The sequence below is a fragment of the Theobroma cacao genome, chromosome 6 (assembly GCF_000208745.1).
Source record: "Theobroma cacao cultivar B97-61/B2 chromosome 6, Criollo_cocoa_genome_V2, whole genome shotgun sequence".
NCBI lineage: Eukaryota > Viridiplantae > Streptophyta > Magnoliopsida > Malvales > Malvaceae > Theobroma > Theobroma cacao.
Window position 1 is genome coordinate 541,314 of NC_030855.1, and position 63,127 is coordinate 604,440.

At 31.9% G+C, this 63,127-nt stretch overlaps 5 protein-coding genes and 2 pseudogenes across 6 annotated transcripts; 5 read left to right on the forward strand and 2 right to left on the reverse strand.

The window, feature by feature from the left end:
- On the forward strand, positions 3,797-7,317 carry LOC108662604 (annotated as a pseudogene).
- LOC18595085 (probable disease resistance protein At1g12280) lies at positions 10,412-14,269 on the forward strand. The gene is made up of 2 exons (XM_018123412.1): positions 10,412-13,171; positions 13,947-14,269. Exon 1 carries the CDS (start codon positions 10,412-10,414, stop codon positions 13,121-13,123), a length of 2,712 nt encoding a protein of 903 aa, XP_017978901.1. The 3' UTR covers positions 13,124-13,171; positions 13,947-14,269.
- LOC108662606 lies at positions 21,396-25,951 on the forward strand (annotated as a pseudogene).
- Positions 34,004-34,720, forward strand: LOC18595093 (WW domain-binding protein 11). The gene has a single exon (XM_007022895.2). The coding sequence runs from the start codon at positions 34,112-34,114 to the stop codon at positions 34,556-34,558; it is 447 nt and encodes a 148-aa protein (XP_007022957.2). The 5' UTR covers positions 34,004-34,111; the 3' UTR covers positions 34,559-34,720.
- LOC18595095 (2-dehydro-3-deoxyphosphooctonate aldolase 1) lies at positions 36,418-45,142 on the forward strand. 2 transcript variants are annotated; one of them, XM_007022900.2, is made up of 15 exons: positions 36,418-36,553; positions 37,943-38,016; positions 38,119-38,216; positions 38,329-38,425; positions 38,951-39,016; positions 40,260-40,319; positions 40,430-40,504; positions 40,655-40,739; positions 41,931-41,989; positions 42,428-42,472; positions 43,339-43,437; positions 43,672-43,719; positions 43,874-43,921; positions 44,307-44,397; positions 44,790-45,142. In XM_007022900.2, the coding sequence occupies exons 2-14, from the start codon at positions 37,981-37,983 to the stop codon at positions 44,361-44,363; spliced, it is 873 nt and encodes a 290-aa protein (XP_007022962.1). In that variant the 5' UTR covers positions 36,418-36,553; positions 37,943-37,980; the 3' UTR covers positions 44,364-44,397; positions 44,790-45,142. The 2 variants fall into 2 exon arrangements, with proteins under 2 accessions (XP_007022962.1, XP_007022964.1); XM_007022902.2 differs by having other exon boundaries at positions 44,307-44,389; positions 44,790-45,121.
- On the reverse strand, positions 47,589-48,959 carry LOC18507195 (beta-galactosidase 15). The gene is made up of 7 exons (XM_018122729.1): positions 48,799-48,959; positions 48,634-48,700; positions 48,469-48,561; positions 48,246-48,389; positions 48,009-48,155; positions 47,783-47,870; positions 47,589-47,692 (listed from the first exon to the last, which is right to left on the reverse strand). The coding sequence occupies exons 1-7, from the start codon at positions 48,957-48,959 to the stop codon at positions 47,589-47,591; spliced, it is 804 nt and encodes a 267-aa protein (XP_017978218.1).
- On the reverse strand, positions 56,445-59,878 carry LOC18595096 (beta-galactosidase 15). Its single transcript, XM_007022903.2, has 12 exons — positions 59,717-59,878; positions 59,403-59,611; positions 59,251-59,317; positions 59,063-59,155; positions 58,838-58,981; positions 58,553-58,747; positions 58,377-58,464; positions 58,170-58,288; positions 57,515-58,087; positions 57,200-57,427; positions 56,905-57,119; positions 56,445-56,823 (listed from the first exon to the last, which is right to left on the reverse strand). Exons 1-12 carry the CDS (start codon positions 59,876-59,878, stop codon positions 56,445-56,447), a joined length of 2,472 nt encoding a protein of 823 aa, XP_007022965.2.

Genomic DNA, 63,127 nt, shown 5'->3' on the forward strand with positions numbered 1-63,127 from the left:
ACAAAGATAATAAGGATAAAAATAATTATAGTTCAAAATTAGCATAGAAAAGCATTGACGTAAAACTGCAAGAATTGACGTAAAAACTTATAAGAGTAAAATAACTAAATTTTAAATCTTAACATAAGTGTGTGGGAGTTAACGTATAAGTCAATTAAGTAAAAAAAATCTATATTTAATAAAAAATAAATATTTAAATTTCTATTTTCTCAAGCAATAAGTGTTTAACGATATGCAAATTTTAATTTTTAAATAAAAAATAATAATGATAAAAATAATTATAGTTCAAAATTGACGTAGGAAAGTCCTGACGTAAAACTGTAAGAATTGACGTAAAAACTTGTAAAAGTGGAATAACTAAATTTTAAATCTTAACGTAAGCGTGTGAGAGTTAACATAACAAGCCAATTAAGTAAAAACAATCTAATTTTAATGAAAAATAAATATTTAAATTTATACTCTCGGGTTCAAAATATTTAACGATATACAAATTTTAATTTTTAAATAAAAAATAATAAGGATAAGAATAATTATAGTTTAAAGTTACTATTAGAAGGGTTTGACGTTAAGTTGTAAGAATTGACGTAAAATCTTATAAAGGTATAATAAACATATTTAAAATCTTAACGTTAATCTGTAAGAGTTAATGTAACTAGTAATAAGAATAAATTTTATTGAATTAAATTAATTAAATATAATTTTAACATTAAAATAAAATTATTTTTATAATTTATAGTAAATAATAAAATAAAATTAAAAGTAAAATAACTTTTAAAATAACTTAAATAAGTTTAAAAATTATCTACGTTATTATCTTAAAATAGATAAGTTTAAAAATTATATATGTTATTTACCTATTAACCTGTTATACATGCTTTTTATTTATTTTTTAAAAAATTTTTAATTATTGACCTTACAGTAAAGGTAAACTTACTGTAGTGTTCATGTAAAAGTGTAAAGCCAATACTGATAATATATGTTACTAATTCTATATGTTATGTTATTTATCACTTACCAGGACTAGTTGAATGTAAATTGTTGTCTAGCTGTTCTGTAGTTTTATGGTAATGATGGTCTAAAATTTCAATGGCAATTCGAGTTGTTAGTCAATCTGCCTAACATTATCTTACTAGGTATCTTGTCGGTAATGCAAGATGCATATAGTCAAAAAAGAAAATAGTGGTATTACTATTCTAGTTAAAAGCTTGTCCTAGATTGAAAGCAATGTGTTCATTGATAATTCAATCTAAATTATTTTAGCACCAACCAATCACCAGTGCTAATGGCCGACGAGAACTCTCAATAAATTGGCAGAAAAGCGTTGCATCTTCCTGTCAATCACTCAGAAATTCATCAAAATAATTAGTCTCCTCAAACCCATAATTCATTTCATTCTTCTTTCTTCATCTATCAACTATTTTGATCACTAAATCATGGGAAATTTCTGCTTAATCTCAATCTCAACGGACAACACAGTCTCTGCTTGCTGGGATTGCATTGCTGGGCAAGCAAGTTACGCATGTGGCATTATTCATCTTAAAATTAAGATGGAGACTGAAATCTTCAAATTTTCTATTGAACAAATAATAATGCTATATTTCCAATGAAATGATGTGGCATACAAATAAAATTTTGAAGGACAAGTACTTGGGAATAGATTATTTTATGATGCACAATCTTCTAACTTGGAAAGGAGTCCTTTAGTGGTGTCTAGCGACTAAGGTGGTGAACGAGAATGCTGCTGTAAATTAAGATGAGGGAATGGCTGTGCTTTAAAATGAAGATCCACAATAGAATGTGGTTTTCTAGAAAACTTTTACAAATAAATTCAGCACTTCTTAGTATGGCTATGTAGGCTGGAGTGGGTGATGACCAATAGAAAGAGATGTAAGAAGAATATGATCAATGATATATAATGTGTGTGAGGGGGTTAAGATTAATCCATGCGCTTAGAAGGTTCTGGTTAGCTGCTGCATAAGCTTAGGCGGCTGTGTTCCATGGGGATATAATCTGTAGCTTTTTTTTTTTAAATTGAGGGAAGGGGACTCGAATCATATTTTTTAAATAGACAGATCATACACCAACCAATAAGTTAAATGTTCAAGTGTTTATGATCTATAGTTTTGCTTTTCTAACCGTTCATGACAGTAAAGTTTATTAGATGGATGATTGTGCAGGAGGATGTTGTTTGGACTACAATCCATGTGATCATCCTTGTGTGTTTTTGGAGTGTGAGGAATTGACACTAACAATAGAGATGTTGTCTAAATGGCTGAGAACACAGGTCATAAAATATTTCAAACTTCCTGAGAAAAAAATGTTAAGAAACTAGGATTAATCACGTCTGCTTGGTCTGGTTTACATAAATGACATGGGAGAATGCAAGAATGCTTTTTATACAAAATAATTGGTACATTTATGCTATGCACCAAATACAATATTTAAGGCTAATGCAATCTAATTATGTAAGGTTGTCAGACATGAATTGAATTTCCAAGAATTCATATGTTATAGAAGAAAAGAAAAAACAACCTTGTGCATTATTTAAAGGCTTCGACATTGTGGTTTACAATGTTAATTCATCCAGTATGGCAACTAGTAAATTTTCCTTGCTTGGAAGGACCCAGTAATCTTTAATTCCTCATCGTCTTCATTACATGTATAGCAAACACAACATATTTGGGAACAACTATAGAAGCACTAATAAATTTTTCTGCACATTTGCCTGTGTTCTTATTCTTTGGGCAGAGACTGGTGAGTAAACAAGTTAGTCAGTTTGATGATAGCTACATGTATTTTGAAATCAACATTGAAAGAAAGGAGGGATATGCTGGAAAGAGCTAGCATGGGAGGATTTAGGTCTAATAAATTTCTGGTGCGTGGACAAGTCATGTTGGATGTTCTGAAAACTCCCATCTTTGTTTGTTCATATGGGTTTTAGTTCTGAAGACTCCCAGGTAAGCATGTAGCCTAATTTCTTGTACACACGAAAATTTAATGTAATTTTTTGATACGATATGTCTCAAAAAAAATATGTGTTTTTTAGTTATTTATATGATAGTTTATTGATTTTAAAAATTTGATTTTTATGTTGTTCTTTACTGAATTTAAAATTTTGTTTGTTCTTAATTATGAGTGAACCTGAATTTTAATTTTAATATTTATTTGATTTTATATTTTGAATTATTAATAAATTACATATATTAGATGTGACATAAATTTCATGGGTTGGGTTTGGGTTGATTAATTGAATATCCATAAACTAAAGAGATTTGAAATATCAAGACTTAACAAGTTCGGATATTTAAAGAGGATTACTCATTTAATTTGTGTAAGATTCAGATAGTAACTTTCAAATATTAATAGAGTATTTATAGGGTTCGATTATTTAGGTAAATTATAAGATTTGGATATGAATAATTAAAAAATAACTAGTATCTTATTTGTTATTATTCCTAAACCTCACCTCCTTAATTCATAAATGTTTTTAAAGTAAAATTAAATAAATAGAGTAAACATGAACTTATTTGGACTTACATTTTCAATTCATCCACTTCTAATATATTTGGACTAGTTTGTATTGCGGTAATTGTGTTGGTTATAAACTATAGAATAAAAATCAAATAGAAAGCAATTTAAGATGAATTTGACTAATTTTGTATATTTCATCGAATGTGTATTAATAAAAAATTTAAAAAATCCATATTACTCATATTTAATGACAATAAAATTATGTAAAAACCAAATTAGTTAATAAAAGTATATTAAAATAAATAACTAAACATTTATCCTGATTTATTACAAATTAAAATTTGAATATCTATAACATTTTGGGGCTTCTTCGCTTAACCACACGTAGACTTTAGTGAGTGCTTAGAAAGAGTAAACAACATTTCTAAAAAAAAGCTGGACGAACTGCATGCTAAGTGTCTTATATTTGATCAATCTGTGTGCAATGTGGGTCATACTCTAATAATTCTAATAATAAACCAGACAAAGCTGAGTCTACCAGATTTCTCTTCTTTAAATCTAAGCCCCAACCTAGCTTGGTCCGCCCATTCAAATAAAATCCAAGAGCATAACTCTATCTCCGAACATTACGAAGCAAAGGAGGAAACTCCAAGAGGTCAAGTAAGCTCAGTTCTTGTGAGGATGGCTCTTTCATGCACCAGATTGTGGGGTGCTTCGACAAAGTTCAATCTAAATTATTTTAGTATTAATCAACAATTCCAATGCTAATGGTCGATAAAAACTATATGTCAATGCATTAGTCAGTATTATTAGTTGTATCTTCCTTGATCACTCAGGAAATCATCAAAACAATTAGTCTCCTCAAACCCACAATTCATTTCATTCTTCTTTCTTCATCTATCAGATATTTTGATCATGGGCAATTTGTGCTCAGTCTCAATCTCAATGGAGGGCACTGTCTCTCGTTGCTGGGATTGCGTTGTTGGACAAGCAAGTTACACATGCAAGCTTGAAGATAATCTTAAAGCTCTGAGGAAGGAATTAGAGGAACTGCAAGCGCGAAGGGATGACGTGAACCGGAGGGTAGATCTTGCTGAACAACAACGTATGAAGCGGCTCAACGAAATTCGACTCTGGCTTTCAAGGGTGCAGACTGCGGAAGCAGAAGCTGAGGTGTTGATCAAAGATGGTCCTCAACAAATTCAGAAATTATGTTTTGCTGGCTGCTTCTCCAAGAATTGTAAGTCTAGCTACAACTTTGGTAAACAAGTGACTAGAAAACTTACAGAAATAGTTGATCTAAAGAATGCATGAGTTTTTGAAAGGGTAGCTGAGAATGAACTTGCAGCCCAAGTGGATGTAAGACCCGTCGGATCCACGGTGGGTTTGGAACGGACATTTGATGAAGTCTGGCGCTTACTTGAACAAAATAATGTGGGTAGTATTGGGTTACATGGCTTGGGAGGAGTTGGTAAAACAACACTCTTGACACAAATTAACAACAAGTTAAGCAATGACCTAATCGGTTATGATGTCGTAATTTGGGTGGTGGTGTCTAAAGATCACAACATCGAGAAAGTTCAAGAAAAAATTGGTGAAAAGGTTGGCCTTTCTCATAACGAGACATGGAAGAATAAAAGTTTTGATGAGAAAGCTATAGAAATTTGGAGAGTTTTGAGCAAAAAAAAGTTTTTTCTGCTGTTGGATGATGTGTGGGAAAGGGTGGATTTGATCAAAGTTGGAATACCTGAACCAGATCAGGAAAATGGTTCTAAATTAATTTTTACAACTCGCTTCTTAGCTGTATGTGGACAAATGGGAGCTCATAAGGTTATCAAAGTAGAGTGTTTAAGCAAAGATGACGCTTGGAAATTGTTTAAAGATAAGGTTGGGGAAGAAACCCTTGACAGCCATCTAGAGATTCGAGGGCTGGCTAAACAAGTTGTTGATGAGTGTGAAGGACTACCTCTTGCACTGATTACAATTGGTCGTGCCATGGCTTACAAGATGACGCCTAAACATTGGGAATATGCAATTAAGGTACTGCAAGAGTTTCCGCATAAATTAGCAAGCATGGATAAAAAGGTGTATTCTCTTTTAAAATTTAGTTATGATAACTTACCTAAGAATACGATGAGATCTTGTCTTTTATACTGTAGTTTGTATCCCGAAGATTTTGAAATTCCCATTGATGAGCTAAAAGATTATTGGTTTTGCGAGGGATTTTTGGACGAATTTGACAACATAATTGATGCTCGAATGCAAGGGGAGGACATTATCAATTCTCTTCTTAATGCTTGTTTATTAGAAAGATGTAAAGATTCTGCAGAATGTGTAAAGATGCATGATGTGATCCGTGACATGACTTTATGGATAGCATGTGAGTGTGAAGCACTCGAGAAGAGATTTTTTGTAAAAACAGGGCTAAGAGCAATTAAGGCATTTGATGTTGAAAATTGGGAAGGTGTAAGAATGTCATTGATGTATTGTCAAATTAAAGATTTACGAGGAACACCTACATGCCCTAATCTTCAAACTTTATTTCTCAATAGTTGTAGATTGAAGGTGATTAGTGATGGTTTCTTCCAATTTATGCGCAATCTGAGAGTTCTAAACTTGTCATCAAACTACTTGCTTAAGGAGTTGCCACAGGGAATTTCAGAACTGATTTCACTAGAATGCCTCGATCTACATGAGACATACATATCAGAGTTACCAATTCAGCTGAATAAGTTATCAAAACTGAAATATTTGGACTTGAGGCGGACATCCCATCTCCATAAAATCCCACAACAATTGATATGTAAATTTTCAATGTTGCAAATATTCAAAATGTCTCCGATCAATTTTATCGACGTTGGAATAGACAATGCCCTAAGTAGCAGTGGAGATAGTTTAATAGAGGAATTGAAATGCTTGCAACATTTGAAGGTGCTGTGGATAGAAATACGCACTGATTTTGCTCTTGAAAGCCTTTTGAGCTGCCACAACTTACGAGGATGCACTGAGGGACTATACCTTCGAGGTTTGAGGGAGACAAAGGTATTCAGTGTTTTGTTTTCAGAAAATATGGAGCGTTTAAGGAACCTACAAATTATGGAGTGTGATAGCATAGAAGAGATGGTAACAAGGAATATAGACAAGGAATTAGGGGAAAGAAGAATGATACAAACCTCCTCGCCTTTTCCCACTAATAGTAATACTATCACTCCTTGCTTTCATGCACTGAGCAAGATTTCAATATACAGTTGTCGTAGCTTGAGGAACCTGACATGGCTTATGTTTGCTCCAAATCTGACGCAGCTTGAGGTAGCCTGGTGCGAAAGAATGAAAGAAATAATAAGTGAAGTGAGTGAAGTTGCAAATGTGGTTGGAATTTCGAATCCAAGCCCATTTGCTAAGCTAGAAAGGCTTCATTTAGAAACTCTACTTGAATTGAAGAGCATATACAGGGATGCCCTACCCTTTCCATGCTTGAGAGAAATCATAGTATTGGACTGCCCAAAATTGAAGAAGCTTCCGCTCAACTGTGACAGTGCAAAGGGAAATCAAATCAGCATTGTAGGAAATGAAGAGTGGTGGAAACAGGTTCAATGGAAGGATGATGTCACTCGATCTATTTTTTTACCCTCTTTCAGACTTCCATCACGATCATCTAAAGAGCCAGATTGGAAGGATGAAGCCAATCTAAATGCTTTCGACATCTTATTCTAAAGACCGCAGAGGAAAGGTGCGTGATATTTCAAAAGCAATTTTTCCTTTATTTTTCTCTCTTATATTATCATTGTCTTCAAAGGTGAGATAGCATGCTAACTGTTTGCTATAGTAAGGTCTCTAAAATTCCTATCCTAGTAGTATTTAATTTATTCATCAATCATTCTAATCTTCTTACAACTACAATAATCACTTCTATTTCTTTTGTTTCTTTACTAATTTTAAAAGTTCAAACTATCTCCAACACTACTCACAATAACACCAAAATCAACAAATTTTCTATTGAACAAAGAATAATGCAATATCTTCAATGAAATGATGTGGTATAGAAATAGAATTTTGAAGGGCTAGTGCTTGGGAATGGATTCTTACATGATGCACAATCATCTGCTTGATATGGTTTACATAAATGACATTGGAAAATTCAAGATTAATGCTCTTAATACAAAATAATTGGTACATTTATGCTACACACCAAATGCTATATTGAAGGCCAATGCATCATAATTATGTAAGGTTGTCAGACATGAATTGAATTTCCAAGAATTCATATGTTATACAGGAAAAGAAGAACAACCTTCTGCATTAATAAAGGCTTCAACATTCTGGTTTACAATGTTAATTCATCCAGTATGGTAACTATAAATTTTCCTTGCTTGGAAGGATCCAGTAACCTTGAATTCTTCATCGTCTTCATTACATGTACAGCAAACACTATATATTTGGGAACAACTACAGAAGCACTAATAAATTTTTCTACATGTTTGCATGTCTTCTTATTCTTTGGGCAGAGACTGGTGCATGGACAAATCAATCAGCTTGATGATAGCTACATGTATATTGAAATCAACATTGAAAGAAAGGAGGGATTCTGGAAAGAGAGAGAATGGGACGATTTAGGTCTAAATTTCTGGAGTTATAAAACAATGAAGAACTTATCACAAAGTATTGTTACTTTTTTCTTTTCTCTTTTCAACTCTAGTTTGCCATGGACTTTCAAGAATGTAATTTGTATGCTCTATTTTGTGTGGTTGTATTGTTTATATCATATCCGAAACTTGATTTGTTTGGTGAAATTTGCATTTACATCTATCATTTGATATTTCTCAACTAAAATGAAACAAGATTAGACCTGTTTTCTTGTAAATTGCTGCTTGCTGCATTTTAGTTCTTGTCGTGAGGTTTGTCATCTAAATCATTGCTGCTTGCTGCATTTGGTATGGTGAATGTCAGAAGCTGACTAATGACACGGCTTGTTTTAGAAATTTTGGGATCACAAATGGTGATCATGTTTTGTTATGATGAATACATTTGTTTAGTTTTATGGAGGTTGTGAATTTGAATAATAGTAGTATTTTTACAATTTGGAAGATTGGACTGAACCATAGCTAAAAGGTTGTATGTTCTCACTGTCATGGGTTAATTACATTTAGCATTCGAACTATCGAGTTGATATCTAAAGTTTAAAGATTTGCAATCAAGTATTATTTTTGTTAAGCAATTTGCAGTTTTAACTAACAACATTAGTTGTATGATAAATACACTTTTTGTCTACATGAAACAGTTTGTTTTAGCAGCTGAATTACAAAACAAAGAGAAAGGAATTGCAAATGAATGGATATCTAGTTATACAGGCAAATGATTTGGGTTCATAACATAAAGTCGTACCTTGCATTGGCTGTTTCGAGCACTGCACTTGTCAGCTGCTAAGTCCAACCTCAAAACGAAAGCTGCAGCATCGGTGTACCTGAGGACAACAAATCCATTAATAATGCCTACTCATATATGGTTTGCTTAAATATGCAAACAAGGTAATTGCCTATAAACAGATTTTTCAAATTTTCTGGCAGTTCAACACATACAACAGCAATCTTATGAGCGGTATGAGAAAGTGCCAAAACATGGGCACTTGCTTGTGAAACCAAGATCAAAAGGAAGTACTTACTGGACCCTACAACTAAACAAAGGCCAAAATTGGCTTGACAAATGACATCACAGCTCACAAGCTTCAGTCTACTCAACTTGAGCTCCCTTGTTCAATGAAGAAAGGTCCCCAAAAGCATAGCAATTACATAGTAACAATCCCAAAAAAAAAAACGCATTTTTTTTATAAAATCTTAGAGGTTGAATAATGGGTAGGTAGCACTACCAGCTTGCTCAACTCAGCTTTGTTCTACACATACAGACAGAGTAAAAAAAAGGTTGGGTGATGCTGATTAATTGATTTTGCCTCATATCAATTCGTTAAATTAACACTAAAAGGGGTGGGATCGAATATCAAAACAAAAAAAAAAGTTGAAATCTAAGAATCTTAAGTTCTAAATTTACAACACAGTCTTCTACTAATGTATAAGTAAAGATTTTTGTAGAGAGAGGGGAGAGAGGAGAGGCTGACAGCTTATCGGCATTGGAGATGAGCTTGTTGGGTTGGCCCCGATGTTCTCCACTTCACGTCCTCCTTCCCATTCCCTCGGGCATGGGTTCTAGCAACCACACTGCTGGATGGCAATGGGCCATTTAATCTTCGGTACCCAATATATTTGGATTTTGGGATGAATTTGCATTGGGGAGTTTGCTATTTCTTTTGAATTCCGGTAAGATATGATTATCATACTTGTCTTCAACAAAAATTATGACCTTTTTTTAGTTATTTAAATTGTTATTTGTTGCATTTCAGAATTTGTCTGTAATAAAAATATAAAAGTTATATTTTGGAAACCATCAAATATAATCCCTACAAATAAATCAATACATAAATGTCTTTTTACTTTTTCAAAATTAGGGGGATGAACAGTTAATTAAGCTTGGAGGCCTTGCAGGAAAGGCCCTGATAGCACTCGTACCGATCTCTCCTCACAATCTACATTATGATTTATTAATCTGCATAATTTTACATCAAAACAGTCAAAAGAGCATCAATTTCTTTTTCTTTTGTGAATTAAAAAAAGGAGCATCGATATAAAGGAGTCAAAGTAGTAGCATTGTAATTCAAAAAGAAAACACTAGTATTATTATTCTAGTTAAAGCTTGTCCCTTTTTCTTCCACCATATTATTTTAGTACCAACCTAATGCTAATGGCCAACAAAAACTCCAAGCACATTAGCACAAAAGCATTGCATCTTCCTGTCGATCACTCAGAAATCCATCAAAACAATTAGCCTCCTCTAACCCACAACTCATTTCATTCTTCTGTCCTCATCTATCAAATATTTTGATCACTAAATCATGGGAAATTTGTGCTCAGTCTCAATCTCAATGGAGGACACTATCTCTCGTTGCTGGGACTTCGTTGCTGGACAAGCAAGTTACACATCCAAGCTTGAAGCTAATCTTAAAGCTCTGAGTGTGGAAGCGGCCAAACTGAAAGCTCGAAGGGATGACGTGAACCAGAGGCTAGATCTTGCTGAACAACAACGTATGAAACCGCTTAACGAAGTTCAACTCTGGCTTTCAAGTGTGCAGACTGCGGAAGCAGAAGCTGAGGTGTTGATCAAAGATGGTCCTCAACAAATTCAGAAATTATGTGTTGCTGGCTGCTTCTCCAAGAATTGTAAGTCTAGCTACAACTTTGGTAAACAAGTGAGTAGAAAACTTGCAGAAATAGTTGATCTAAAGAATGCAGGAGTTTTTGAAAGTATAGCTGAGAATGAACTTGCAGTCCAAGTGGATGTAAGACCCGCCGGATCCACGGTGGGTTTGGAACGGATATTTGATAAAGTCTGGTGCTTACTTGAACAAAACGATGTGGGTATTATTGGTTTACATGGCTTGGGAGGAGTTGGTAAAACAACACTCTTGACCCAAATTAACAATAAGTTAAGCAATGAGCTAATCGGTTATGATGTTGTAATTTGGGTGGTGGTGTCTAAAGATCACAACATCGAAACAGTTCAAGAAAAAATTGGTGAAAACCTTGGCCTTTCACGTGGTGAGACATGGAAGAATAAAAGTTTTGATAAGAAAGCTGTAGAAATTTGGAGAGTTTTGAGCAGAAAAAAGTTTGTTCTGCTGTTGGATGATGTGTGGGAGCGGGTGGATTTGATCAAAGTTGGAATACCTGAACCGGATCAGAAAAATGGTTCTAAATTAATTTTTACAACTCGCTCCTTAGACGTATGTGGACAAATGGGAGCTCATAAGGTTATCAAAGTAGAGTGTTTAAGCCAAGATGACGCTTGGAAATTGTTTGAAGAGAAGGTTGGGGAAGAAACCCTTGACAGCCATCCAGATATTCGAGAGTTGGCTAAACAAGTTGCTGATGAGTGCGCAGGACTACCTCTTGCACTGATTACAATTGGTCGTGCCATGGCTTACAAGACAATGCCTAAACATTGGGAATATGCAATTATGGTATTGAAAGAGTTTCCGCATAAATTAGCAAGCATGGATAAAGAGGTGTATATTCTTTTAAAATTTAGTTATGATAGCTTACCTAACGACACTATGAGATCTTGCCTTTTGTACTGTAGTTTGTATTCCGAAGATTTTGCAATTCTCATTGATGAGCTGAAAGATTATTGGTTTTATGAGGGATTTTTGAATGAATTTGACAACATAATTGATGCTCGAATGCAAGGTGAGGACATTATCAATTCTCTTCTTAGTGCTTGTTTATTAGAAAGATGTGAATACACTACAAAATATGTAAAGATGCATGATGTGATCCGCGACATGGCTTTATGGATAGCACATGAGTGTGAAGCACCTGAGAAGAGATTTTTTGTTAGAACATCAACTAAGGCACCTGATGTTGAAAAGTTGGAAAATTGGGAAGGTGTAAGAATGTCATTGATGAAAAGTCAAATTACAGAGTTACGAGGAACACCTAAATGCCCTAATCTTCAAACTTTATTTCTCAAGGATAACAAGTTGCAGGTGATTAGTGATGGTTTCTTCCAATTTATGCGCAACCTGAGAGTTCTAAACTTGTCATCAAACCAAAATCTGCATGAGTTGCCACTGGGAATTTCAGAATTGGTTTCACTAGAGTGCCTCGATCTACGATGGACATGCATATTGGAGTTGCCAAGTCAGCTGAGTAAGTTGTCAAAACTGAAATATTTGGACTTGAGGGGGACCACCGGTCTCGTTAAAATCCCACGAGAATTGATATGTAAATTTTCAATGATGCAAATATTCAAAATTTTTTTACACAATCATGTGGGGATTGATATAGACAGTTTAATAGAGGAATTGAAATGCTTGCAACATTTGAATGTGCTGTGGATAGAAATACGCACTGATTATGCTCTTGAAAGCCTTTTGAGCTGCCACCACTTACGAGGATGCACTGAAGGACTACACCTTCGAGGTTGGTGGAAGACAAAGGTATTGAGTGTTTTGTTTTTAGAAAATATGGAGCGTTTGGAGAACCTAGAAATTAAGAATTTTGATAGCATAGAAGAGATGGTAGCAAGGAATATAGAGAAGGAATTAGGGGAAAGAAGAATGATACAAACCTCCTTGCTCTTTCCCACTAATAGTAATACTATCACTCCTCGCTTTCAGGCACTGAGCAAGATTTCAATAAACAGTTGTCCAAAGTTGAAGAACCTGACTTGGCTTATTTTTGCTCCAAATCTGACGCAGCTTAAGGTACGTTCGTGCCTAAGAATGGAAGAAATAATAAGTGAAGTGAGTGAAGTTGCAAATGTGGTTGGAATTTCGAATCCAAGCCCATTTGCTAAGCTAGAAAGGCTTCATTTAGAACATCTACCTGATTTGAAGAGCATATACTGGGATGCCCTACCCTTCCCATGCTTGAGAGAAATCCGAGTATCAAGCTGCCCAAAACTGAAGAAGCTTCCGCTCAACTGTGACAGTGCAAAGGGCAATCAAATCAACATTGCTGGAACTGAAAAGTGGTGGACAGAGGTTCAATGGAAGGATGAAGTCACTCGATCTACTTTTTTACCCTCTTTCAAACTTCGATCATGATGGAAAGAGCTAGACATCCTATTCTAATCTAAAGACCGCAAAGGAAAGGTGTGTGATATTTCAGAAGTAATTTTTCCTTTATTTTTCTCTCTTATATGATCATTGTCTTCAAAGGTGAGATGGCATGCTAACTGTTTGATATAATAAGGTCTCTAAAATTCCTATCCTAATAGTATTTAATTTATCCATCAATCATTCTAATATTCTTACAACTACAATAATCGCTTCTATTTCTTGTGTTCCTTTGCTAATTTTAAAAGTTTAACTATCTCCAACACTACTCACAATAACACCAAAATCTTCAAATTTTCTATTGAACTAAGAATAATGCAATATCTTCAATGAAATGATGTGGTATAGAAATTGAATTTTGAAGGGCGAGTACTTGGGAATAGATTCTTTCATGATGCACAATCGTCTGCTTGATCCGGTTTGCATAAATGACATTGGAAAATTCAAGATTAATGCTCTTAATACAAAATAATTGGTACATTTATGCTACACACCAAATACAGTATATAAGGCTAATGCATCATAATTATGTAAGGTTGTCAGACATGAACTGAATTTCCAAACAATTCAAATGATATAGAAGAAAAGAAAAACAACCTTCTGCATTAATAAAGGCTTCAACATTCTGGTTTACAATGTTAATTCATCCCATATGGCAACTATAAATTTTCCTTGCTTCGAAGGACCCAGTAATCTTCAATTCTTCATCGTCTTCATTACATGTACAGCAAACACAACACATTTGGGAACAACAACAGAAGCACTAATAAATTTTTCTGCACGTTTGCTTTTCTTCTTATTCTTTGGGCAAAGACTGGTGCCTGGACAAGTCAATCAGCCTGATGATAGCTTCATGTATTTTGAAATCAACATTGAAAGAAAGGAGGGATGCTGGAAAGAGAAAGGATGGGATGATTTAGGTCTAATAAATTTCTGGAGTTAGAAAAAAATGAAGAACTTATCACAAAGCATTGTTGCATTTTTCTTTTCTCTTTTCAATTTTAGTTTGCCTTGGACCTTCAAGATTGTAATTTGTATGCTCTATTTGTGTGGTTGTCTTGTTTATATCATATCCTGAACTTGATTTGTTTGGTGAAATTTTTATTTATATCTATCATTTGATGTTTCTCAACTAAAAAGAGAAAAGGTTAGACCTGTTTTCTTGTAAATTGCTGCTTGCTGCATTTTAGTTCTTGTTGTGAGGTATGTCATCTAAATCATCACTGCTTGCCGCAGTTGGTATGGTGAATGTCAGATGCTGACTAATGTCAAGGCTTGTTTTAGAAATTTTGGGATCACAAATGGTGATCATGTTCTGTTATGTTGAATACTTTTGTTTAGTTTTATGGAGGTTGTGAATTTTTACAATTTGGAAGATTGGACTGAACCATAGCTAAAACCTTGTATGTTCTTATTGTCATGGGTTAATTACATTTAGCATTCAAACTATCGATTTGATATCTAAAGTTTAAAGATTTGCAATCTAGTATTATTTTTGTTAAGCTGATTGCAGTTTGAACTAATAACATTAGTTGTATGATAAATACACTTTTTGTCTACATGAAACAGTTTGTTTTATTAGCTGAATTACAAAACAAAGAGAAAGGAATGGCAAATGAATGGATATCTAGTAATACAGGCATATCATTTGGGTTCATAACATAAAGTCGCACCCTGCAGTGGCTGTTTCGAGCATTGCACTTGTCAGCTGCTAAGTTCAACCTCAAAAGGAATGCTGCAGCATCTGTGAACCTGAGGACTAGAAATCCATTAATAATGCCTACTCATATAAGGTTTGCTTACATATGCAAACAATGTATTCGCCTATAAACAGATTTTCCAACTTTACAGGCAGTTCAACACATACAACAGCAATCTTATGTGTGGTCATGAGTCCAGTGCCAAAACATGGGCATTACTTGCAATCTGAGAGTTCTAAACTTGTCTTCAAACAAGAGTCTCCATGTGGTGTCAGAGGGAACTTTAGAGTTGGTTTGACTAGAGTAACTCCATCTACAAGGGACAAACATAACATAGTTGCCAATTCAGTTTTATAGATCGTCAAAACTGCAATATTTGGACTTGAGGAGGACATCGATCTCTATAAAATCCCATGACAATTGATATGTAAATTTTCGAAGTTGCAAATATTCAAAATGTATCCAATCAATGGAGGTATTGACGGTTTAATACAGAAATTGAAATGCCTGCAACATTTGAATGTGCTATGTATAGAAATAAAAACTGTTTTGGCTCTTGAAAGCCTTTTAATACTGTGTGTAATCAGGCATTGTAAATGTCATACTAACACTAATCACAATTGAACACAAATGAAGAAGTTAAAAGCAATGGAAACTAGGTGTGCTTGGTCTTACTCTTTGGGAGTTCCTTTCCTTTTGCTCAAAAAGATAAAATGGAATCTGAAGCTTACAATATCCTATTCCTATAATTTTTCAACCAAGATCAGAAGGCTCTTTAATTTTATCTTTTCTATTCTTTTAGGGTTTCAGGTATTCGGACCTACTTGACTGGATATGTAGAATTCCAATGGATTTGAGACAAGTTTAGATAAAGAGTTCACAACCCGTTTTGAATTTAGGTAAGATACCATATCATCTCTAAAAATATTATGAGTGCTTTTAGTTATTAAATTATTAGTTTATTCACTTTAAACATTTATTTATTGTTAATTATGAATGAATTTTAATTTTATAATTATAAATAAATTGCAAATATCAAATGGGGTGTGAATTTTCTTTCTTACTTGGATTAGGTTTGGGTCAATTAATCAGGTATAGATGAACCAGATAAATTTAAAAAATTGAACATTTAATTTAATAGGTTCGAATATATAAAGGATATTATTTCTCTAATTTGAGTAAGATTCAGTTATTAATAACTTTTAAATGATAATAAAGTATTTACAAGATTCAAATATTTAGATAAATGATAGGATTCGGAAGTGGACATGGCGTGGAGTGATTGGATTTGGCCAGAATCTATGTAACTATGTATAGTACTAATAAAGTAAAAGTAAAAGTGTAAAACCAATCCACCCGCATTTGCTGTCCTTGTGAAGCTTTCTCTAATGCTAACTTTGCTTTCTCATAATCTCTTGCAACTCGAAATCCATTGGCTACAAGTAGCATGAGCATCAATGAAGAAAGCCCCCCAAAAGCATGGTAATCACATAGTAAGAATCCAAAAATAAATAAAAAAACCCCCCATTTTTTAGATAAAATCTTAAAGTTTGAATAATGGGTTAGATAGCATTAACAGCTTGCTCATACAAAACAGTAGTACTTTTCCGATCAGCACTCCACCTTGTAAGACTCAGCTTTGTTCTACACATACAGACAGAGGAAAAAGAAAAGTTGGGTCAGGCTGATTAATTGGTTTTGTCCCCAAACTAATTTGATAATTCAACACTACAAGGGATGGGATCGGATATCAAATAAACAAATTGAAATCGAAGAATCTTAAGTGGCAATTTACAACACATTCTTCTACAAATATACAAGTAAGATATTTGTAAAGAGAGGGGAGAGAAGCTTACAGCTTCTCTGCTTTGGAGATGAGCCTGTTGGGATCGGAAGTGGACATGGCGTCGGAGTGATTGGAATTGGCCGGAATCTATGTATGTAGAGTACTACTGAAGTAACACTGCAAAAGTGTAAAGCCAATCCGCCCGCCTCTACTCTCTGAAGTAACTTTGGCTTCAAACTTTTGGATTAGCTTTGGATTTAGAATTTGGGGGTTGGCCCCGATGCTTCATCCCCTCCTTCCCTTCCCATCCCTTCCCATTCAGGCATGGGTTCGGGTATCCATTTCGAATTCGGGTACGATACGAGTATGGTCTTCAAAAGAGTGCTTCTAGTTGCCTATTGATTTTGAAAATTTGTTTGTTGTTAATTATGAGCGAATTTTACTTTTTATTTTAATTTTAATATTCATTTCATTAACTATTTTTAATTATTAATATATTGCAAATATGTAAATTTCTTTCTTGCTTAGGTTGGGTTTGAAAATGGAATATTTAACAAGTTTGGATATTTGAAGAGTATTATTGATCTAATTTGGGTAAGATTCAATTTGTAATTTTTAAATATGAATAAAATATTTATAAAATTTGAATATATAGTTGAATGATAATATTTAGATATGGATAATTAAAAAATAAGTGATACTTTATCCGATGTATTGGTTGAAAGTTATAAATTACATATAAAATTATACAATTGTAATATTAATTAAAAAAATTAACATAAAATTCCATGGAAAGTTATTTCATATATGTAATCATGCGTGTGTATTAATAAAAGAACAAAAAAATGTATTTTTATATATTATATTATATTACATTAGTTGGAAAAAATGAAGTTACTAAAATTACATAAAAATGAAATGAGTTAATAAAAGGATATAAAATAAAAAGACTAATTAATTATTTGTATTCATTATAATACAAAATTTGAATTTATTTCTCATTGTAATACGTTAAACAAGTTAAAATGTTTATAAGTTGGACCAAATTGTATATACTATAGCTTTCTTTTTTGTTTTCTTTAATTAAGATTCAATGTCATCTGAATAATGTATGATCTCTACTTAAAAAGCATATTCGAATTCTCTTTTCTCAAGTTAAAAAAAAAAACCCAAAACCTAACCGAGAGAATAGCTTAACCTCCAAAGACCAACGATTAGGAAGAAGAGGATGAAATTTCTCTCCCACTTCTTAAAAGGTTGGCTCCTTCCAAGATTCACCCTGCAATGTTTATAAAGCTGATACCACAAGGAGAAAAATGTTGAAGGCCTCCACACTTGCTCTGAAATTCTGTTTCTTGATGTTCTGTCATTGGAGTCCATCACTTACCAGGACTAGTTGAATGTAAATTGTTGTCTATCTGTTCTGTAGTTTTATGGTAATAATGGTCTAAAAATTTCAATGGCAGTTCGAGTTGTTAGTCAATCTGTCTAACATTATCTTACTAGATATCTTGTCTGTAATGCAACATACATATAGTCAAAAAAGAAAATAGTGGTATTATTATTCTAGTTAAAAGCTTGTCCTAGATTGAAAGCAATGTGTTCATTGATAATTCAATCTAAATTATTTTAGCACCAACCAATCACCAGTGCTAATGGCCGACTAAACCTCTCAATAAATTGGCACAAAAGCGTTGCATCTTCCTCTCAATCACTCAGATATTCATCAAAATAATTAGTCTCCTCAGACCCATAATTCATTTCATTCTTCTTTCTTCATCTATCAAATATTTTGATCACTAAATCATGGGATATTTCTGCTCAATCTCAATCTCAACCTCAACGGATCTCTGCTTGCTGGGATTGCATTGCTGGGCAAGCAAGTTACGCATGTGGCATTATTCATCTTAAAATTAAGATGGAGACAGAAATCTTCAAATTTTCTATTGAACAAATAATAATGCTATATTTCCAATGAAATGATGTGGCATAGAAATAGAATTTTGAAGGACAAGTACTTGGGAATGGATTCTTTTATGATGCACAATCTTCTAACTTGAAAAGGAGTCCTTTAGTGGTGTCTAGCGACTACGGTGGTGAACGAGAATGCTGCTGTAAATTAAGATGAGGGAATGGCTGTGCTTTAAAATGAAGATTCACAATAGAATGTGGTTTTCTAGAAAACTTTTACAAATAAATTCAGTACTTGTTAGTATGGCTATGTAGGCTGGAGTGGGTGAAGACCAATAGAAAGAGATGTAAGAAGAATATGATCAATGATATATAATGTGTGTGAGGGGGTTAACATTAACCCATGCGCTTAGAAGTTTCTGGTTAGCTGCTGCATATGCTTAGGGGGCGGTGTTTCACGGGGATATAATCTGTAGCTTTTTTTTTTTAATTGAGGGAAGGGGACTCGAATCATGTTTTTTAAATAGAGAGATCATACACTAACTAATGAACCAAATGTTCAAGTATATATGATCTACAGTTTTGCTTTTCTAACCGTTCATGACAGTAAAGTTTATTAGATGGATGATTGTGCAGGAGGATGTTGTTCGGACTACAATCCTTGTGATCATTCTTGTGTGTTTTTGGAGTGTGAGGAATTGACACTAACATTAGAGATGTTGTCTACATGGCTGAGAAAACAGGTCATAAAATATTTCAAACTTCCTGAGAAAAAAAATGTTAAGAAACTAGGATTAATCACGTCTGCTTGGTCTGGTTTACATAAATGACATGGGAGAATGCAAGAATGCTTTTTATACAAAATAATTGGTACATTTATGCTATACACCAAATACAATATTTAAGGTTAATGCAATCTAATTATGTAAGATTGTCAGACATGAATTGAATTTCCAAAAATTCATATGTTATAGAAGAAATGAAAAAACAGCCCTCTGCATTATTTAAAGGCTTCGACATTGTGGTTTACAATGTTAATTCATCCAGTATGGCAACTAGTAAATTTTCCTTGCTTGGAAGGACCCAGTAATCTTTAATTCCTCATCATCTTCATTACACGTATAGCAAACACAACATATTTGAGAACAACTGTAGAAGCACTAATAAATTTTTCTGTACATTTGCCTGTGTCCTTATTCTTTGGGCAGAGACTGGTGCATGAACAATTTAGTCAGTTTGATGATAGCTACATGTATTTTGAAATCAACATTGAAACAAAGGAGGGATATGCTGGAAAGAGCTAGCATGGGAGGATTTAGGTCTAATAAATTTCTGGTGCGTGGACAAGTCATGTTGGATGTTCTGAAAACTCCCATCTTTGTTTGTTCATATGGGTTATGGTTCTGAAGACTCCCATGTAAGCATGTAGCCTAATTTCCTGTACACATGAAAATTTAATGTAATTTTTGGATACGATATGTCTAAAAAAAAATATAAGTGTTTTTTAGTTATTTAAATGATAGTTTATTCATTTTAAAAATTTGATTGTTAGTTTTTATGTTGTTTTTTAGTGAATTTAAAATTTTGTTTGTTGTTAATTATGAGTGAACTTGAATTTTAATTTTAATATTTATTTGATTTTATATTTTGAATTATTGATAAGTTACATATATTGATGTGACATAAATTTCATGGGTTGGGTTTGGGTTGATTAATTGAATATCCATGAACTAAAGAGATTTGAAGTATCAAGACTTAACAAGTTCGGATATTTAAAGAGGATTACTTATCTAATTTGTGTAAGATTCAAATGGTAACTTTCAAATATTAATAAAGTATTTATAGGGTTCGAGTATTTAGGTAAATTATAAGATTCGGATATGAATAATTAAAAAATAACTAGTATCTTATTTGTTATTATTCCTAAACCTCACCTCCTTAATTCATAAATGTTTTTAAAATAAAATTAAATAAATGGAATAAACATGAACTTATTTGGACTTACATTTTCAATTCATCCACTTCTAATATATTTGGATTTGTTTGTATTGCGGTAATTGTATTGGTTATAAATTACAAAATAAAAATCAAACAGAAAGCAATTTAAGATGAATTTGAGTAATTTTGTATATTTCATCATATGTATATTAATAAAAATTAAAAAAATAAAAAAAAATCCATATTACTCATATTTAATGACAATAAAATTATGTAAAAACCAAATTAGTTAATAAAAGTATATTAAAATAAATGACTAAACATTTATCCTGATTTATTACAAATTAAAATTTGAATATCTATAACATTTTGGGGCTTCTTCGCTTAACCACATGTAGACTTTAGTGAGTGCTTAGAAAGAGTAAACAACATTTCTTAAAAAAAGCTGGACGAACTGCATGCTAAGTGTCTTATATTTGATCAATCTGTGTGCAATGTGGGTCATACTCTAATAATTCTAATAATAAACCAGACAAAGCTGAGTCTACCAGATTTCTCTTCTTTAAATCTAAGCCCCAACCTAGCTTGGTCCGCCCATTCAAATAAAATCCAAGAGCATAACTCTATCTCCGATCGTTACGAAGCAAAAGACGAAACTCCAAGAGGTCAAGTAAGCTCAATTCTTGTGAGGATGGCTCTTTCATGCACCAGATTGTGGGGTGCTTTGACAAAGTTCAATCTAAATTTTTTTAGTATTAATCAACAATTCTAATGCTAATGGTCGATAAAAACTATATGTCAATGCATTAGTCAGTATTATTAGTTGTATCTTCCTTGATCACTCAGGAAATCATCAAAACAATTAGTCTCCTCAAACCCACAATTCATTTCATTCTTCTTTCTTCATCTATCAGATAATTTGATCATGGGAAATTTGTGCTCAGTCTCAATCTCAACGGAGGGCACTGTCTCTCGTTGCTGGGATTCCATTGTTGGACAAGCAAGTTACACATGCAAGCTTGAAGATAATCTTAAAGCTCTGAGTGTGGAAGGGGCTAAACTGAAAGCTCGAAGGGATGAAGTGAACCGGAGGCTAGATCTTGCTGAACAACAACATATGAAGCCGCTCAACAAAGTTCAACTCTGGCTTTCAAATGTGCAGACTGCAGAAGCAGAAGCTGAGGTGTTGATCAAAGATGGTACTCAACAAATTCAGAAATTATGTTTTGCTGGCTGCTTCTCCAAGAATTGTAAGTCTAGCTACAACTTTGCTAAGCAAGTGAGTAGAAAACTTGCAGAAATAGTTGATCTAAAGAATGCAGGAGTTTTTGAAAGGGTAGCTGAGAATGAACTTGCAGTCCAAGTGGATGTAAGACCTGCCGGATCCACGGTGGGTTTGGAACGGACATTTGATAAAGTCTGGCGCTTACTTGAACAAAATAAGGTGGGTAGTATTGGTTTACATGGCTTGGGAGGAGTTGGTAAAACAACACTCTTGACCCAAATTAACAATAAGTTAAGCAATGAGCTAATTGGTTATGATGTTGTAATTTGGGTGGTGGTGTCTAAAGATCACAACATCGCAACAGTTCAAGAAAAAATTGGTGAAAAGGTTGGCCTTTCACATGGTGTGACATGGAAGAATAAAAGTTTTGATGAGAAAGCTGCAGAAATTTGGAGAGTTTTGAGCAGAAAAAAGTTTGTTCTGCTGTTGGATGATATGTGGGAGCGGGTGGATTTGATCAAAGTTGGAATACCTGAACCGGATCAGAAAAATGGTTCTAAATTAATTTTTACAACTCGCTCCTTAGATGTATGTGGACAAATGGGTGCTCATAATGTTATCAAAGTAGAGTGTTTAAGCAAAGATGAAGCTTGGAAATTGTTTGAAGAGAAGGTTGGAGAAGAAACCCTTGACAGCCATCCAGATATTCGAGAGCTGGCTAAACAAGTTGCTGATGAGTGTGAAGGACTACCTCTTGCACTGATTACAATTGGTCGTGCCATGGCTTACAAGACAATGCCTAAACATTGGGAATATGCAATTAAGGTATTGAAAGAGTTTCCACATAAATTAGCAAGCATGGATAAAGAGCTGTATGCTCTTTTAAAATTTAGTTATGATAGCTTGCCTAAGGATACGATGAAATCTTGCCTTTTATACTGTAATTTGTATCCCGAAGATTTTGCAATTCCCATTGATGAGCTGAAAGATTATTGGTTTTGTGAGGGATTTTTGGATGAATTTGACAACATAATTGATGCTCAAATGCAAGGGGAGGACATTATCGATTCTCTTCTTAATGTTTGTTTATTAGAAAGATGTGAAGATTTTGCAGAATGTGTAAAGATGCATGATGTGATTCGTGACATGGCTTTGTAGATAGCATGTGAGTGTGAAGCTCTCGAGAAAAGATTTTTTGTACGAACCGGGGTAGGATCAATTAAGACACCTGATGTTGAAAATTGAGAAGGTGTAAGAATGTCATTGATGTATAATTCAATTCAAGGTTTACAAGATACACCTACATGCCCTAATCTTCAAACTTTATTTCTCAACCAGAACAGTTTGAAGGTGATTAGTAATGGTTTCTTCCAATTTATGCGCAATCTGAGAGTTCTAAACTTCTCATCAAACTACGAACTCCATAATTTGCCACAAGGAATTTCAGAACTGGTTTCACTAGAATGCCTCGATCTACATGAGACAAACATATTTGGGTTACCAATTCAGCTGAATAAGTTGTCAAAACTGAAATATTTGGACTTGAGAGCAACATACAATCTCTGTCAAATCCCACAACAATTGATACGTAAATTTTCAATGTTGCAAATATTCAAAATTTCTAAGCCAATTTTGACGTGGTTGGAATGATGAAGAGTAAGAATGTCCTACGTGGCGGTGGTGAAAGTTTAATGGAGGAATTGAAATGCTCGCAACATTTGAATGTGCTGTGGATAGGCATACGCAGTGATTCTGCTCTTGAAAGCCTTTTGAGCTACCACAAATTGCGAGGATGCACTGAGGGACTATGTCTTCAAGGTTTGTCGCAAACAAAGGTATTCAGTGTTTTGTTTTTAGAAAATATGGAGCGTTTAGAGTACCTAGAAATTACGCAGTGTGGTAGAATAGAAGAGATGGTAGCAAGGAATACAGAGAAGGAATTAGGGGAAAGAAGCATGATACAAACCTCCTCGCTGTTTCCCACTAATAGTAATACTATCACTCCTCGCTTTCATGCACTGAGCAAGATTGAAATACGCAGTTGTCCCAAGTTGAGGAATTTGAAATGGCTTATTTTTGCTCCAAATCTGACAAAGCTTCAGGTATCTAGGTGCCCAAAAATAGAAGAAATAATAAATGAAGCGGGTGAAGTTGCAAATGTGGTTGGAATTTCGAATCTAGGCCCATTTGCTAAGCTAGAAAGGCTTCATTTAGAAACTCTACTTGAATTGAAGAGCATATACTGGGATGCCCTACCCTTCCCCATGCTTGAGAGGAATCATAGTATACAACTGCCCAAAACCGAAGAAGCTTCCGCTCAACTGTGACAGTGCAAAGGGAAGTCAAATCAGAATTGCAGGAAGTGAAGATTGGTGGAAAGAGGTTCAATGGAAGGATGAAGTCACTCGATCTACTTTTCTACCCTCTTTCAATCTTCTACCATATTGAAAGAGCTAGACTGGAAAGATGAAGCTAATCCAAATGCTTTTGATATCCTATTCTAAAGACCGCAGAGGAAAGGTGCGTGATATTTCAGAAGTAATTTTTCCTTTATTTTTCTCTCTTATATTATCATTATCTTCAAAGGTGAGATGGCATGCTAACTGTTTGATATAATAAGGTCTCTGAAATTCCTATCCTAGTACTATTTAATTTATTCATTAATCATTCTAATCTTCTTACAACTACCATAATCACTTCTATTTCTTATGTTTCTTTACTAATTTTAAAAGTTTAACTATCTCCAACACGACTTACAATATGAACAAAATCTTCAAATTTTCTATTGAACAAAGAATAATGCAATATCTTCAACGAAATGATGTGGTATAGAAATAGAATTTTGAAGGGCTAATACTTGGGAATAGATTCTTTTATGATGCACAATCGTCTGCTTGATCTGGTTTACAAAAATGACATTAGAAAATTCAAGATTAATGCTCTTAATACAAAATAATTGGTACATTTATGCTACACACCAAATACAGTATTTAAGGCTAATGCATCATAATTATGTAAGGTTGTCAAACATGAACAGAATTGAATTTCCAAACAATTCAAATGTTATAGAAGAAAAGAAAAGCAACCTTCTGCATTAATAAAGGCTTCAACATTCTGGTTTACAATGTTAATTCATCCAGGATGGCAACTATAAATTTTCCTTGGTTGGAAGAACCAAGTAATCTTCAATTCTTCATCGTCTTCATTACATGTACAGCAAAGACAACATATTTGGGAAGAACTACAAAAGCACTAATAAATTTTTCTGCACGTTTGCATGTCTTCTTATTCTTTGGGCAGAGACTGGTGCGTGGACAAGTCAATCTGCCTGATGATAGCTACATGTATTTTGAAATCAACATTGAAAGAAAGAAAGGATGCCGGAAAGAGAGAGGATGGGACGATTTAGGTCTAATAAATTTCTGGAGTTCGAAAACAATGAAGAACTTATCACAAAGTATTGTTGCTTTTTCTTTTCTTTTTTCAATTTTAGTTTGCCTTGGACCTTCGAGATTGTAATTTGTATGCTCTATTTTGTGTGGTTGTCTTGTTTATATCATATCCTAAACCTGATTTGTTTGGTGAAATTTGTATTTATATCTATCATTTGATATTTCTCAACTAAAATGAAACAAGATTAGACCTGTTTTCTTGTAAATTGCTGCTTGCTGCATTTTAGTTCTTGTCGTGAGGTATGTCATCTAAATCATCACTGCTTGCTGCATTTGGTATGGTGAATGTCAGAAGCTGACTAATGACACGGCTCGTTTTAGAAATTTTGGGATCACAAATGGTGATCATGCTTTGTTATGTTGAATACTTTTGTTTAGTTTTATGGAACTTGTGAACTTTAATAATAGCAGTGTTTTTACAATTTGGAAGATTGGACTGAACCATAGCTAAAATGTTATATGTTCTTATTGTCATGGCTTAATTACATTTAGCATTCGAACTATCAATTTGATATCTAAAGTTTAAAGATTTGCAATCTAGTATTATTTTTGTTAAGCAATTTGCAGTTTTAACTAATAACATTAGTTGTATGATAAATACACTTTTTGTCTACATTAAACAGTTTGTTTTATCAGCTGAATTACAAAACAAAGAGAAAGGAATGGCAAATGAATGGATATCTAGTAATACAGGCAAATGATTTGGGTTCATAACATAAAGTCGCACCTTGCATTGGCTGTTTCGAGCATTGCACTTGTCAGCTGCTAAGGCGAATCTCAAAAGGAAAGCTGCAGCATCTGTTTACCTGAGGACAACAAAACCATTAATAATGCCTACTCATATATGGTTTGCTTACATATGCAAACAAGGTAATTGCCTATAAACAGATTTTTCAAATTTACTGGCAGTTCAACACATACAACAGCAATCTTACGAGCGGTATGAGTAAAGTGCCAAAACATGGGCACTTGCTCGTGAAACCAAGATCAAAAGGAAGTACTTACTGGACCCAACAACTAAACAAAGGCCAAAATTGGCTTGACAAATGACATCACAGTTCACAAGCTTCAGTCTACTCAACTTGAACTCCCTTGTTCTAGACATGAGGCTAGCATCTCTTGTCCTCTCGAAGCTTTCTCGAATGCCAACTTTTCTTTCTCATAATCTTTTGCAACTCGAAATTTATTCCCTACAAGTACCATGAGCATCAATGAAGAAAGGTCCCCAAAAGCATGGCAATTACATAGAAACAATCCCCAAAAAAAAAACCCATATTTTTTTATAAAATCTTAGAGGTTGAATAATGGGTAGATAGCATTACCAGCTTGCTCATGCAAAACAGTAGCACTTTTCCAATTAGCACTCCACCTTGTAAGACTCAGCTTTGTTCTGCACATACAAACAGTGTCAATAAAATGTTGGGTGACGCTGATTAATTGATTTTGCCTCAAATCAATTTGTTAAATTAACACTACAAGGGAACAAATTTACAACACAGTCTTCTACTAATGTATAAGTAAGATTTTTGTAGAGAGAGGGGAGAGAGGAGGAGGCTTACAGCGTATCGGCATTGGAGATGAGCTTGTTGGGTCGGTCCCGATGTTCTCCACTTCACCTCCTCCTTCCCATTCCCTCAGGTATGGCTTCTAGCAACCCCACTGCTGGATGGCAAAGGGCCATTTAATCTTCGGTACCCAATATATGTGGATTTTGGGATGAATTTGCATTAGGGAGCTTGCTATTTCTTTTGAATTCCGGTAAGATATGAGTATCATACTTGTTTTTAACAAAAATAATGACTTTTTTTTAGTTATTTAAATTGTTATTTGTTGTATTTTAGAATTGTTTGTAATAAAAATATAAAAGTTATATTTTGGTAACCATCAAATATAATCCCTAAAAATTAATCATTACATAAATGTCTTTTTACTTTTTCAAAATTACATAATAAAAATAAAATAGAACTCAATTTAAAATGGTTTTGAGTAATTTTATGTATGTTAATTTCATCGCGTGTATTAATAATAAAACAAAAAAAAATCTATGTTACTTATATATAAGGACAATATGAAATTATTAACTAAATTACATAAAAATCGAATGAGTTAATAAAAATATAAATATACAACACTAATCAGTTATCATTATTCATTACAAATTAAAATTTGAATCTAATTCTAATAATACGTGAAATGAGTAGAGATGTTCATAAATCACATCAAACTGTGTGTACCAGAAGAAGAGCAGGAAATTCCTCTCCCAAAGGCCAAGTTAGCTCACCTGTTGAAAGGGATGGCTCTCATACACCAGGTTGTGGGGTGGTGGGGTGGTTCATCCTCTAAGCTTCACCCTGCAATGTTTAGAAAGCTGATCCAGGATGATTCCACAAGGAGAAAAAGGGCGAAGGCTTCTACACTTGGTCTGAAATTTTGTTTTCTTGACCTTCTGCAACAGACAATCTCCATGTCAGTAGGGTCAATCACATATCAGGACAAGTTTAATGTAATAAATAGGAATTTCCATTATGAAATAGAAAGTTACAGCTGATATTTTGCAAACAGATTTCTCATTTCCTGGGCTTATTTATTACTTTACTTTGTTGAGAATGCCTTTTTTCTGTGTGTGTGCATTTTCAACTTTTCACATGTCTCTAAGCTATGAATTTAGGGGGATGAACAGTTAATTAAGCTTGGAGGCTTTGCAGGAATGGCCTTGATAGCACTCGTACCAATCTCTCCTCACAATCTACATTATGATTTATTAATCTGCATAATTTTACATCAAAACAGTCAAAAGAGCATCAATTTCTTTTCCTTTTGTCAATTAAAAAAAGAAGCATCGATTTAAAGTAGTCAAAATAGTAGTATTATAATTCAAAAAGAAAACACTAGTATTATTATTCTAGTTAAAAGCTTGTCCCTTTTTCCTCCACTAGATTATTTTAGTACCAACCTAATGCTAATGGCCAACAAAAAGTCCAAGCACATTAGCACAAAAGCATTGCATCTTCCTGTCGATCACTCAGAAATCCATCAAAACAATTAGTCTCCTCTAACCCACAATTCATTTCATCCTTCTTTCCTCATCTATCAAATATTTTGATCACTAATCATCGGAAATTTGTGCTCAGTCTCAATCTCAACTGACAACACAGTCTCTCGTTGCTGGGATTGCATTGCTGGACAAGCAAGTTACATATGTAAGCTGATAATTCTAAATAATTTATTATCATTAAATTTTTCTTAAGGAGTGTGTATTTTTTTTAATATATACTTTTTAATACAGAATAAATTGAAGTTTATAGCAACTTCAAAAAGAGCCTTTCTTAAGCTATGAGCATTATTAAAGTAAGGCTTCAAAACAAAAAGAAGAATAAGTTTCTAGCAAACACTTTAGTTGTCTATAGTGAAAAATAAATTGTTGGGAAATTTGATTTAGAAAGGTCAAATGCAAACATTCAATTTGAGACAGAGGAAGTATATATTAATAGTTTCAGTGTTTAGCATTAAAATTTTAACACTGAACTTTATATAAGACTTTAGCCTTCCCCAAACTAAAAATCCTGTTTCTGTCCTTGTGAAGAAGTTAGCAAAACATAAAAATTTTATCTCTTACTAGCTACCGTAAGGAAGAGAGAAAGAGTAGGGCTCAGGAGGTATTCTACATAAAGAGCCAAAAAGATGCACAATTGAACTAAACTGCAAGTTAATGAAGTCATGAAGCATTTAAACACCACAAACTACTAAAGACATGCATGGACGTAGAGAGAGGTCAGCAACAATTAGGAGCATCATACTACTCAAGAATAAATTATCAGCTGAATTACAAAACAAAGAGAAAGGAATGGCAAATGAATGGATATCTGGTAATACAGGAAAATGGTTTAGGTGCATAACATAAAGTCACACCTTGCATTGACCATTTCGAGCACTGCACTTGTCAGCTGCTAAGCCCAATCTCAAAAGAAAAGCTGCAGCATCTGTGTACCTGAGGATAACAAAACCATAAATAATGCCTATTCATATTAGGTTTGCTTACATCTGCAAACAAGGTAATTGCCTATAAACAGATTTTCCAAATTTACAGGCAGTTCAACACATACAACAGCAATCTTATGTGTGGTCATGAGTCCAGCGCCAAAATATGGGCATTGCTTGCAAAACCAAAAGAAAAAGGAAGTACTTACCGGACCCTATGACTAAACATCACAATTCACAAGCTTCAGTCTACTCAACTTGAACTCCCTAGTTCTAGACATGAGGATAGCATCTGTTGTCCTTTCAAAGCTTTCTCATAATCTTTTGCAACTCAAAATTTATTCCCTACAAGTAGCATGAGAATCAATGAAGAAAGTCCCCAAAAGCAAGGCAATTACATAGTAGAATCCCCAAGAAAAAAATCCCAATTTTTTAGATAAAATCTTAGAGGTTGAATAATGGGTAGATAGCATTACCAGCTTGCTCATGCAAAACAGTAGCACTTTTCCAATCAGCACTACACCTTGTAAGACTCAGCTTTGGTCTACACGTGCAGACAGAGTAAAAAAAAGTTGGGTGATGCTTATTAATTGATTTTGCCTCAAACCAATTTGATAAATTAACAATAAAAAGGATGGGAAGGGATTGTATCGGATATCAAATAAAAAAGTTCAAATCCAAGAATCTTAGGTTGTAATTTACAACAAATTCTTCTACGAATATATAAGTAAGATTTTTGCAGAAAGAGCGGAGAGAGGAGGAGGCTTACAGCTTAGCGGCATTGGAGATGAGCTGGTTGGCCTTGGCCCCGATGCCCCACTTCCCCTTCTCCTGCCGATTCCCTTAGGCATGGGTTCTAGCAACCCCACTGCTGGATGGCAATGGGCCATTTAATCTTTGGTACCCAGTATATTTGGATTTTTTTGGGATGAATGGGCGTTGGGAGTTTGCTATCTCTTTTGAATTCCAGTAAGAGATGAGTGTCATAGTTATTTATATCATTATTCCTTGTATTTTAGAACTTGTTTGTTGTTAATTAGGAGGAAACTTTAATTTTAGTTTAAATTTTCGTTTCAATCTTTTTCTTTTTATAATTAGAAGAAGGGGATAGGACATCATTCGTCATCTATTAAACTAAATGTTCGGATATAAATTTTCGTTTTAATTTATATATTTATTTATTAGAAAATTACATGGGAAATAATTTTTTTCATTTGAGTTCAAATTCGGGTCAATTAATCCGTACATATAAACTAATGGGGTTCAAATAATCAAATATTTAACGAAAATGTGTATTTAATTTGGATCAAGTTTAAATAGTAAATATTAATGGTATATTTATAGGGTTCAAGTATCTTAATAAATAATAAAATTTGAGTATGAATGTTTCAAAAATAACAAGTATCCTATATGTTGTAATTCCTAAATCTCATCTCTTATGTATTCAATCAACTCATAATAAAAATAAAAATAAAAAGGAATTTTAGACATTACTAATAATTATGTATACATCTTATACTTTATTAATAACTCGTTAAGGGATAAAGTGCATTGCATGTGATTGTATATGTTAGAATTATCTTTTTTAAAAAATTATTATAAATTGGAGAAAAATTATGTTGAATAATTAAATAATTCAATTTGATTAATGCGTATATGTATATAGAATTATATATTTTTAGTAAATTTCATATAATAATTAGCATTATACATGTATGAAAGTAGATATAACCAATTTAGATAAGACTATGAAATAGGAAATAATCCTCTACTTTATCTTGTAAACTTTTTTTTTGAAGGTAGTAATAATGTTAGTTCTATATATAAAGGATATTTTTCATTATCGTAACATCATAGAAGAAAATAGGTTAAATTATGAAATTAGTCATTGTATTTTATAAAAGTGGTGGATTTAGTCTTATATAATAATTTGTAAAAATTGAGTTTATACTTTCTAAGATTAACAATGTCAGTCCAATTGTTAATAATACTAAAATTTTTCTATTATTTATGTTGATATGACATTTTTTTTATTAATGTGGCATTGAATATGATAATGTGTCAACTTTTTATCTGTTTCACAATATTTTTTTCTCTATTTTAAATTATAGAGCAAAAAATTAGTCAAAATACCTTAATAGTCCCCGTACTAGTGCATTTTCTTCAATTTAGTTTCTTTACTCAAAATAACAACAATTTAGTTTCTTAATTTTAAGAATTGTTTCAATTTAATTCTTTTAATATCTTCCTTCCGAAATTATTTTTTATAGAGTTAGCATCAGCATTGACGTGGCGCTACTTGCCCACATGGCATGTGAGTGGGCTAGAAATGCTAATGTGGCAATGTCATGTCACTCCAATATGTTGATGTAGCAATGCCACATGGCACTAATATGCTGACATGGCATGTTAGGGATGGTACCACGTGTCACATTATCCTTCAACAAATATCCATGACATGCCACATGGCACGACAAGAGAGCAACAAGTGTCTCTTTCTTATTTTCTCCAAAACTATTGTAGGTTATTGAGTTTTATTTTCTTCTTTCCTTTCTTCTTTTTCATTCCTATTTTTTCTTTTTCTCTCATCTCACCTTCTCCCACCAGTCACTAATTGCCGATTGCTAGACATTGAATGTCAGTCACTGAACATCGAATGTCGATCACCAGACGTCGATTGTTGATTGTCAAATGTTAGTTGTCGATCGTCGATCTTTGAGGGAGAAAGTAGAAAGAGAGAGAAAAAAAGAAAAAAATAAGAAAGAAAAAGAGAAAAGGAAAAAACACAAGAAACAAAAGCAATATATAATCAATTGTAAGAGTTTATAGTCGATAGTAAGGAGTTTATTGTGTTTGCATGAGGTGTTAGTTTTGAAACTTAACAACGCACAATAATTTTGGAGAAAATAAGAAAGAAACACATGTCGCTCTGTAGTCATGCCATGTGTGTCATGGATGTTTGCTGCAGGAGTCAAAAGGAAAATATTAGAAGAATTAAAGGAGTCAGAAGGAAGATATTGGAATAACTAAACTAAAGCAATTTTTAAAATTAAGGGATTAATTGTTGCAATTTTAAATAAAAGGGCTAAATTGAAGAAAATGCACTAATTCATGGACTGCTGAGATATTTTGACCAATAAAAATTCTATTCTTGTTTGTCTTATAACTTTTTTTCTTAAATCTTAAAAATCTATTTATATTTTTGATATATTTCTTTCCCGCTCCCGTTTAAAACTATTAGCTCACATTAGATAACTTTAAGTTTGCACTTATAAATTCCATGTCAGAGCTTGGGCATGTTATATCAACATTATTATTGCATCATTTGTGAAATGTTGCTTCATCATTACAATATCATTAGATTTAATGTCACATTAGTAAGAAAATGCTATATCTATACAGTCAAATATCATATCAGTATAGATAACAGAAAATTTTTAACACATTGGACTAACACTGTCAATTTTGGAAAGTATATGGATTCAATTTTTACAAATTATTGTATGAGGATTAAATCCACTGCTTTAATAAAGTACAGGGACTAATTGCATAATTTCACCAAGAAAATAAATAATAAAAGGAATGATAAAATACCCTTACCTTTCTAAATTTTAATTAAAATTATACGAAGATCTATTAGTTTTCGAAATAGACACTCTGCCTTAAAAAAATATTTTTTGTTAAACGTCTAACTATTAGTCAACTGTTAGTATTTCTATCAACTTGCTGACGTGGTAAGAGTAAAAAGACAATTTTAGCCTTAATTAATTTTTATAATTACTATTATATAATTTTATTAGTTTTTATTAATTAAAAAATGATCTTTTTTTAATTTTTTTAAATTAATAAAAAAAGAGCATTTTAGTTTTTTAATAATTTCTGTTAATTATGTTTGCACTTTTGAAGTGAAGTGTCTATTTTGAAAACTAATAAAATTTCGTATAATTTCGATTAAAATTTAAAAAATAAGGATATTTTTACCTTAAAAAAATGTATGCTCTATAGATCGGAGATGTATTGCTCCACTAACAATGGTATATGGTGTAAATGACAATTCAATTTTCTTATGAACATTAATAAATTTGTCAAATACTTCCTTTGGATGTTTGGTTTATTATATAAAATTAATCTATGAATATGTATAATTGAAAATTAATTTTTAAAAGGAATGTATAAATTATTCAATATTATTAGAATTAAAATAAATATTTTTAATGAAAATCATTTAATAATGAGATATATTTTTTTAATATTTATAACAAAATATTTTTAATGAAAGTCGTTTTCATGTAATGAGAATTTTATTTATAAATTGAATAAATATTGTTCGTGTATATCATAGAAAGTTCACTGAAAAAAAAAAATCAAATCTTCTACTTCAGTCCTCTTAAACAAAAGAAATTAAAAACATTTTAAGATTATGTTGATAACCGAATAATAACTTGATAAAAGAATTTTTTATGCAAATAATTTTATCAAAAATTTAATATTTTTTCTGTAATAGATTTGACAATCATAAATTTTTTTCCTTTTTAAGACAAGAGAAAAAACTTATTTTTTTTTTAAATTTCCAAAAAGATTTTTCAACCTCAAACTAAGTCAAGTTTCAGTTACACCCAAAGAATTAATTAATGGGCATGTCAGGTCCGTTTCAGTTCTTGAAAGTGGTCATGCATGTTAGACAAATGTTTACATGTTACGACACTCTACATTGATTCTTCTTCTTCTTTTCCTCTTTTCTCAGATAGAGACGTACGGCACTCTTTTCAATCCTTCTTTTTTCTCTCTCTTTGAATGCATTAAGCATCGAAATGTGACAAACTGCCTCTTTGCTCTCCCCTATATAACACCTTCCCATGTGGCTTATGGCTTGGCACCACCATCAAGAGAACAGACAACCAGACAGAAAGCTTTCATTCAATTCCAACGGCATGCAAATTGTCTATATAAGATCAATGCCTCCCTGCTTTTCAACATAGCAAAAACATGGTCATGGCTTGTAAAACTTGTTCAATGTTGTTGTTGTTTCTAAGCCTGGTTCTGGTCATCAACCTTGTGCCTCAGAGTGATGCAGCTCGCCGGCTTGCGGACGAGATGATACCCAAAGATCACGTGGCCGGACTGGGAAAGAAAGAGGAGGCCAAGATGAAGAGCTTTGGGGAGATGAAGAACTCGCCATCCTTTCCCTTTCCTTTACCATTTTCCTCACCGGACATGCCGTTTGCACCACCCCTTCCTCAAGTTCCGATTACCCAGCTCCCTCCATTCCCATTTCCACCTCCCTTTGGTGTTCCTCCATTCCCATTTCCACCTCCTTTTGCTGTTCCTCCATTCCCATTCCCACCTCCCTTTGGTGTTCCTCCATTCCCTGGTTTTCCTTTCCCTCCTGTCACTTTTCCTCCCATCCCTTTCTTCTCACCTCCTCCTCCATGATTATTAGTTGAATAAGTTTTTAGTTATGTGACAATCATCTTCTGCTTGTAAACTCTGGGTTTTAATCATGTTCTTTTGCTAGTTTACCTCTTCTGCTGTTTCATGTTCCTTGCCTGTATTTGCATATGTGCTAAGTGGAAAAATGTTTCTTTTGATAAAGTATGTTAAGTTCTATATGATAACGGATGCTTTTAATAATTTTTATTATATATTAAATCTTAAATCGTAAAAAATAAACAAACTAGTCTTTATTACTTGAACACATTCCTTTTCTTTTTATTTTAATTGATCTTAACTCTCAATTGATGTTTGACACTACATGGAACAGAAAAGAGAGGCCTTAAAGGAACAAATTCAAAAATAAAAAAACACCAATATATTCAAGGTTATCCATATATAATGCTAACAATGATAAGTAAAAGAAATTTTATTTATGCTTTTTGTTTGAACAAGTACAATTTCGAGTATGAGATATTCGAATTAAACTCTTTAAATACTTTCTCGTACATATTCAGGTGCATATAGATATTATGTGAGAGATTTACGGGTTGTCCGGCACCTCACTCGGTGGAGCTAGGAGTGTGGATGGAGGTGATGGAGTGACCGGAGAAGATAAAGGCAGGGTGAGGATGAAAGGAAAAGGAGGAAGTTGGGGAAGAGAAGGCAAGCTAGGAAATGGGAAAATTGGTGCATAATTAGTGTCCATGGAAGCAGGAGGGGGCAGTGCTGATGAGTCTTGGAAAAATGGGAATGTTGGTAGCACTGAGTCATCATCACCTGGTGTAGCAAAATTGGGTTTGCTCGAAAGCTCTGAGGGCACTGAGTCAGCTCCAAATTGGACTGTCAATGGCTTTTCATGCTTTGGCAAAGGTCGAGATGCTGAGCATAGAAGGAAAAGAGAAAAGATGATGTGGAAATGGAGGAGATTAAGAGAGAAAGCCATTGATGAGTTAAGCTTGAGGATGTGTAAGGTAAAAAAAGTAATGAGGGTCTTTATAGGCAAAGACGTGTGCTGGATGCATGGTTAGTGTTCACTTGTTGCATGAGAATTCTACTTTGAACCTAATAACATATAGTCAAAGTCTTGTGTCTGGACCTTTGACTCATCTTGAAACTATGCGAAAGTTTCTTTTTATTAATAAAATTAAATTACTTAAAAGTAAAAAAATAATAGTAAAAATCTTATTGGAATAAAGAAAGTCTAGAAATAAAATATATTTCTGAAATTAAAAATAAATACCTAATTATTAGGTTACTTTAAAATTATATACAATAAGAACATGTTCGATTCAATGAAATAAAATAATAACTTTTCATTATTTTGTTAATAGAATGATCATTTTTAGAAAGTCCCCATCCTTCCCTTAATAAACCATTTTGGTTGATTGGGAATAGGTTAACTTTTTTATTTTTACAAAAATGCCTTTTAATTAATTTGATAAATTACAAAAAAAATCTAAAAAACTCTTAAATTTAGAAAACCAAAGTAACTTCCATTGATTTAATTAAATTTGAGTTAAAAAATAATTTTATAATTAATTAAAATATTATATATTATTTTATATCACATGATATTAACGTGATACGTTAACATGTCTTAATGTATATTATTTTTTATATTTTATATTAATAACACAACAATATTATATGTAATAAAATAATAAATAATATTCTAATTAATAATAATTATTTAACTATTAATAACAATTTATTTAATTTAAAATAAAATTATAAAAATTTAATTAAATAGAATTAAAAATTTCTTTTTGGTATACCAAGAAAATATTACGTCACTCGTCTACCATTAAAAAATCTAAACTCCGCTTTTATTTATTTTTTTATTCTCTCTCTTCCTCAGATCTGCTTCACTCCTTCTCTCTCTAAAGCAAACTGCGGCTCAACCACTCCGCCGGCCGTTCCCGCCAAAACCCAGTTTTCTCATTGCCTTTTGCTGCCGTCCGTTCATTTTCCTTCTTTCCATCTCCTTATCTACCGGTGAGCATTCCTGTCTACCAATTTCAGCGTCTCCTCTAATTTTGTTTTTTTTTTTTATTACCTGAATGTAGAAGCAAAGGCTGCTTGTAGACAGTTTTGAGAGTTCTTGTGAACCTTAAAATACTGATTGTGTATGAAAAACGTTTTAGTTCCATTATTTGGTCGAATTGCCTGCAATGGCAATTCAAGACGCTTCTGCCATATTTGCTTTCAGCTAATCACTCATTTCCCTCTCAAAATGTAGATCCAGTTAGCTCTTCAAACTTGCCCTTCCTCCCATTTTATTTTTTATTTTTTTAATGAAATCTGGTTGCAACTTTTTTTTTTGCTGTTTTTGTTTTGTTTTCAATACTGGATTTTGTTATCATGATTGATTAGTTTTAGCAGTACTTATCTTTGTATTTTGTATTTTATTGAATCTTTGTTGTTGATCTTCTATTCAAAAAAAGAAGCTGAAAAGATTTTGGGATTCTGGGCTAGTTAAGAATCAATTGTTTCTTGATGTTTTCAAAATGTTTGACGCCCTTAAATTTTTTCCTCTGCATTCCAGTATGTTAGCATAAAGTGGCTTAGAATAATTTTAATATCTGAAAAATAAGTTGGGTTTTGGTTGGAATGGAATTCTTCATTTCTGTTTGAATAAGAGAGTAGGACAGAGGGATATTATTGTGGGAAATTAGTGTTTGGTAGAAGATAATGCAAGTAACTTATTAGAATTATCTACTTTTTAATCTGATTTTGAACTGTTAGTGGTTTTTTTTAACTATTAATTATCACCTAAATTTAATCTTTTATCTAATCATGAAAATACAAGTTTAAACCTTCATATTTGCATATTTCATAAGGGAAAATATATGAAAATTTAATTTTTGACCGCTTCTTTAAAGTTTTTATTCAATTTTAGTGGGATCAATCAAGGAAAAACACCAAAATTTTCCTTGAAAATGTATATATATATATATATAGTAACTTGTCAAAAATTGACCCCACTCACATACATGTAGCTCCGCCCCTGCTCATCATCAACACAAGCAATTGCATAGTATTATTATGGTACACCAGCAGAAGCATAGACAAATTTCTAAGTAGAGATATATTTGAATAAAATATTTCATAATCTGATGAAACCACACGCACCATGTATTCAATTCAAGATATGAATACAGATTTAAATAAAAGACAAAGGTTGTGTATAGATAGATGGCATCCGAGGTTTTGTCATACTTGAATAGTTTAATCATTGCTGTTTTAACTTTCTCAAGGATCTGCAACCTGAAAAGAAAATTGGAAATATGAATCAGTATGTATTAATTTTCCATTACAAAGTTGCACAAATTTTGAATTCATCTTAGACATTATGTTTGCAATTCCTGATCAAAATTGTCACAGAATATTATTTGGCCTTTGGGATCTTCCAACTCAAGGCGATGGATACCTCGTCTGTGCTTTTTAACCAGCTCAAGGTGATGGTTTTCCCACTTAGCTTCTTCTTCTTCTTCTTCTTCTTCCTTTTTTTTTAAAAAAGACTAAATTAGTAATTTATATGGATAAATGTTGAATTTCAGGGTGCTGAGCCATTTTTCTTATTAGCTGGTCCCAATGTTATTGAATCCGAAGATCATATTCTAAGGATGGCTAAACACATCAAGACTATTGCTACCAAGTATTGTGTTTTTTGAAGCAGTGCCTTAAATTTGTACAAAATGTCTTGAGATTGATTACTTTAGTAGAAAACATACGAAAGGTATAATATCTTTGTTTTGGAATTTTTGTAGGCTTGGGTTGCCTCTGGTTTTCAAGTCAAGCTTTGACAAAGCTAACCGAACGTCCTCCAAATCATTTCGTGGTCCAGGAATGGCTGAAGGCTTGAAGGTTTTTTGTTTTAATTTTTTATTAATGCCATCGTGCAATTTTAGAGTGTGGAGTTATGCCTTCGATTTAGATCATCTCATCACAGAGAAGTCTGTTGTTGTTATAAGACTTTTTTTTTATCAATAAAAATTGTTGCATGCTCTTGTGTTATTCCAATTGACATGCAGGATAATGTTGGGAAAAAATGTGTAGTAACATTGATACTTGGGATTTGTTACATGGCTGCTTTAGTTACAATGTATGATAATTGATACATGGTTGCTTTCATTGTATTTTATCTATGATTCTATGGTTACTTACTGCTACATCCATCCATGTAACTACTTTCGCGTAATTTTTAATGAGAATATGCTGAGTTCTGTTTTAAGTTTGTTATTGAACTTCTGGGGTGTTTCCACATTGCTAGAGTTCGTTTTTCCCTACTATTCCTTGACAATTTAGTTCAGGACTTGCAAATATAATGTCTAAGATGAATTGAAAATTGTGATAATATATTCATATCTTCAATTTCCTTCTGGGTTGCAGATTCTTGAGAAAGTTAAAGTAGCATATGACATTCCTATTGTAACTGATATCCATGAAACTATTCAGGTATGAGGAAAACTTGAATGTCATCTATTTATACACTTTGTCATTTATTTTAAATCTATGCTCATGTCTTGATTTGGATACATGGTGTGTGTGATTTTTGCGGATTATGAAATATTTTAATACAATATATCTCTATTTAGAAATTTGTCTATACTTTTGCTGGTGTACCCATAACAATGCTGTGCATTTGCTTGAGTTGATGATGAGTAGGGTTGGAGCTAAAATATTGAGAAGTTACTGGATATATACATCATCATGGAAAATTTTGGTATTTTTCCCTATGACGCTAGTAAAATTGAATAAAAACTTAGAAGAGGGGTTAAAATTACATTTCATCTATTTTCTTGTATGAAAAAGACCAAATAAAAGAATCCTCTCTTAATGGTTATACATGAAAATTTGAAGTTCTAAATTTGTATTTTTATGATTAAATGAAAAATTAATTTTAGGTGATAATTAGTTAACTAACTAGTTCTTTTAATGATTGTAAAAGGAGTTAGAATTAAATGCCGCATATATTAGTCATGGAAAGAATGGAATGAGAACGATGAAGATTTATCTCACCTTATGCAACTCAATCTTAGAAAACGAAAATATTAGTATTTCTTTTGTTAAAACAATATATAAACAAAGACAAAAAACATTTTACAATTGTCTAATCATACCTATGGTTGCACACACACTTATACATAAAAACTTGCCAACTGTAAAATAATGTTATTAATTTATTTTCGTATCATGTTTTTCTGAGTAATTCACTTAATTCTATCATTTATATTTTAGATTTGTAATTTTATTATCAATTTTTTGAATGGCATAAGATGTGAGGTTTTTTTTTTTTTTTTCATTTATGGTTAATCATATATGATCCCACTGAAAAGCTTTTGTGACTTTGCCACTGATGATGAGAACAAAGTAATGTGGCCAATGCACTATTGTACTCTCTTAATAGTAAATCTTGACTTCAGACTTAATGGACAAGTCTCTTTTGAATCATATATTGGTTAAAGTAGTAGTTTGATGTAATCAAATTTGCCATGCTGAAGTCAATTACTAACAAATCTTTGTAAATATTTTTGGTGCTTGCTTTTCCATAATATTAATCTAGCTAGGAACAGAAAATGATATGTCAAATTGGAAGTGATCATGTTATGAGTACACCTTTTGCTTGGGCAGTCTTTATTTATTCTTGTGATTTATTGTATAGGTTGCAAAACTGTGACATATCTGTTTGTTTTATCAGTGTGAACCGGTTGGAAGAGTTGCTGATATTATTCAGATTCCTGCATTTTTATGTCGTCAGGTTAAGTTGATATTTTATTATTAACAGTTCTTTTCTGTGTCTAAAAGAAAAATAATTAGGGTTGACCTTGGTCCTTGGTTGATAATATTTTGTCAATTTCTATTTGACAGACAGATCTTCTAGTTGCTGCAGCCAAGACTGGAAGAATCATCAATATCAAGAAAGGCCAGTTCTGCGCTCCTTCTGTGAGTGTTCTGTTTTATTTTATACTTTCATAAAATTCAAAACTCTCATTATATATATGTGTTTTTATTGCAAACTCTCACATATAATCAAACTCAACTTATATGTTCTAATCATGCATGGTTGTTCATTGTAATTATGCATATTTGTAGGTCATGGTAAATTCTGCAGAGAAGATTAGATTGGCTGGGAATCCAAATGTGATGGTTTGTGAGAGAGGCACCATGTTTGGCTATAGTAAGTTATTCTGGACCTTTTGGTCAAAAAGGAAAGAGGTTATTTTGGATCTATATTCCAGTTCTTTAGTATCTATTGATTGATTTGTGTGTGTATCACTCGTGCAAGTGAGTGGCAATAAGGCAATAATACAGAATAATAGGTATCAATTCTCAAATCTGTCTAATAATTTAAATGAATGCTTCAAGAACTTATATAGGAAACAGCAGAATTAAGTTGGGTGGTCCAGGAGTATATCATTTGATTTGTTGATTGATGTTCAATCATCCAAATTAAAACTAATTGGTCATAGGTGGTGAGATCCAACTTGAATATAGAGCCACAACAAACTCTAGACTAAATATAACATTCCTTATCTCTGCCCTTCAAATGTGGGCCAAAACAATTGCTATGAATCGCCCTATAAAATTGACATGAAAAGGCAACAAATAATACAGGCTTTTGTTTTATATCAATTTTCCAACATACAACTAGTTAGCGATAGGTGGAGAGGACCCAATCTCAATATAATGTCATAACTAGCCATCTAAACCCGTGTGGGATAACACTAGGAAGACGTAACAAGATAAGAAAAATGTATGTATGGGTTGGGGAATTCTGTTTTTGAGAGGGCATATCTACAATCCTAGTAAGTGGTTATTATTACTTTCTTTTTATTTGGATCCCCGCACTTAGACCTTGGGTGGGGGTGGTATGGGGTTGGGTGAGGTAGTGTTCTCCATTGTCCTTGGGATTTATGCCTTAGGAGAAATATTTGTGATCTTCCCACTTTCCATTCAAGCATCTAAAAACAGATCATACCTCTCCTCATGGTTTTTTTAAGGGGCACTAGGTGAGACCACGAGAAAGTTAATATTATAAAACGTGGTTTGGAAAACATTGTGGGAAGGGTGCAATTGCCCCTGCTTTGCCTCCAGATATTCTATAGGTACTCATGGATTTATGTTTCTGCGACAGTTAAAGTGCTTATCCTTTTTTCTATGTGATCAATCCTTAAATAAGTTATTGATTCTGTTTTATTTCTTTGCATTCTAATATTGTCAATCAACCCTTGATTTGGTGTATAAAAATTTTAACTGTAATTTAAGCTTAAAATCACCTTTAATGAATTTCAAATTGAACTCATTAATGCCTCAGTTATTTTTCCTTACCCTTTTTGATTGATCTTACAGCATTGGTTTTGATGTACAGATGATTTGATTGTTGATCCACGTAATTTGGAGTGGATGAGGGAAGCAAATTGCCCTGTGGTAAGCAAATAGTTTATCTTATGCTATTTCTACTCTTTCTGATGTTCCTTTTCCCCCTGAAAATATTTAAATCATGCAGTCACATACTCAGGTGTAGGCCTCATCTTGCCCTTTTATTACTGGACCTAAGCCTAGTTGACTATAGCCTATGATGTTTGCTTCAGATATTGCGCGGTGACAATCGGCCAAGATACTTCTACTATAAAGTTTAAAATAATCTTTGCTTAAACATTCCAGATAACTTCCATTTTTTGCATGTGCCTTTCATTTGCAGTATCTCTCTTCCTGTGTTGATGAATGAAGAGGCAAACTGCAAATGAAAGTGATTATTTGCCGTATGGCTTTTGGTTCCTGTGCATATTACTTGAACAAATTTTGCTCTATTTGCATGCCATTAACTGGTTGACTTGATTATCTGATTCATGTGTTTCAATCCAGGTAGCAGATATCACACATTCATTGCAACAGCCAGCTGGAAGAAAGGTGGGATAGCTTTGCATATGACTTTTTTTTCCAAAACTAGAATGTGCTGGAGTGCTGCCTTGTTATGGATGATGTTGTTTGTTAATCAATGTCTTGATATTCCATATGTTCTTTTGTTTGGAATTGTTGAAGTTGGAAAGAACCTGTCCCTGGTTTTGAATTGGGATTGTTGACCAACATTGTTAGTTGTTATTGGAAGGACAATCTTAATGGGATAGGCAAAGGTAGATGTAATTTTTAATGACAATTGTTTTTGACCTTCATAAATCTGAATGTTAAATATCCATTATCATATTTTGTAATCAATATTTTTGGATGGAAGGGTCGGTGGACATTGTTGGAACTACTCACTTTTGAATGTTGACACTCCCAGAACTGTTTAATGCCTGACTGATCCAGCATATTTGAGCTCAGGGTTAGTTTATTTTACTACAAAAAGGATAATATGGATGGTAGGCCTCCTTAGTTGTCCTTTCCTTTGTAGTTTTTTTTTTTTTGCCCTATCTCTGGACCAAAGGGAAGGTCAGTGCTAACTCAAAATTGAGTTAGTGGAAAAAGCTCCAAAAACTGCATTAATTTTTTCCTATATATTTTGCATTTTATCATTGGAAATTCTGTCCATTTTATTTCGTGTGGCTAAGTATTGATCGGAAGTATCTTGAGTATATTAGGCGTGGAATTGATATATATGTGGCAACTTTTGTTTTCTTTGCCTCTATTTCTGCTAAATGTTTGTTGCTTGCTATAATTGCCGTTCTTTATGCATATAGGTTTCTTGGTTATTAACCCTTTGAGTTTATTAGTTCCTATCTCTTCCGAGTTTTATATTTTATGTAAAAGGGTTAAATCTCTGCTTTCTTTTATAGTTGGACGGTGGAGGTGTAGCCAGTGGAGGCCTTCGTGAACTTATACCATGCATTGCAAGGACTGCAGTTGCTGTTGGAGTGGATGGAATTTTCATGGAGGTATATTTTGCTTGATTGCCTGCTGGCAAGCTGTAATATAAAGTATTTGAGAGCTTATAACTGGAGTTCTGGGTTGGCTTTTACTCGAATTACAATTAACAGGCATTACCTTTGATTATTAAAATTGCTGCAGATCATTGCAAAGTTGCACATCTGCAAAATAAATTCTCATATAATCTCTATATTGATTATGTTTCTAGTTTAGGCATCTGAAACTCTCTCTTTGATATTTAGGTGCATGATAATCCTCTGAATGCACCAGTCGATGGTCCAACTCAATGGGTGAGTTAACTTTGTAGTTTACACATGCTTAAATAAAAGCACATGGTGTCTTTAGGTCCTCCGGGTGTGGACTTATGCAGACAAGTTTTATTATCAGAACATATTATCAAGCTGTAAACTTATCAGTATCTGTTTTGCTTGTTACTGGAGATAGCCTCTACGCCATTTGGAGGAACTTCTGGAAGAGCTAATGGCAATAGCTGTAAGTTCTTTCCTCATCATGATATGAATGGTTATGTTTTAGTGTTTCCAGTGTCAGCATGGTTAAGTTTTCTCTTAATATGTTAATGTGGAAAGTAGTAGAATTAATCCCTCTCATTACTTTTTGGATTATGTGGAGGGAGAGCTATAGAAGGGCTTTCCACAGCTGTGTGATACTTGGTTTTATGGTCACTTATGTTTTATTCATCAGGCGGCAAATCTTGGATATACAGGGCGCCTATGTCTTTATTCATTTATTGCTTAGTAATAATAACTGGCCCTGTGCATGGTTGCCGGCCCTTGGTGCCCTAAGTGCATCATTTTATTCATTTATGAAATAAGTATGAATGATGGTATCTACCATTTCTGCAATTGATGTTTTGCAGAGGGTAAGCAAAGGGAAGCAACGCTTCAACATTGATCTCACACCATATCATGATTAGGAAGGTTTCCAGAGTTCTCTAAGTGGGTAAGCAGGTAACGATCATTTCATGCATGCCATTATTAATATATTAATATAGAACTAGCGGTTTTATGTCATCGCAAAGTTTTACAAAGGACAAAGCAGATGTCTTTTGGGTTTAACTCCATATAAACAATACCATTCTGTTGTTTGATTATAAAAATAGTCTGCATAATATGTGCTAAGGGCCAGACTTAGGATGCAGAGACTGAACTTAAAAGTGTTTTTTTTTAGATTTGATAGTGTTGATTGTGGTGATATTTCTGGGTCTCTGTCTGCTATAGCCAAACCCATGAATATGAGATATCCTAGAGTGTTTAATCTTATATTCAGTGCTGTTGCTGCTATTCTTTGATTAAGTACTGCTCATGTTTGAAGTATCACCCTCTTCTTTCTGGATTTTTAGGTGATTGTTTTCCATTTCAAGCTCGTTTCGGTACAAGAACATGACAATCGTCCATAGACATAAGCGTTGTTGTGTACATTTCAGCCAGGATTGATTCTTGAATGTTGCCACTGTGAGTTGTTAGTACTACATGATTGCTCTATAAATGCATTTGTAGATTAGGATGAAATTATGAACATATTAGGCTAAATGGTTGTAATTGTATCTAGGATTTCGCTCACAGATGGTGTATGCACATTCAATCTAAGTCTACGTAGACAATTATTTGTTATTAGTCATCGCTTGAAAAAACTTGATTTGAATGATGATTTTAATAATAAATAATTTTCATATGAATATTTTATGTTGTTCTAGTACTTTTATACTATTAATTAATTTAAACTTTAATTTGAAAATATTGTTAATAACTAATTTTATTCACAATTTTACTTGACATTACGTCTGGTTATGGTTGCAAGCAAATAGTCTTTCTCCTTACTTGCCACGATTCTATTTTTTCTTAGAGGGTAAAATATATTATCACTTTCAATTTTTAATCATAATTTTTTAACTTTTAAGTATAATTACACATGAATTCATTAGTTTTCAAAATGAATACTTTGTCTTAAAATAATATCTATTGTTGGATATATAGGTTAAGTCATTAATCAACTGTAAATATTTTTGTTAATTTGGTGGTAGATAAATTTATTTTTTTATTAATTTTAAAAATTATTAAATTATAATTTTTTTAAAAAATTCTTACTTTACCTTCGGTCGGTCGATTACCTCATGGTTGGATCAAGACGGAAAGTGTCAAATTTGGCCAAATTGAGATCTCAGAAGAGCACCCATCGCTGTGCTCTCAAAAGAGCATCGTTCACGAGGGTATCGCTCACGAGCTCCACAGGGAGCATAGACAGGGAGAATAGATCCAAAGCTCCAGAGGGAGAAATTTCACGTTTAAATATTAATGTTGTTTAATTATTTGAGATGAACTGTTCCCTTTGGAAATTAGTGGATCCATTTGTGATGATGGTTGAAAGTTAAAAGTGTTAGTGTATTTTATCTTTTTTAAACTCAAAAATTAAAAAAATTAAGACTTAATTAGCTTGTTTTATTCGTTAAGTTAGTGATTGATCCTAACAATATAAATATCCTTGCCTATTAACTCACAAAAATCTTATATCATTCTTAAATCTCATATCATTCTCATCAATATTTTTAAAATTTTCTTGTCAAAGTTGATTTCCGTCTCCAAAATCTCTATGAATTTTAGTTCATGCAAATTATGCCAATTGTAATTAAAAGTAATTGTAAAAAAATTCTTCAAGTTGTAAAATATAAGAAAAACCAGCTAGTAAGAGTTCGCAGCGCATGACTAGAACCCGAGATACAGATCGTCAAGAACTACATCGTCATCTAGTTAGTGCACATTTTTGCTTCCATACAAAGCCTTTGCAAGAAGACAAAGATAGTTGCTTCCATGCAAAATCTTTGAAGAAGATAAAAGATGAGCGAACCTAAAATCCTGTATTCGATTATGATCATCGAGGATGATTCTTGATACTACTATAATCAGGAAACATTATAAAGAAATGCTGCTCTTGATTCCATGCAAAACCGAAGATAAAGATGGACGATATTAAAATCTTATATTCAATTTTGTTCATCGAGGATTATTTGTTATACGGCTACAACTAGGAAACATGATAAGAAAGTGGTGCTTTTAGTTTATTCTGATAAGAATGATTCGATCACAACTAAAGATGACAGATAATACTAGAGAAAATGGGTGTGAAGGTTAAGGATTGAACTTTTACTCTTATATCATGACAAAGTCGAGCATGGCGGTAGCCTTGGTTTTGATTTTCTGGATATTTTATTACAGTAATTCTGATTTATATACAAGCACCAAATGTGTGCAGATAGAGAAATTTTCATTCACGGAATATTTGATTACAAGAATTCTAGCTTATATACAAGCACCAAAAATGTGCAAAATATCGACTAGCCGACTAATAAATTATTTTATACACAGACTATAATAACCTTGTCTAATTTGGTTAATTTTTATCACAAAGTTTGAACTTATTTAAAGAAAATAAATTTTCCTCATTCTTTTTTTCTTCGGATTGGATTAGATTTATCTTTACATGTACTCAAAGTTTTCATGAATAACATGTCATTAGCTCTAATTTTGTTCAGATTTTATTTTTTTTTAATATTCAATTTGATTTTGTTCAGATTTTATTTTTTTATATTCAATTTGAATTTAATTCTTACTGTTACTTCAATTTCACAATTAATCACAATTACGATTCAATTCTTTCAAACAAGAAATAAGGGACGGTTTCTTTAATGCCGCCGTCATCAATCCATAGTATGGCTTTTATCTACATTGCATTTATATCTTTGGTTAATTAGAGATTCAATAAAAACACTTTTCAAAAAAAAAATCTAATTTGATTAAAGTATGAGTAAGTTCTAAATAATTCTCTTACACTTGAACAATCAAATGAGTAAGTTCTAAATAATTCTCCTACACTTGAACAATCAAACCTCAATAGTTCAAATAATGAAAAATAGTAATATGAGTCAAAATGTCCTAAACTCAATCTTGAAGAAATGGATGCTCTTCAAGTAAAATTCGATATTTATTAAATTATTATAAGTTTTTTTTTATTTCTTCTGATTTACATGTTATATAAAATATTGTATATTATAAATCTTTTAATTATTTTTTATGTTCAACATATTACTTTTAAAAATTTTTAATCCTTATATCTTTTTCATCTTTGACCTTCCGATAAAAATTGATTAGCTCCGCCCCTGGATGTCACCATGAGTAAGAGTATACTCCATCGACTGCAAGACATCATGAAGTTGCTTCAAATATCCCCATTTTGGTTGATTCGGATTTCCTGTTAAAAATTTAATTAACAATTGATGATAATATTTTAATAAAAAATAAAATTTATAGAGACATGAAATATATATATTGAAATTATTACCATATTCATCAAGAGGTGCATTGTAGTCATATGTAGTAGTGATATATGGGCCACCTGAAGATCTACCAAAATTGGTGCCACCATGGTACTAAAAGTTTAACCCAAGTTAGTAAAAAACAAAATATACATAATAAAGTTTATAATTTGAGTAAAAAATTAATTAAAAAAGGCACTGGCCATGTAATAAATTTTGGAAAGTACCGCCCATTTGGTAAAAACGAGCAACAGAATAAGCAAGATCTTCCGCTGTTCTATAAGGGTCAGCACCACCCCAACTCTTGAACCAGCCAGTCCAATTTTCTGTCCACATTTTAGGGCTACTTGGATTATTTGGTTTAAATTCATCACAGTAAAAACCATTGCATGTGTTAATCTGATCAAAGAAGAAATCAAACATCAATTAGAATGTTAATTAATATTTACTAAATAAAATTTACACATAATTGACAGATAAATATATTACCATTGGCTTTGGAGCATCTTGTTGTTGACACATGATCCATGGGACACCAACGCCCAGAGATTCAGCCATATTAGAGCACCATTGAATATACTCCTTTCCGCCAGCTCCATAAGGACCCATGACATTTCCAAATTCATTCTCAATCTGTACAAATTTGTTATAATATTAATTAAACATCATAAATAATAGTATTAATGAAACATTAGTATATATGTGTAAATACCTGAGCAAGAATAATTGGACCTCCTTGGGATGCAAAAAGGTTCTCTTTTTTGACCATGTCAACGATTAAAGCAGTGAAATTTTGCATCTCGTTCTGAAAAATTTTTAAAAACTTTTGTTACATATATATAAAATAATTGGTTAAAAAATATATAAATTATTATACCATGAACACATCGTTTTTAGTTCGGAAAGAAACTCCAGGCAAATTGTGCAACCATACAGGAAAACCCCTAATAAAATAAAAATTAAGTCACGAAAATTAGTACTACAAAAATATTATACTGAAATATTAAAACCATAAAATACACAACACAATTAATTAATTTACCCATAATTCCACTCAGCACAAATATAAGGTCCAATTCGAAGTACTGCAGATAATCCTTCATCTTGAATTGTTTTAATAAACCGAATGAGATCAAGATTTCCATTGAAATCATATTGACGACGAATTGGTTCGTGAGCATTCCAAAATACATAGGTTTCCATTGTATCTAATCCACCTTCTTTGGCCTTTCTAATAAGATTGGGCCACATCTAGTAAACTAAAAAAATCATAATCTAAATATATTTATATCAATAAATAAATTTATAAACAGAAAATTCGATCATTATTGTTAACATGCAATACCTGTGGTGCTTCTTGGGTATTGAATTGAACCAGAGATTAAAACTCTACGTACTCCATCAATTATGAGGGCTCTACCATCATGGGTGACATTGGAAGCATTAACATAAAGTAACAAGAAAAAATAATAGCAACAAAGAAAGATTTAAGTAACTCCATTTTTTTCTTTTTGAGAAGAAAGCTAGATGGGTAAAAATCGTGGGTGAAAACTGTATTTATAGTGTCAAATTTTAAATATTCGTATTTGTCTTCAACAAGATTGTCATAAGTAAAATTGTAATTGGTTTTAATCAATTTTAATCATGTAGAATTATTTTTTTTGGTAAGCTAATCATGTAAGATTATGTTTACAAATTAAATTGCAATTAAGCTTGAATTGTAATTAAACATGAGTTTTTATCTCTTCCTGTTTTGTTATTGAGATAATCGTGTACTTGTTATTATATTTCAAATTTTCTTTTAATATTTACTAAAGATAATAATTTATTTGCTCCTTTTTGGTAAGAAATAAATAACAATTCTAAACATACTTGAAAGTCTTAGACAGAGTCTAATTAATATCATAGGTTGACATATCATATGATACAGTCGATACATTTTTTATTTTAATTAATTATCATAGTTATTTTTTGACAAATTTAAATTATTTCTTTATAAAATTTAGTTTTGCAGTATACAGGCTGCACCAGGCTTGCCCATCCCTTTCCCTTTAGCTAAAATGATATCACATGTTTTATTTATTTAAAAGGATACTAATGTTTTTTTGTATAAATTCAATAAGAACTTGACAAACAAGTTCGAAACAAGTATCTATGCAATTAAAAAATCTCGTATCTTAAATTACCTAAATCACCTCATCTCCACACTAAGCAACCTCGAATCTTATTATCTCGCAATAAATGAATATATTCTTCTTGATAATCTTGAATCTTATTATTTCACAATAAATAAATATATCCTACCATCCATCCAATTAGAAAAGACCGTTACTCGAAGTCTTTGTGGTGGCGATAGAAAAAAAGAGAATATTATCCACAAGATCAAATCTTTAATATCCAAAGTTTTTTAATAAACAATAACTCCTCCACTACATGATATCTTAATTTTGAGCTGCTTGACTCCACTATCATCCAGTTCCACCTATCATGTGAAACGAGAAATATTTGATACCAAATTTTTGCTAAAGGAAAAATAAAGATGTGTGATATGTATACATTACGATACTAATAAAAAAAGATAAAAATTGATATATTGTATCATTTTAAATAAATTAATATTGAATGTGTATCACAAGATACACGTATGATATATATTTTTTATATTGACAATATATTAAACAAAAAGCTGAAGACATTATTAATTTTAACATTGTAAAACCATTACTATAATTTTGTGAAACTAAAAAATACGTTATATTTTTTTTCACTTTCTATTGACATATATAAAAAATCTTAATCTCGACAACTTCAAATCCTATTATTTGACAATAAATGAATATATCTTATTCGACAACCATGAATCCTATTATCTCACAATAAATAAATAGATCCTGCCATCCATCGAATTAGTAAAGACTGTTACTGTGAAGTATTCGTAATGGCGACAAAAAAAAAATTTTATCCAAAAGATTAATTTTTAATATCCAAAGTTTCTCAATAGACGAGAACTCTTACATCAAAGCATGACGTAAATGATATGTCAACCTTAAGCAGCTTGATCCCACTATCATCCAATTTCACCTATTATGTGGACCTGGAAATATTTGATCCTAAACTTTTAGTAAGAGAAAAGTAAAGATGTGTGATACATATACGTTATGATACTAATAAAAAATGATAAAAATTGATATACTGTATCGTTTTGAATAAATTAATATTGAAAGTGTATTGTGCGATAAATGTACGATATATATTTTTTATATTAACAATATGTTAAGCAGAAAGCTGAAGATATTATTAATTTTAATTTTGTGAAACCATTACTATAATTTTATGAAATTAAAAATACGTTATATTTTTTTTCACGTTTTATTAAATATATAAAAAAATCTTAGCCTTTATATATAAAATCTTATACCTTTATTTATGCAATAATATTTTGGGATAAGATAATCAACTTTGCATGCTTATCCTTATTTGTAACTGGAAAAACAATGTAATAAAATTTTGAAAATCAAAGTAATAAAGTTTACTTAACCAAAAAAAATTACTAAAGTTAATAATAGATTACTATAGTTAATAATGCTCACAACTTGATAATCATATGAACAAAATTTTATTAACGAAAAAATGATTTGAATTAATTTAAAATAAATAATTTGAGAATTGTTATGAACAAATGTGTGATTCATTATGTTATTATCCAAGAAGTGCAAACCAAGTCAAACAGCCTAACAAGTGAGATAAAAGAAGTGTAATTTAATTTGAACTCTTAGATAGAATTAAGTTAGGATTATGATTCAAAGGGCTGTTAACCTATAAATAAGTCATTATTTTTATTTTTATTTAAATTAGGTAAGTGGCTTGATATCTCTTTGGTGTTTTCATTCTCTAAAAATCAACCTTGATATAAATTTTGTTAGCATGAATTTTTCCTTTGATTGGAAAATAAATTTGCTATTATATAGCTATTAATGAAAAATCATGAATTCATTTATTCCCTAAAATGAATGTGATATCATTTAATAATTATGGTCATGGACATAGAAAAAGTTGTCATAATAATTGTAATCGTTGTGGCACTAATCACTACTCTAATTCTAAGAATACATTTACTCACCAAAAGTTGATGGATAATTTTAACCCACAAAAAGTAAATGGATACTTTTTAACCCACCAGAAGTAGACGAATACTTTTCAATCATTTTTTAAAAAAGTGAATGAATAATGAAAAGATACAATAAAAAAAAGCGTCGAAACATCTTGTTGAACTTTCAAGTATCACTACTAAAAAAAAATGTTGAACTTTAAAGTATCACTGCTAAAAGAAAAAAAATGTTGAACTTTATCAAACATGGCTAAATGCTAAAAGAATAAAAAATATCGAAACAAACTTTGTTCAAGATGATTTTAACCATGGCCAAGTTGATATAACACATCAAAATGTTGATTTTCTTGTCTACATTGAAAGAGAAATTGATCATTTGATTGGTAATAGAAATATCCAAAAATGAAATTTCTCAATAGTTTGTTGGAATGTTTTAGTATAATTTTGTCTATGTTCTCATTATATTTCAATAATATATTTTTATTATGTGATTTAATTAGTAAATTATATATTTAATGTTCTTTTATGTTAACTATTAAATTTCTTATTGTCTATATCTTTCTTTTTTTTATTGAAGAAAAATATGAATATTCATCTTGTTGTATCTAAGATCCATGATGTAAATATATGTCTAGCAGACATTGTTACTACACGCATTATATTTTAAGACAAGAAATATTTTTCTTACTTGATAGAGGAAGAAACCAATATAATACAATATCTAATAGTACAAGATAAATTGAAAGCTTTAGAAGAGCCAATATTTTACTACTTAGAGAAACAAGTTTATAGTCGAGGATGTATAGTCTCAAATAAGTTTATTAAATTTTAAAGATATTCGTTTGAATAGATAACATATTAAAACAATGAATGAAAGAGAGATTTAATACTTTTATATTACATTTATTATCTCAAGTAGGAAGTGCATGTTGAAAAAAAAATTATTCGCTTTGTTCTCTAGATTAAACTATACAAATATTAAACTAATTGAAACCCATAGAAAACTAGAAGTTTACTGATGATTTTAATGTAACGCAAATCAATTAGACCATTTTGGATCAATAATGATGCAAAAAATTATTAAAAATTACTATGATCATCCTTTGAAAAGTTAGAAGATTTTTCAATCTAATGAAATACTCATGTACTACTTGCTTTGAAGGTAAATAAATTATAATGCTATCACCAGCTAAAGTTGGAATTGAATTCCCTACATTTTTTAAACATATTCAGGGTTATATATATGGATTCATACATCTATCATGTGAACTATTCAGATAATTTACATTTTTAATCGATACATTGACTAGATGGTCACATGTGTTCTTATTATCAATTTGTAATTTAGCATTTGTAATCATTCGTTTGCAAGCACATTTTCCTGATTATGCAATCAAGACTATTTGTTTCTACAATGTTGATGAATTTACATCTCAAACCTTTAATATTGCATATTAGTTGGAATAACTGTAAAACAACCTATTGCTTATGTTCATACACAAAACGATCTAGCAAAAACGTTTATTAAACACTTTCAACTGATTGCAAGGCTATTGTTTATGAAACCTAAACTCCCAATTTCTATTTAAGACATGTTATTTTGGATGAAGTAGCACTTGTATGCATCAGGCCAACAAGTCATTATAAATTTCACCTTATATAATTGGTTTATGGTCAAAAACCAAATATTTCCTATATCAAAATTTTTGGATATGCGGTATATGTTTCAATTGTTCCACCACAACTCACAAAGATGAATCCTCAAGAGAGATTAAGAATATAAGTTGGATATGAATCTCCATCTATCATTAAATACTTAGAATCCTTAACAAGAGATTTATTGATGAAACAATTTCTCTAACATTAGAAGGAGAAAATAAGCAACTAGAAAAAGAAATATCGTGAAATGTATTATTAATATTATTATTTAGTTTTGATCTTCATAGAAATCAATGTGAACTTGAAGTTCAAAAATATAATTTATTTACAAAATATAGCTAATTAGTTGCTAGATGTATTTATTGACCTAAAGAGAATAACTAAATTTCATTTTTAGCTACAAAAGCTCCTATTAGAATTGATGTCATTGTAGCACAAGGCATGCCAAAAGTGTAGGAGAACAATTGGTTCCAAAGATAAAATCTTCAAAAAATAAAAAGAGCAAATATACAAGATAGTTAAAAAGAAGAAACAGAAACTTTACAAGAGATTTCTAATATAATTGATAAAATTTCAAAAAAAATTCAAGTACCTAAACTCATTGAAAATAAAAAGATCTCTATAAATCATGTCATGATGAAAAAATATGAAACCGGCATGAGATAAACTCAACGATAATTTTTTATATAATATAGAGCTCAATGTTATGAAAGAAAATGAAGATATTGAATTCACATATATTGAAGAATGTAGACATAGAAACAATTGAAAAATGTGAAAAGACACAATCAAGGTAGAATTCACTTGCAAAAACATGAATTTTTAAAACCTATAGTCTGTATATCAAATGATGTAAAACCAGTAGGATATAAATGGGTATTTGTGTAAATACGAAATAAGAAAAATGATATTATGAGATATAAAGCACAGCTTGTCACACATAGTTTTACCCGAAGACCTAATATTGAGTACGAAAAGACATATTCTCTTGTGGTAAATACAAATACAATTCTATATTAATTAGTCTAGCAATAAATGAAAAAATTGAAATGCATCTAATGAATCTAATTACAGTCTATTTGTATGGTTCACTTGATAACGATATTTATATGAAAATTCTTAAAGGATTTAAGTTGCTTGAAGCAAAATATTTGAATTCGTAGAAAATTTATTCGATTAAATTAAATAAATCACCTTGGTGAATCTTTGTTGAAAGAATGTTATAAAAATAATCCTTTATGCCCATGTGTTTTATGAAAGTATTTAGATTTGAATTTATTATAATTATTGTTTATGTTGATGACTTGAACATCATTGAAATTATTGGATAGTTATCAAAAGCCGTAAAGAGAGAATTCAAGATGAATGACATTGAAAAGACAAAGTTTTGTTTGAATTTTCAGATTGAACACTTAACAAATTGGATTTTTATTCATCAATCAAATTATATAGTAAAAATATGGACAAAACACATCAATTGAATTGACCAATAGTTCCACATGCCATAGAAAAGGGATAGAATAGAACGATAAAACCAATCTAAATGCTTTTTACATCCTCTTTTGACAATCATATTTAAAGATTGCAAAGGAAATATGTGTGATATTTTAAAAGTAACTTCTGCTCTATTTTTCTTTGTTATATTAGCATTACCTTTAAAATGAGATAACATGCTAACGGTCTGAAATAAGAATTTCTCTAAAATTTGTATCTTAGTAGAATTTTTTTATTCATCAATCATTTTAATCTTCTAAAGTTTTTATATATTTTTTTTTCTCTATTCACACACGCACCAAGCGTGTCTCGAGTTCTGGCGGAAATAAAAGAATAATATTATGAATAGCAAATTAATTATGAAGAGCCAATAGCATTACATGAGGATTCTGTTGACGGAAAGCAAAGACTAGATTGGTGTTGTAATAGGATCACAGGTCTCTTGCTTTCGCTGACTTTAAATTTTAATTGGAACATAGGCTTTAACGTAGGTGAAAAGCAAGGTGATTCGATTACAACATGCCAAGTTTCCCATTCCATCAATTGGAAAAAGAATTGCTTGCAACATGGGGTGGAATTCTGATTGCATCAATCACATCATAGTCTTATAGTGGAAGACCAAGACAAAAAGCGTTAAGAGTCTTATGGAATTCCACCTAAGCAATGCTTTATGGTGCCCTCTCAGAGTCTTAGTCTTGTTGACGAGTTGGTCCTTGAATTCCATTTAGGCAATGCTTTAAGCACGAATTCCTTAACCACCCTGCAATTTCCATCAATTCTCTTTCGTCCCTCCCACAGCCATGGACATGAGGAAATTGCATTTTCTCTCGTCAGCTTTGTTCATTCACTGCTGTTTCCTGGTTAGCTACGCCATGATTGCTGTGAGGAACCTCACCACTGACCAGCATGCACTCCTCGAATTTAAAGACCAAACCATTGATCCTCACAACATCTTAGCCAACAATTGGACCAACACCCAATCTGTTTGCAACTGGGTTGGTGTCTATGGCTCCGCTAAGCAGAGTCATAGCTTTGAACCTTCCCAACAAGCATGTTATAGGAACTGTCCCTCCACACCTAGGAAATCTCTCCTTCCTACTTCCTAGTGTCTCTCGACCATTTACCGTCAACCATTTACAACGTTTCCTCCCTACACATGCAACAACGTTTTATATATATATATATATATTCGTAAATTTGATAATCAAAATAACAATTTCAGAATAACATATTAAAATGCAATATTTTATAAAAATTAAATATTTATCAAAATTGTTTAGAACACTCCGATCTAATACTTAAATTAATATAAGCAAACTATTTCCCCTAACTTAAACTAATATAAACAAACTATTTCCCCTAAATGCTTACTCAGAAGCCAAAAAAATGGTAAATCCTAGTATTGCTTAAAATCCAAAAAAATAATTCTAACAAACAGCCTCCACTGCTAGCCTTTTAATAGCGCAATAAGCTTTTCCAAATTTGTCTTCAGAAATCTCAAAAGAGCATGACTCCTTGCCAACGCATTCTTTCTCAAGGATGGACACTGCATCCTCTGTTGATTCGCATTCGGTCTTCTTGAAGGATCCACAGACACCTTGTGGGTCGCCAAAGCTAGCGAAATTAATTCTTGAAATCGGTCGGTTATGACAAGACAGTTCCACCTTCTTTCCCTCATGAGCATTTACGCATGCCGTCCCAATTTCAACAGTCTGGAATTGTACTCCAGAAGGATTACCACCAAACTCTTCAAACAAAACCAACGTGTTCTCACCATCTTTAAGGAACGATCGTGGAACATGATACCTATCAAATAATAACAAAAATTAAAACAAGAGTTTGAATTCAGAATATGGAATATTTATGTAAACATAATTAATTGCTTACCATCTTTGAGTAGGTTCGCCACACTTGGACGCACACTTCTTGTCACTATATGCACCACGATAATCACAAGCAGCAGTCTGGCAAGTGTGCTCATCAGCTATATAACTGGGCCAATACCTACCGAGACTATGACCATTCACCCATGCATGGCCCTTGCCTAAACCTAGTAAGTCCACAACAACTGGAGCATTTCCCAGTGGAGCTTTGAAGGTTGTCTGCATTTTCCCAAGAACAACAATCAATAAACTAATCACAATAACAGTGATGTTACTATTTAATTGATGGTGCAAATTACCTTGTACCAAGTCATATTCCTGTCAACAGGAAGAGAATCTGCTGACCATTTCAACTTTGAAGGACAATCTGTTTCGTAAAGTTTGTTTGCAACTCCATCCAACCCGACCTTGTAAGACCATTTATGTGATGATAAATCTTTGACTACTTTGCCATTACCTTTGTGAGCAACCAATTCGACAGGAGACAGAACTCCAGTAACATTCAAATCAAACATGGGGCCATAGTTCTGCAGACAATTTGTCAATAAAATCATTAAAACTGACACCAAAATTATGATGGATGGTATATATGTATACATATATACATTACGTACCTGTAATCCAACTGTGGCACTGAGCAATGATATCAAATTCTTTCCAGGGTTAAGCTTGACTTCTTTCTCGAAAACATACTTTTGACTGCCATATTGGGCCCATTGAGAACCTATGTATTCTCCATTGACATAAGCATGAAGAACATGACCGCTATCAGTTACACGAAGGGTAGCCTTTCCAGCCACAATGGGATCATCCTCGGGAAGCTCGACCCTTGTCATGTACCACAGATAGTCACTAGCATCATTTGCCATAGCTTTTTGATCAATGATCCTGTTAGCATGATGGTCTCCCTTCCCTTGCACAGCCATCTTCTCAATATTCTCAGGTCTCCACACCCACTCCAGAGAATTGGGTTCATCCTCAGCTTTATTGGGTTTCTTTACCAACACTGAAGTTTGAGCATACACCTTTGCAGTGTTGTATGCTTCGTCCTTGCAGTCAGGAAGAATGCTAACAGACCAGGCTGGAACATAATAATCAATTCCTCCGAATTTGACTACAGCGTCTGTTTGATTGTGTGCATTACTCAAAAAGCAGCTTGATTTCTCTTTTGTCGAATAAACAGTAGTCTAAATAATATAAATTAAAAAAATATATTAGAACATATTTATTAAATATTATATTTTTCAAAATAAAAAAAATTAATCTTACCGAAACAGAATTACCCAAATCCGTATTTGTGACGTCACCATGTGTAAGAGTATACTCCATCGAATGTAAGACTTCGTGAAGTTGCTTCAAATGTCCCCATTTTGGTTGATTCGGATTTCCTGTTAAAAAATTAATTAACAATTGATGATAATATTTTAATAAAAAATAAAATTTATAAAGGCATGAAATATATATTGAAATTATTACCATATTCATCAAGAGGTGCATTGTAGTCATATGTAGTAGTGATATATGGGCCACCTGAAGTTCTACCAAAATTGGTGCCACCATGGTACTAAAAGTTTAACCCAAGTTAGTGAAAAACAAAACATACATAATAAAGTTTATAATTTGAGTAAAAAATTAATTAAAAAAGCACTGACCATGTAATAATTTTGGAAAGTACCACCCTTTTGGTAAAAACGAGCAACAGAGTAAGCAAGATCTTCAGCTGTTCTATAAGGGTCAGCACCTCCCCAACTCTTGAACCAGCCAGTCCAATTTTCTGTCCACATCTTAGGGCTACTTGGATTATTTGGTTTAAATTCGTCACAGTAAAAACCATTGCATGTGTTAATCTGATCAAAGAAGAAATCAAGTATCAATTAGAATGTTAATTAATATTTACTAAATAAAATATACACACACTTGAAAGATAAATATATTACCATTGGCTTTGGAGCATCTTGTTGTTGACACATGATCCATGGGACACCAACGCCCAGAGATTCAGCCATATTAGAGCACCATTGAATATATTCCTTTCCACCGGCTCCATAAGGACCCATAACATTTCCAAATTCATTCTCAATCTGTAAAAATTTGTTATAATTTTAATTAAAAATAATATATATAATAATAATAATATTAATGAATCATTGATGTATGTGTACCTGAGCAAGAATAATTGGACCTCCTTGCGATGCAAATAGATTCTCGTTTTTGATCATATCAACTATTAAAGTAGTGAAATTTTGCATCTCATTCTGAAAAATTAAAAAAGGAAAATTATGTTACATATATAAAAAATAATTAATTAGAAAAATAAATAAATAATTGTTAAGAAGAAAGATCATTATACCATGAACACATCGTTTTTAGTTCGGAAAGAAACTCCAGGCAAATTGTGCAACCATACAGGAAAACCCCTAATAAAATAAAAATTAAGTTATGAAAATTAGTACTACAAAAATATCAAAATTATAAGATACACAACACAATTAATTAATTTACCCATAATTCCACTCAGCACAAACATAAGGTCCAATTCGAAGCACTGCATATAATCCTTCATCTTGAATGGTTTTAATAAACCGAATGAGATCAAGATTTGCACTAAAATCATATTGACGACGAATTGGTTCGTGAGCATTCCAAAATACATAGGTTTCAATTGTATCCAATCCACCTTCTTTGGCCTTTCTAATAAGATCGGGCCACATCTAACAAAATAAAAGAAAATCATGATCTAAATATATTTATATCAATAAATAAATTTATAAACAGAATAATTCGATTATTATTATTAACATGTAATAATGTATTACCTGTGCTGTGCTTCTTGGGTAATGAATTGAACCAGATATTAAAACTCTATGTACTCCATCAATTATGAGGGATCTGCCATCATGGGTGACATTGGTAGCATTAGCATGAAATAAGAAAAACGAAATAATAATAGCAGCAAAGAAAGATTTGAAGAACTCCATTTTTTTCTCTTCTGAAGAAAGCTAAATGGATCTGAAAGCTAGATGAATAGGAATAGTGGGGTGAATATTGTATTTATAGTGCCAAATTTTAGATATATGTATTTGTCTAGGATTATCATAACTAATTGATTTTAGGATATAACTCAATCTCTATTTGAGAGTTTCAGGTACCATATAATTAGTTCAGCTACCATTAGTTTAGAGTTTTTATATAATTTTTTTTCCAAAAGGAAGCAAAACTTAGAGGAATTTGATCAATTAAAGAGTCATGAGTTAGATGTAATTAATTTTCAATTGGAAATAAATTTTCTTTGGTGAATATTAAAGAAAATTGTAGATATATACTAACTAGAACTCTCATATCACAAAATTATCTCGATAACAAAATGGAATCTAGTTAAACAAAACAGGAAGAAATAAAATTACATTTTTAATTACCATTTAAGCTTAATTTTGGTTTAATTTGGAGACATAATCCTACATGAGCTTATAAAAAATAATTCTGATTAAAAGACTAAAACCAATATGCTTTTGATATTATTGTCAAAATTTAATATGCTTTTGATATTATTATCATAGTCAAAAACAGATTTATCAATATATGCAATACGTATAATACAATACGTTACAATACTATCAATATGTTGACATATTACATAATTAGTATCAATTTATATAGTTATTAATATTATACGATGCGTAATACGTATCATATGATACATTATGATATCAATAAAAAATTATATATATTAATATATTGTATCGTTTTAAATAAATATATATTGAATGTGTATCGCACAATACACATATAATATACGTTTTTTATATTAATAATATGTTGAGCAGAAAATTAGAGTCATTGTTAATTTAACTTTGTGAAACCATTATTATAATTTTGTGAAACCAGAAAATACGTTATATTTTTTTCCACCTTCTGTGGTAATCAACTAAATTTGCATGCAATAACAAAATTTTGTTAAAAGGTTATTCATAATGCTCACATCATGAAACTGGTTGATGAGTTATAATTTGATGCCATGTAACAGTTAATCTTTATAGGGAAATTTTGTTGTACATAGAAGCGTCGATAGTGCTAGAGTCACTAGCCTCATTCATAGAGGCATGTTGTAGCTGATCATGTTGTGTTTGAGGAAGGCGCTTTAATGCCATGATGAGCCACTTCCAGTTTACTTAATTTTCCAATGGATTTGAAACTGCAGTGAAAGGTGAGGCCAAGTGCGGACTAAGATATCGGTGGAGATAGCATGTAGAAGAAGTTGTTGATGCTGTCATTACTTCAATTTCAGTACATGATTACCAGACTTTTAATTTTGTGTTCTATGCAAACCTCTATTCCTACTTCAAACCCGATTTCATAGACTTTATAATGTATTGAAATTCGATATTTTCATGAAAATTAAATATTCATTAAAACTGTTAATCATACTCATTTGAATAAATCTAATACTTAAATTAAAATAACCAAATAAACTCAAAATCCAAAAGCTTTTCCAAATTTATCTTCAGAAACTTCGAAACAATATGATTCCTTGCCAACAGATTGATACTGAATCCACTATTATTTCACATTGAATCTTCTTGAAGATCCGCATATACCTTATACGTTCCCAAAGAGCTAACGAAATTTATTCTTGAAATCGACAAGACAGCTCCACCTTCTTTCCGTCATGAGCATGTCCCGACTTTTTTCCCTCATGAGCATTTGTGCATGCGCCAAGATATATGTCGCCTTCTGCCCAAACTTGAGGCACTGCACTTGCACTTGAATAAGTTTTCCGGTCAAATTCCATTGAGTGTAGATGAATGCAGCAATCTTCAAAATTTAACATTGTATTTCAATAGATTTAGTGGCATATCCCTAGCAGTATTGGCAATTTAACCAGGCTCAAAAGGCTAGACATGGGTGGAAATAGTTTGGAAGCTAAGGCTTTTTGCCCTTTTAACTTTCTTTTGTCTTGTGACTTTGGTTTTCATTAGGGTGACAAGTGAAATCCTTGGGAAATTGGAAACCTTCTGAGTTTGGAGGATTTTGAGGCAGGAGACATGAGGCTAATGGTTGGTCCAATCCCATCCTTCTTCTTTGAAAGCAATTTATCTCTATAACAATAGTCTATTATTCCAGACAATATGTGTGACCATCTTGTCAAATATCTTATAACGAAATTTCGAGCCATGTTCCCTTCAACATAGGTGACTGTAGAAATCTTCAATATTGATCATTATCTTATAATCAGTTTAGTGGATTCATTGTATTGGAAATTCAACCAAACTCGAGACCATATATGTAGGTGTTAATGATTTAAAAATTAAGGTTCTATTTTTGAAATTTTAGTCTCAATCTCATATTTGTTAAGTTAGAGATACCCTGAATACATAAATTTAATCTCAATATACTATTACACTATCGAGAAAAAACGGATTAACAATTCTAATTTTGTGTTTTTAATACTTATAAGTGAAATTCCATGAGTGATTGAAAATCGGATTACATTGAAGTTATTTTTGGCAGTAGATTTGTGTTTAAATGGGCTGATTCCACCTTCCATCTTCAATATTTATTCTTTGAAAGTAATTGATGTCTCAAACAATAGTCTTTCAGGTAATGTCCCAGTACAGTTTTTGACCTTTTGGCAAGGAGTTTAATTAAAAGGTAAGTCTTTAGGTTAATTTATCTTAAAAAAATATAATAATTAACTAAAATAAAGGGAAAATAAAAAGAAATTAAGGCTTATCGGGATTTTGGTTCCCTTCTCATTTATTATGTGATGTAGACGCAATGGTCAGCGAATAAAAGTTTTCAAACAAAAGCCAACACCCTAATGGCACGTTTGGTTCGCGAAATAGATAGGAATAAAATAAAATAGTTATTACGTGGGAATAGAATAAATATTACGTAGTTTGGTACGATGAATGGAATAGAGTATGAATAATTATTATGACTTATTACAGTGTTTGGTTGATAACAATAGCTTTGGAATAAGAAAGGAATTGAAAATAAAAAGATAAAAATATCATTTTATTATATATAATTATTTATTTGTATTTTTATTTTTTAAATATTAATAATTTTATAATTATTTAAAATATTAATAATTAATAATTTAAATATCAATATTTTAATATAATTAATTATTAATATTTTAAATTAATAATAAATTATTAATATTTAATTTATAATTTAATATTAATTTTTGATTAAAATATTAATATTTTATTTTTTTTATACAC

What these genes read in the sequence shown, in the direction of transcription:
- LOC18595093 (XM_007022895.2), top strand. Translation starts at nt 34,112, where the DNA reads ATGGTCATGGCTTGTAAAACTTGTTCAATGTTGTTGTTGTTTCTAAGC.
- LOC18595095 (XM_007022900.2), top strand. Translation starts at nt 37,981, where the DNA reads ATGGATACCTCGTCTGTGCTTTTTAACCAGCTCAAG. An exon ending in ATATCCATGAAACTATTCAG is followed by an intron (nt 39,017 to 40,259) that starts GTATGAGGAAAA and finishes TTGTTTTATCAG; the next exon opens with TGTGAACCGGTTGGAAGAGT. An exon ending in CTGCATTTTTATGTCGTCAG is followed by an intron (nt 40,320 to 40,429) that starts GTTAAGTTGATA and finishes TCTATTTGACAG; the next exon opens with ACAGATCTTCTAGTTGCTGC.
- LOC18595085 (XM_018123412.1), top strand. Translation starts at nt 10,412, where the DNA reads ATGGGAAATTTGTGCTCAGTCTCAATCTCAATGGAGGACACTATCTCT.
- LOC18595096 (XM_007022903.2), bottom strand. Translation starts at nt 59,878, where the DNA reads ATGGAGTTCTTCAAATCTTTCTTTGCTGCTATTATTATTTCGTTTTTC. An exon ending in TGCACCTCTTGATGAATATG is followed by an intron (nt 58,289 to 58,376) that starts GTAATAATTTCA and finishes ATTTTTTAACAG; the next exon opens with GAAATCCGAATCAACCAAAA. An exon ending in GGAATATGACTTGGTACAAG is followed by an intron (nt 57,120 to 57,199) that starts GTAATTTGCACC and finishes GGGAAAATGCAG; the next exon opens with ACAACCTTCAAAGCTCCACT.
- LOC18507195 (XM_018122729.1), bottom strand. Translation starts at nt 48,959, where the DNA reads ATGGAAACCTATGTATTTTGGAATGCTCACGAACCAATTCGTCGTCAA. An exon ending in CTAAAAACGATGTGTTCATG is followed by an intron (nt 48,562 to 48,633) that starts GTATAATAATTT and finishes AAAATTTTTCAG; the next exon opens with AACGAGATGCAAAATTTCAC. An exon ending in AAGATGCTCCAAAGCCAATG is followed by an intron (nt 48,156 to 48,245) that starts GTAATATATTTA and finishes TTCTTTGATCAG; the next exon opens with ATTAACACATGCAATGGTTT.